General features: G+C 59.6%; 2 protein-coding genes across 2 annotated transcripts; one reads left to right on the forward strand and one right to left on the reverse strand.

Annotated features, from left to right (window-relative positions):
• The first annotated feature begins 11,187 nt into the window (after positions 1–11,187).
• XKR5 (XK related 5) lies at positions 11,188–18,841 on the forward strand. Its single transcript, XM_055143525.1, has 7 exons — positions 11,188–11,293; positions 12,090–12,279; positions 12,522–12,703; positions 13,319–13,528; positions 14,285–14,454; positions 15,094–15,205; positions 17,210–18,841. Exons 1-7 carry the CDS (start codon positions 11,236–11,238, stop codon positions 18,472–18,474), a joined length of 2,187 nt encoding a protein of 728 aa, XP_054999500.1. The 5' UTR covers positions 11,188–11,235; the 3' UTR covers positions 18,475–18,841.
• A 13,215-nt stretch (positions 18,842–32,056) lies between these two features.
• On the reverse strand, positions 32,057–59,406 carry AGPAT5 (1-acylglycerol-3-phosphate O-acyltransferase 5). Its single transcript, XM_004620501.2, has 8 exons — positions 59,097–59,406; positions 51,862–51,931; positions 48,479–48,594; positions 46,440–46,529; positions 43,526–43,616; positions 36,681–36,842; positions 35,098–35,221; positions 32,057–33,644 (listed from the first exon to the last, which is right to left on the reverse strand). The coding sequence occupies exons 1-8, from the start codon at positions 59,313–59,315 to the stop codon at positions 33,419–33,421; spliced, it is 1,098 nt and encodes a 365-aa protein (XP_004620558.1). The 5' UTR covers positions 59,316–59,406; the 3' UTR covers positions 32,057–33,418.
• Positions 59,407–60,948: the final 1,542 nt, after the last annotated feature.

A 60,948-nucleotide genomic window follows, 5' to 3' on the forward strand; every position in this document is an offset into this window, starting at 1 on the left:
GGCATCAGAACGGGGCGTGGCCAAGTGCAAAGCAGAGCTGCGGCCTCTCTCCCCAACCCCCTCGAGTATCTCAGGGAGGACACGCGGTACTCTCGGGCCAGCCTGGGCCCACAGTCCTGCCACATTATCCCTCCTTCATTGTTGGCGCAAGATCTGCTGGTATCAGCAGAGTCTTGGGCAGTCCTGAGCATCACACAGCCCTCGGCCCTGGGCCTTCAGAGGGACTTCGGGGAGGCTTGAGGCATTTGTTTTAATGTGGTGGAACGTCTCTCAGCTTCCCTTCATTAGTCCTTTTGTACTTTGCGAAATCTTTTTGTTTTACCCAGAGACACAAAGGAAAACTTTGACACTGACTTTCAGTAGTTTATTGGTTTTTTTTTTTTTTTTGCTTTTTGGGTCACACCCAGCGATGCTCAGGGGTTACTCCTGGCTTTGCACTCGGGAATTACTCCTGGCAGTGCTTGGGGGACCGTATGGGATGCCGGGGATTGAACCCGGGTCGGCCGCGTGCAAGGCAAACGCCCTACCCGCTATGCTATCTCTCCGGCCCCAGTAGTTTATTGTTTTTCCAGCGACATTGAGGTAGGCTTACGATGCACCTGAGCAAGTTTCTGCACGTGTGTGGAGTGAGCTGAGAGCATGGACGTGAGAATGTGGTGGTGTGTGTCGGGGGTGGGGGGTGCGTATCCTGGTATGAGCCGGGATATGTGTCTTTTATGTGTCTTTGAATATGGTCTGACCTGGGAGAAAGAGTGTGTGTGTGTGTGTGTGTGTGTGTGTGTGTGTGTGTGTGTGAGAGAGAGAGAGAGAGAGAGAGAGAGAGAGAGAGAGAGAGAGGGACAGAGAGTGACAGACACAGAGAGACAAAGAGAGAGAGAGAGAGAGGGTGAGAGAGAGGGCGAGAGAGAGTGAGAGAGTGAGAGAGAGAGGGAAGGAGAGAGGGAGAGAGAGGAAGAGAGAGATCTGAGGAGGTGCATCACTGACAAACAACACTGTCATTCTGTTGTTTGTCAATTTACTTGAGTGGGCACCAGTAATGTCTCTATTACTCCCAGCCCTGAGATTTTAGTGCCTCTCCTTACTCGTCTTTCCCAATGATTGGAGGCTCTTTAAGGGTCAGGGGAATGAGAACTATTATTACTGTTCTTGGCATATCAAATACACCACGGGTAGCTTGCCAAGCTCTGCCATGCGGGGGTGGGATACTCTCAGTAGCTTGCTGGACTCTCCAAGAGGGGCAGAGGAATCGAACCTGGGTCAGCTTTGTGCAAGGCAAATGCCCTACCCACTGTGCTCTCGATCCAGCCTATAAATATATATATATGTATGTATTACTCTCTCTGATTTGTTGCCTACTGTCTGAACTCCATCAAATACGGTGTGGTAATTATGGAAACTGGGTAGGAAGTGTCTTAGAATGTGTTGTGCGGTCCAGAAAGCAGCCTGGAGCGTGCTGGCGGTTGGGTAGTGGAGGTTCTCACCCGCCCCCTCTGGGTGAAACAGCCTGGCTCGGAGCCCCTTGGGACACTGAGGGGTGCATGTGAGTTCATCTTTCAGTCAGAATACCCATCTGTCACCCATCATGTCTTCTTCCGTGAGGGACTAAGCACGGCTCTAACCTGGGCGTCATTTCAGCCTGATCTCTGCCTGTGACTCTCTCCCTCTCTCTCCCTCCCTCCCTCCCTCCCTCGCTTCTCCCTTCCTCTCTGTCTGTCTCCCTCTCTCACTCGCCCTCCCTCTGTCTGTCTTCCCTCCACCGTTCTCTTCCTTTGCATATTCATCTGCCTTTCTCTGTACTCAAGCACTTTGTAGCTGTGACTCTCTAATGGGCTTGGAAATCCAGAAAACAGGTTCTCCAACTTCCCACCTGCACCTGCGGGTATCTCAGCTCTTCTTGGCCTTCAAGCGTCTGTGTGAGAGTGATAGTACAGCGGGAGACCTTCGCCTTGCTCTCGGCCGACCCGGGTTCAATCAGCCAACCTGGGTTTGGGAATATAATACGGAATGTAACTCTATTCTTTTTCCTCTCCATGCCAGAAGTCCCAGGTTGCTCGCGTGACCCAAGTCCCAAGTATGACTTCTGTGTTCAACGAGCCCGAGCCACCGGAAACTTCCACCCTTGCCTACACCCGACCCACCATAATATCGTTTCCGCAGTAGAGCCAAGTGCTGTGTGAGCTGAGCTCCAGAACGTGCCTGCCTGGGCCCCACAGCCTCAGCTGATCCTAATAAAAGACTTCCTGGCCTTCTGTCTCTCTGGAAGCTTCTTTCCACCAGCGTGGGTTTGTGCCCACTTTGGGGTGGGGTGAGCGGCACCGAGACAGGTCTGGATTGGGGGAGGGGGGACGCCGAGTCTGTGGGCTCTGCCCAGTCACGGGGACGCTGCTGAGCGCCCCTGCCGGCCCCCATCAACTCTCGAAATCTTTGATCACGGCTGCTCGGGAGGGCGGGGGCCAGGCCAGGGCTCACTCCGAGAGCAGGGGCCCTACCCTGACCCGTGCCCCGCAGACGGGGCCATGAGCCAGGCAGCCACCCCTCGAGGGGACCCCTGGAACACAAGTTCTACCCGGACCCCCGTGAGTACAGCACTGTGCCGGCTGCTACTCTGGGCTCGCCCCCACCCCACCCCACCCCCCAGGTCCTCTGGCCCCAGCGGCTCTCGGTGATGGCCGGGACCCTCCCCACTCTCCTCTGGGCCAGGAAGGCACCCTTGGGCCTGTTCTCAGTCTCCCATGACCACGCTCAGTCCTACCTGTGCTCGGCAGCCACGCCCTGCGTGGGAGCTGTACGTGCTGTGTGTCAGACGTGGGGTCTCTGCCTGCCCACCTGTGGTCAAGCCAGGGACGAAACCCAGGGCCTCCCCGGTGGGCTGCAAGCTCCCTCTCTGGGACACCTCCCTGGACCCTGCTCTGACGTCTTCAAAATGAAAAACTCTTTCCGACAAGGTGCCACAGACATCAGGCCCACAGGCCCCTGGCCACAGCCCACTGAGCTCCCAGCCCGGCTCTGCCCATTCTCCCCGAGGCCAGCGCAGGACAAGGCTGCGTGGCCTGCCCAGAGGGCCTGCAGGCTCTTCATCCTAATCGATTTCTTCCTTTCCTTCTGGCTGGTTCATGCCCTGTCTCTGACCCTGCCCCAGTGGGCCGCTGGCCTCGCTCTGTGCCAGCCCTCAGGCCACAGCCCACGCATGTCCACCAGCAGCTGCGGGGCTGGCCCTGCCCTGCCCAGACTCTCCAGGAAGTCAGCTCAAGCCTCCACCAGCCTTTGTTTTTGTTTGTTCTTTTTTTTTTTAATTTCAAATAAATGCAGCGCCAGGCTGTTTTCACTTGGGGGGCCCCAGAGGGGGGTGGGTGAGAACCCTCCCTGCCCCAAGGGACCCAGCCCCAGCAGCTGACCTCCACTACCCAACTGCCGCTGTGCCCCAGGCTGCTTTCCGGACCACATGGCACTTTATAAGACACGATAAGGGCTGGAGCAATAGCCCAGCGGGTAGGGCGTTTGCCTTGCATGCGGCCCACCCAGGTTCAATTCCCAGCATTCCATATGGTCCCCTGAGCACTGCCAGGAGTAACTCCTGAGTGCAAAGCCAGGAGGTAGGAGGTAACCCCTGTGCATTGCCGGGTGTGACCCAAAAAGCAAAAAAAAAAAAAGACATTATAAGACACTTCCTTTTCCATAATTACCACACTATATTTGATGGAGTTCAGACAGTAGGCAACGAATCAGAGAGAGTAATATATATATGTATGTATGTATGTATATGTGTGTGGAGATATATATATACATATATATGTGTATATATATATATATATATATATATATATACATGCCTTTCAGAGAGCCCGGCAAGCTACCAAGAGTATCCGGCCCACACAGGCAAAGCCTGGCAAGCTACCTGTGGCATATTTGATGTGCCAAAAACAGTAACGATAGGTCTCATTCCCCTGACCCTGAAAGAGCCTCCAATCGTTGGGAAAGACGAGTAAGGAGAAGCTGCTAAAATCTCAGGGCTGGAAGTAATAGAGACGTTACTGGTGCCCGCTCAAGTAAACCGACGAACAACGGAATGACAGTGATACAGTGATACATAAGGCAAATCCCTGCAGATGGATTTATAAAAGAGGAAGGGCAGTTAAGAACAGCGATGAGGCCAAAGAGCAGCACAGAGGGCATCTGACACGGGTGTGTCCTCAGCACCAGTCCATCCCCGAGCACAGAGTCAGGGATCTGACTACCCCCAAAACCCAAATAAGAACAAAGATGAGAGATGCTGGTGATATACTCAAGTTCTCTGATCACAGGGATTACAGAAGAAGAAGAAAGGGGAAAAAATAAAGAAAGCTCTATAAATAAATATTGAAGAAATAATGGAATAAATTGTCCCAGAAGGGGAAAATATTTGTATAAAAATATATATGGCTCCCATATATGCATAGACAATTTCTGTCTGAAAGAACCTAATAAATGTCAAGCAAGTGTTTCAGAAGCAAAACAAGCATCTAGACCAGTTATTCCCAAACTGTTTTGGTCTATGGTCTCTTTTTAGAAAGAAAAATTACTGAGCGTGGCCCGGTGCTAGAGGGAATCTCTAGAGACACTTGGGATTCCACTTCCTCTGGCCCTCCTGAACCATGGGTCCCGCTGGCTGAGAGTCACAGGTATGAGGGTCTGGGTCCTCTGAGCACTGTTTGGAGGAGTCCTGCACCCAAAGACAAAGGGAAGTGTTTGCTCCAACCTTTCCATCTCAGAGTCCGCAGTGCCACGGGCACTGTGTATTTGTGACCTCAGATTCGGGGCCAGTGGCTGCTGACCCATCTGTGGGAGACGTCTGCCCTGCCAGCAGAGGAAGGACGGTGCGGAGGGGGGACGTGGGCAGAGGCCGGAGCTGGAGGTGCAGCCCTGCCATCCTAAACAGTTGCATCAGGAACAGACGTGTAAGCCCAGGGGCGGGACATCTGCCTCTCCTAGGACGAAGGTTGCAAGGTGAGCCCAGTACCAAACTCAGGGTGGGGCAGGGAGGTGACAGGCTAGGGGCAGGCCCACAGAGAGCATTCGTGTCCTCCTAGATCCCGAGAAGGGCCACGGCAGAGACGTGTGAGGCGTGATGAGGCTCCAAGACCTACCGCCCCATCCCCTAACCCCAGCCTCCAGAGAGAAACAAACCGGTTGGACCCACCCAGCCTCGGTCACCTTGCTCCGGCCCGCTCAGACTGACCGGACAATGAGCGCGTTATACAAAGACACACCTGAGGCCATAAAGGACGGGGGCCGGGGGTCAGCGGGGTGGAGGGGCCATGAACCCAGCCGGTCCCCTGTATGGGCTGAGAGTTGTTCCAGGTTAGTGAGTGCCAATGGCAGGAACAAGCACAGCATTGAGAGGAAGAAAGCCAAAAGTGGGCAATGCCCAATGCCCAGTGCTTCTTGTTACAGGCAACTGTTGAAATCTCGATTTTCCTAGACCACGTGTCTAACTGGTGACTGGAGCCCTGCTGGCAGAGCTCCAAACTCAGCTGTATCCGCTGAACTTCGAGAACCTCCCAGAGCCCAGACAGGAGGTGATTGGGTAGAGCAGCGGGGGGGAGCGGGGGCGGGGTGAGGGATGTGGGGAGAAAGAGGGGGCAGGGACTGACATTTCCTGATAGGTTAATGATTGGAATCACCAGCGGCCAGGTTTGGAACTTGGGACGTTGACATCTATGGAATCGAGACAAATCACTGCATGGAATTGAGACAAATGATTGATTGGTACTAGTGGGATTTAGATAAATAACTTTGGTGGTAATAAATTTAGACAAATAACTGATTGGCAATTGTGATGGAATCGAGATAAATAATTTTGTTTCTGCTTCTACTTGTCTTCCCCAGGGAATCGCTGATCTGACCTCCCCTCTCCCCTTATCCCGCAGGGGCACTGCACGCCATTGGCCTCTCTGTAGTCACTGCTGCCCCTCAATGTCCATCCTGATGGCTCCCGTGCTGTGAGCCTGTGGTCTGCACCTCAGGACCGTCAGTCACTGCATTGGAATCGGCTCTGCGTGCCCGATGTTGCCGGGCTGGGTCAGTGCACAAAACCAGGCAGTGACTGGGGGCATCCTTGTTTGTTCGGGGGCCTCACCCATAGGGCCGAGTCCTGGCTCTGCAGTCAGGGATCTCTCCTGGTGGGCTCAGGGACCCATGGAGGCTGCCGGGGATTGACCCCCTAGTCAGCCACGTCCTAGCTTGGCCCACAGCTGTCTCTGGAAGCCGTCAGACCTCCCGGAGGCTGGGAAGTCTGTCCCTACCCTGCACGACCCTCCCCTCTCAGAGTCCTGTCTAAGAGCGTTGCATCACCCCTGGTTAGTAGCTCCGGGAGAGGGGCCTGCTCTACGGAGACGCACCAGTGCCCAGTGCCTGCGACTCCTCCCTAAGTGACTCAGTGCTGGGTGATGGGGCACACCGGGAGGACACGGAGACCGGGAGGACAGCAGCCAGCGGGAGCCTGCCATCTCCAGCACACACTCCAGGGCGGAACACGAGAAGCAGCAGATGACCCCATGCATTCTGCGCAGAAGCTTCCAGGAAAGCAAACACCTTACCTATGAGACTATCGTGACCCAATCGCGGCGTCTCTGCTCATAGCAGGCACGTCTCCCCGGAAGACGCAGGGGTGGCAGGAGTGACGAGCTCGCCTCGCCACAGGCCAGTCTTAACTCTTCACTCCAAACAGGAGACAGCAGAGCCAGAGGGGCTGGGCCAGAAGGAGGGAAACCCCGAGGCCGGGGAGAGGACAGAGGGTGGGCCGCGGGCCTGGCACAGGCTCGACCCGGGGTGATTTCCTGCCGCCCCAAGGTCTCTGAACCTTGGGTTGTGTTCTGGCCTGGGCCCCTGAGCACTGCAGGCCCGAGCAGCACCCCAGCCCCTGGCCTTTGGTCTGAGCTGCCCGCCCAGTAGGCCGAGAATCCAAGCGGGGCCCTGACGCTCCTCAGCACCACTTGGGAACCCCCCGAATAAACATAAACTACTAGGGGGTCTCCCAAAGCTGGTGGGTCACGCAGAGAAGAAGAACACGCTCACTGAAACGCATTCAACGTGGCCGGGTAAGGCATCTTCAGACACGCCGACACTCAAAACCCTCTGTGAAAAACTGTGGCCGGGAATCCAAGGCTGGGGGCCGGCAGCCTGAAGCTGAAGCCTCTGCTGGGAAGTGGCCCGCCGAGGAGGCCCCAGACAGCGAGACGACCTAGGAACGCTCTGGTCAAAGGTGGTTGCACAGGGCTGCAGTGGTAGCACAGTGGGGGGGGCACTTGCCTCACAAGTGGCAGACCCAGGTTCAATCCCCAGAGTCACATATGGTCCCTGAGCACCGCCAGGAGTGATTCCTGACTGCAGAGCCAGGAGTAACCCCTGTGCATCGCTGGGCGTAATCCAAAAAGTGAAAGAAAAAAAAAAAGGCGGGGCTGGAGCGATAGCACAGCGGGGAGGGCGTTTGCCTTGCACGCGGCCGACCCGGGTTCAAATCCCAGCACCCCATATGGTCCCCTGAGCACCACCAGGGGTAATTCCTGAGTGCAGAGCCAGGAGTAACCCCTGTGCATCACCGGGTGTGACCCAAAAACCAAAAAAAAAAAAAAAAAAAGCGGTTGGACCTGAAATGGATCGAGTCCCAGGCACCAAATAACAATCTCCAGGAAAAACAGATGTCAGAGAAACGAGTCGAACCACAGCAAAACAAACCACCACTGACACAGAGCATGAGAACAGTAGAACCACTGCCCCGTTTGCCCAAGCAAACAGACTGCCCTGGGGTGCGGGAGGCTGGTCTGAGCTGGGAAGCTGCAGGACCAGAGCTAGGGCCGCACGGGCAGGGCTGCTGTTCCCAGGACCCAGAAATGGGCCAGCCGCTCTGCGGAGAGGTCACTCGGTCCAGCGGGAGGCGGGTGTGCCTCTCCACGACTCCCCCGGGTGGGCCTCGGGAGGGGGAGGGCTCTGGTGCCTGTGGAAAGGGCAGAACAAACTCAGCCCAGGGCCCGGACATCAGCCCCTGAGTTCAGCGACACCGTACTCCGAGACAGACAGACAGACAGACAGACAGACAGACACACACACACACACACACACACACACACACACACACGCTCGCTCGCTCTTGTCCAGGTGGTCACAGCGCCGTCCCTCCCACGGCCAGGAGGCCGAGCGGCCTGTCCACACTGGGTGTCTCCTTGACCTCAGAGGCCCGTGCGAGTCATCAGCTGGTTTTTCTGCTTCTGGGGATTGAAGAGCCACATCTGTGAGCCCGAGACTGACTCAGGCTGAATCAGAGACCGGCTCAGAGAGACATGACGCACCCTCGGGGCTGGGGCACAAAGGGGGCAGGAGAGACCCCTCAGGGCTGAAACCAGCTAGGCCGGGAGACTGAGCCGGGGTTAGCTAAGGCGCTTGTCTCGCACGAGGCCAGCCCAGGTTCAATACCAGCTTCGTCTGGTCTCCCCAGGACTGCTGGGTGTGGCCCCCAGCCCAAACTATGAGTTCATTTCATTTTAGAAATAAAATTGATACTGCATCTTGTCATCCCACAGCCTCCGCCGTGGACGTGGCCCAGTTTCGTGGCCTCGCGAGCAGTCTCCGGGTAGAGGCAAGGCACCCACTGAGCTCCACGGGCATTCCGCTGAGAGGTCTGGGGCGCCCGGGGAGGGGGACTGAGGCCCAGCCCTGCCGAAGGCCCCACAGACACTGCCACACAGACGGCCACCTCCACCACCGCACGACTGACCCTGCGGGGATGCCACGCGGACGCCACCCCAGGCCCACAGACACCAAGGGGGGCGCCCACAGCCGCCTCCCAACTGACAGAAGCCCAGGAAGCTCGAAAGTGAAAACATAGCAGAGAACATTCCAGCAGCCGCCAACAGCTCAGCACACCTTTGGTTGTTGCATTGTCAGACTTTCTTTCTTCTGCTCGAGCAAATCGATGAGCAACAGGATGAGAGATACAGAGATACAGATTATTTTTGGGTAATTCCACTTACCATTTCATTGCTACAAGCAACATTAATGAATGATTTGGGGGGGGTGGGGAGCTGGGGACAGTGCTGGTGGGACCGAGTGCCCAGAACAGCTGCATTATGAACGACTTTGTAAACTTTGGTACTTAAATAGAGTTGGGGGCTCTTGGGGGAGAGCATGGACACAGTCCCCCACCACCACCGTTAATGGCACAGCCCAGTGTCCATTGGGCCAACCGCAGGGGTCAGCACATCCAGATGAGCCTCACCCTGGGAAAACCACCTTCGTGATCATGGTTGCTTCCCTGCTGAGTAAGAAGAATTTTTTTTTTTACGAAAATACACACATACACACACAAAATTCTCTCTTTTCAAAAACAATCATTAGGAGATCTTTTTTTAATAATGTACTCTTTTTTTCATATTCTTTTTCCCCCTTTAATTATTTTTACAGACTTATAAACTTTCGTGATTACATTTCAGTAATATAAAATTCAGTAAAATTTTACAGACTTATAAACTTTCATGATTATATTTCAGTAATGTAAAATTCAGTAAAAATTCAGTAAAATACAATGGCTGAGTACCCATCCCTCCACCAGTGCCCATCCTCCACCACTAATGTTTCCAGTATCCCTCCCGCCACCCCACCCTATCCCCCTACCTCTGTGGCAGGCACCTTCCCTCTTCCTCTTTCTCTCTCTTTTTGGGTGTTATGGCTTACAATAACAGGTTATTAGTTTGGGTGTTATGGTTTGCAATAACAGGCTGCTATATGTGGCAATAGCAGGCGACGGGTTCTAACTGGCCATATGTTCGGTCCACAGTCTACTTTCAGCACGCATCTCCTGCCCCAAGTGAGCCCTCCAACCGTCATTTACTTGGCGGTCCCTTCTCTATCCCAGCTGCCTTTTCCCCCAGCATGTGAGGCTGGCTTCCAAGCCATGTAGCAATCCTGGTCCTTATCTCTACTACCCTTGGGTGTTAGTCTCCCATTCCGTTACTTTATATTCTATAAATGAGTGCAGTCCTTCTATGTCTGTCCCTCTCTTTCTGACTCAAATAATGAACTCTTGCTGGTTTTGTTTTTTTTTTCTTTTTGGGTCTCACCCGGCGATGCACAGGGGTTACTCCTGGCTTTGCACTCAGGAGTTACTCCCGGCGGTGCTCAGGGGACCATATAGGATGCTGGGGATTGAACCCGGGTCGGCCGCGTGCAAGGCAAACACCCTACCCGCTGTGCTATCACTCTAGCCCCTCTTGCTGGTTTTAGTCAGCTTAATCAGTGGCTGAATAAACAGCAGTACTCCTACATTAAAAATTAAAATAAGAATGATGATGATGATGTACTCTTCGGGCTCTTGCTTTTCCTCCAAACTTTAAGGTGGTGGCTAGGTGCTGGTGAAGCTGTCATGGGCTGACTGCCCCCCTCTGGGTCCACAGAAGCACCCCAGACAGGCTCTATTTCCTGCTGCCAGCCCCATTCTGCTCACCCCCTCTCCTGCCCCAGAAAGGTCTGGTGGGGGAGCTAGGAGGGACCCCACTCCTCCCTCCCCCTCCTCCTCTTCCTCCTCTTCCTTCTCACCTCTTCCTTCTCCTCCTCTTCCTCCTCCCTCCTCACACCCGGGGCATCTCCCAGCTAGTGTTGCTCCTTCACCCTAGACCCAGAACTGGGGAAAGTGTCAGATGAGGGTCTCATTGCAGGGGCTCAAAGCCAAGCAATGCCAAGTGAGCCTGGGCTACTAGGGCCACTCCCCAGCCCTGCTCTCGGGTCCACCTGGCCAGCGTCTGCAGGGCCAGACCTTCTGCAGGGGCCCAGGCTGGACAGCGGGGAGCAGCACTCAGCCCCCAAGGGTGCTGTCAGGAAGCTGCCGAACTAAAAGGACGCGCGTGCACCTCCTGTCCCCCGTGGGCACAGACCCTGACTTCACCCCCGGGCCGGCACATGTGGCAGAGGTGGACCTGCTGGTCAGCAGCCCGGCCTGGGGAAAGGCCGGCCCAGGGGGCCCTGGCGGGTGTCAGGTGCTTTTCGGGGCTCCTGAACCGCGGCAGGAAAGCCGCCTCTGCCCAGTCCTGTCCAAGCCCACCTGGACACTCTGCGGCAGCTGAGCTGGGCGCTACTCAGACCGGCCAGAAGGGGGCGCCACCACAGGGCGGGATTCTCGGAGGTGGGTCACAGCCCGGAAACGCGGACCCGGGACCCGGGATCCCCGCGGGCGGGAAGGGGGCGGGCCGAGCCGGGCCGAGGCGGAGGATGCAGGCGGCGGTGCTGGGCGTCTGGGCCCTGCTGCTGGCGGCCGAGCAGAGCGCGCGTGAGTGGACAGCCCCTCCACACCACCGGCAGCCGTCCGAGTCCGGGACGCGAGCCCCCATGCACGGTCTCCCGGGCGCCCCCAGAATGCTCCGTCTCTCCCATTTCCCCCTGAATGCTCCGCCTCCCACGCCCCCCCCCCCCAGCCCGTGCAGATGCGCCCGGGTCTTGTGGCCCCCCACCTGCACTGACCTCCAGAGGCCGAACAGCCAGGCGCGGCGCTCCCCCACCTGCCCTGGCCTCCGTGCGGGTCCCCCGGGGGCAGGGTGGACCGCCCCGCCTGTGACTCCAGCCCTGGCTTTCCCGCCGGCAGGCGCAAGATGGCAACAGGGTTTAGCGCCTTTCGCGTTTGAATCTGTAACCCTTTCCACGCCGGCTGGATCTCAGGGATCTGATCCGGGCGGCGCCCTGTGCAGACGCGGCTCCCCACCCCCCACCCCTGGGCTTCCAGCAGGCACGGGGACCCAGACAGGCTCAGATCCAGACCCCCACACACACCTGCCGGGCCAGCCCTGGGCCACCCTGGGCCTTTGCAAGCACCCACCAGGCAAGTGTCCCGGCACCTTGGCCCTCAGGTGGCCGCAGAGGGGACAGTGGAGGGGGCACTCGCTTCAGCACTGTCCCCGGGCCCTAGGGGACAGGCCCCATCCCCACAGTGCTCCCAGGGCCAGGTGCCGTGGGGCCCTGGGCAGGACACGGTTGCCCCGTCCTGCCTCTCTAGCCCCTCTCTAGCCCTCTGTCAGCCCTAGGGGACCCTGGGCACGGCCCTGCAGTCAGCCCGCCCTCTGCTCCCCCAGGACTCTGCAGCCCCATCTACTACTTCGCCACAGGCCGCTGTCTGTGGGGGTGGCTGGGCCTGGGCCTGCAGCTGCCCGGCCTGCTGGTCCAGGGCCTGAGCTACCTGTGGTTCCGGGAGGACCGAGACGGCCGCGGAGGCTGCGGGCTGCTGCTGCTGCTGCATCTGCTTCAGCTGGGCGTGTGGAAGCGGTGAGGACGGGCCCAGCCCCACAGACCACACACACATACACACACACATACACACACACACACACACACACACACACACACACACACACACACACACACACACACCCGACACAGACTGCACACATGCCCTGACGTGGGGAGCATGGTTGCAGGCGCAGCTGGGACCCTGGGGCAGGCGCCTGCCACGCGGCCCCGCACTGGGCCCTGGAGCCCAGCCGGCCCCTGAACACGTCCCTTTCCAGGCACTGGGATGCGGCGTGGACGCTTCTGTGCGGGGGCTGCGGGGGCCCAAGCCAGCTGCCACCGCTCCAGGGTGCCGCCCTGGGGACCCTGCGCCTGCTCGAGGCCCTGCTGCAGGCCACGCCGCACCTGCTGCTGCAGACCTACATCCTCCTCAGCCCGGGCCCCGGGGCCGTCGTGCCAGGTGAGGGGGAGAACGGGCAGAAGCCGCACCAGCTTTCCCCAGGGGCAGCGGGCCCTTGCCCAAACCCCATGGGCTGCAAGCTGCTTTGTCCAGGCACTGGGAGAAAGGGCCCCCGCGGGCTGGGAAGCAGGGGGGAGCTGGTGTCACGGGACCCCAGCTGCCCGCTCTCCGCCTGTGCAGACACGTGTGTGTGCGCGTGTGTTTGCTGTAGTTCCCCAGTGCCCTCTCCGCCCCACACAGACGTGTGTGTGTGTGTGTGTGCATGTTTGCTGTGTTTCCCAGCTGCTCTCTCTACTCCGTGCACACAAGTGTGTGTGTGTGTGTGTGTGTGTGTTTGTTGTACTTCCCCAGCTACCCTCTCCTCCCCATATAGACGTGGGTGTGTATGTGTGTATGTGTGTGTGTGCATGTTTGCTGTGGTTCCCAGCTGCTCTCTCCACTCCATGCAGACCCATGTGTGTGTGCACACATGATTGCTGTGGTTCCCAGCTTCCCTCTCTCCGCCCCATGCAGGCACAAGCATGCGTGTTGTTGCATGTCACACATCGGGGTGCTTGCTCGGGGCACCCTGTGATCGCTCCCACAGGCCCGACTCTGCTGACCCCTTCCTTGCAGGGGTGAGTGCCCTGTGTGCCTGGCTGTCGCTGTCCTGGACGCTGGCCTGCTACACACAGTGCCTGGGTGCCATGAGGCGGGGCGGCCCCCCGGCGCCCTGGGCGGCCCTGCTGTGCCAGTTGCTCTGGAGGATGGGCATGCTGGCCGCCCGCACCCTCAGCCTGGTTCTCTTCTGCAGAACTTACCGCCTCTGGGTGTTGGTTATCACAGGTGAGCTCAGCCCGGCCCTCCCCTCCCCTGCATGACCAAAATGGGCAGGACCCCATGCCCTATAGCCGCTGCTTGCCGCAGGGGTTGGCTGGGGGGTGGACTCAGGGACTTAGCCCCTCTGGCTGAGCTTGGGGCAGCAGGGGCCCTAGCAGGAAGGACCAGGAGGTGCTGGGCCGGGAGAACTGGCCGCATATTGCTCAGGGCCCTTCGGGTCTGTGGTGCTGGCCGGGACACAGAGGGAGGGCCCGGCCCAAAGGAGGATAGGGCAGAAGGCGCTCTGCCTGGGCCAGCCGCTCCCCCGCAAGCCCCAGCTCCCGCCTGCACCCGAGAGGCTTCTAGAAGCCAGCCTGGGGGCAGAGACTGCTCGGAGGGGACTCCCCTGGCCCAAAGCCCCGCAGGTTGGCCTCATGGGCGTGGCCAGGGGAGGACACAGCTCTCCCCAGGGCGAGGGCTAAGGTCCAAGGGCCAGGGGAGCCAGGCCGGTCAGGTGGGCTGGTGACTTCAGGGCTCAAGTCGCTCCCCTGCACACAGCTGACCCAGCTCCATCCCTGCCACTGCAGGTTCCCCAGCCTGGGGGCAGCTCAGGTGGCAGGTGTGGCCCAGCCCCCTGCACCCCTGGGAAAGCTCCAGGGAGATGCCCAGCCTGTGGGGCCGAGCCCAGGGTGCAGAGCAGGGTGGGAGCCAGCCCGAGGAGCACACAGCGCTGTGCCCCTCCCACCCCCCACGGTGGGACCCTCACTGGCTGCCGCCTCCCAGGTGCCCACTGGCTGGGCGTGACCTTCTGGCTGGTGGCACAGCAGAGTGACGTGGTGCACAGCACCTGCCACTGGAGGCTCTTCAACCTGCTCGTGGGCGCCGTGGGCGTCTTCTGCTACCTGAACTTCTGGGGCGGCCCCTCCGGACGCCGCGTGGCTGCCTTCTACACGGCAAGTGCCGCGGCCGGGCCTGCGTGTGGGGGGGGTAGTGTGTGTGTAGGGGGGATGAGTGTGTGTGTAGGGGAGTGTGTATGTGTGAGGGGGTGAGTGTGTGTGTAGGGGGGATGAATGTGTGTGTGAGGGGCTGAGTGTGTGTGTAGGGGGTGAGCGTGTGTGTGAGGGGGTGAGTGTGTGTGAGGGGGTGTTGAGGGATGAGTGTGGGGAGGGTGTGTGTGTAAGGGGGTGAGTGTGTATGAGGGGGTGAGTGTGTGGGGGGTGAGTGTATGTATGAAGGGGTCAGTGAGTGTGTGTATGTGAGGGGGTGAATGTGTGTGTAAGGCAGATGAGTGTGTGTGTGTGTGAGGAGGTGAGTGTGTGTATGTGAGGGGGTAAGTGTGAGTGTGAGTGATGCCGTGTGTAAGAGGCTGGAATGTGTGTGTCAGTGAGTGTGTGCGGCCTGTGAGTGTGCGAGGATATGAGAGTGAGCACTCAGGGGTGAGGGGCGCCTGGCTTAGGTCCCAGGCACTGGGGTGTGGGGGACCGGGGTTCCCCGTGGACTGGTGGGATTTGGGTTCCTGGGCACTGACCGGGCCACAGTTGGGGCGCTGGAAGGGGTGAGGGGAGGGTGACCCTCCTGTCCCGTGCTTGCAGGTGATGTCACTGGAGAACGTGGCCCTGCTCCTGCTGGCCACCAACCTCCTGCAGTGGCCACCATCGGGCAGTTTGTGGCCGGCCGTCAGCGCCTTGCTGGGGACCCTCATTGGTAAGAGGCAGGTCCAAGCTCGAGTCCGGATGGGCAGCTGGGCCCGAAGCAGCCCGTGGACTGGGGCAGGGGGCTGCCCCCACCGGGGGTCAGGGGCATCCTGTCCAGACCCCAGCCAGCCCTTGGCGAACCCCCAGGGGACAGTACCCACCGCCACCAGCCCCCTGCCCCATCCAAGGGCAGGAGGAAGAGGGGGCACGGAGGGGGCTGCAGGGAGGACCCCTCCCCCAAACCTGTCCCCAAAGAGACAAGAGCAGGGGAACTCGGGTCCCAGTGCTCACAGCAGTGGGCGCAGGACTCTGCCAAGGCTATAAGACTCAGGGCCAGGCCTACACTGCAGGGTCTGTCCAGTGGAGACTCCCCTCCGCTCCCGCTGGCCACCCTGGACTCAGCTTCTCTTAATCCCTGGCCATGATCCAAGCCAGGCAGCCCGTGGGCCTGGGCCTGCCCCTTTTCTCCCAAGTCAAACGCTTTCCCTGAGGTCATGGACCATTCTCCACATTACAGAGAAATCTCTGTGTTGGTCACAGTGTTTGAAAAAGTACAAAGAGGGGGCCAGAGCGATAGGACAGTGGGCAGGGCGGTGCATCAGACCCAGTCTCCATCCCCAGCATCCCACAGGGTCCCCCCGAGCCCACCAGGAGTGGGGCCTGAGCACAGAGCCAGGAGTCAGCCCTGAGCACAGCCAGGAGTCAGCCCTGAGCACAGAGCCAGGAGTCAGCCTTGAGCACAGCCAGGAGTCAGCCCTGAGCACAGAGCCAGGAGTCAGCCCTGAGCACAGCCAGGAGTCAGCCCTGAGCACAGAGCCAGGGGTGAGCCCCAAGCACAGAGCCAGGAGTGAGCGCTGAGCACAGCGCCGGGACTCAGCCCTGAGCACAGAGCTGGGAATGAGCCCCGAGCACTGCTGGTGTGGCCCAGAAATCAAAATAAACCTAGAGAGAAAAGCATAAAGGGCAGAGTGACAGCAGGATACCCTGCCATAACAGGGTCCGGGGGGTCGGAGGCCCCTGTAGGGAGGCCTATGAGGGTGGGAAGGCCCGTGTGGTGGGTCCAGAGAGGATTCACAGAGACTCAGTAGGGCCTGGACATGGGCAGGAGCTGTAGCCGCCGCCCCCACCCCAAGCTCTCGGGGCAAGAGGGCGGGGCCGGCACCCAGGTACTGGGCTCTGGGTGGGCAGCCGGGGCGGGCTCTCTGGCAGCGCTGCGGGGCTGCCTTGTCCCAGGGCCTGTCTGAGCCCGTGTGACCGTGTCCCCACGGTGCGGCGTGAGGACTCGGGGTACAGCCACAGGCCCCTGGGACCAGCCCAGGCGCCACACCTGTGTGGCCCTGCTGTGCCCCCTACACCGTGGGCGAGGCCCGGGACCCTTGTGAGACGGCAACCAGGCCTGGCACTGTGACCCGGCTCCCTCCCGCCGGCACTTACCCCCCCCCCCCCCCCGCACCCCACGCGTGCCGCTTCTCATGAAGCCCAGCGCTTCCACAGGAAGCTGGAGCGGCCGGCAGAGGCCACGGGAGCAGCGCCGAGCGGAGTCCACACTGCTGCTTACACGCAGAGGAAATGTCACGCATGGAAGCTCTGGCGGCTTCCCAAGGGCCCGGTGACCCCACGTGGGCCTGTGGTGACACTGGGCGTGTGTCCCCCCCTTCCCCTGCTGGCTGGCCATGGGCTTGTGCCCAAGGGACACTGATCCAGTCATTCGAAAGCCAAGTTAACATGTGTACCAAACAGACACACACGCATGACACTGCGTGCATGCAGACATAGATGTGATCGAGCAGACACGTTTGCACACACACGCTTCAGAGCTCTGGAGCTGATGGGCTCAGCGTTGCTGTGGTGTCTGGGTAGGAGCTGCTGCAGCCTCGGGCTCTGCTGCCCCTCCCACAGCTCCCGGGGGAGCGGGCGGCTCAGGCAGCCCCCGGCACACACAGGCACGCGCTGTCCGCCGTGACTGTGCACTGCCCCGAGAGGGTGATGACCGTCTCTCGTTCTCTCCTTCCAGGCGGTGTGGCGCTGGGCCTATACTACAGCTGGCTGCACCCGGAGTCCACAGCCATCCGGTCACGCTTCCTCAGGTCCCTCTGTGGCCGGGCGGGGGGTGACAGTGCGGATGGGGGTCCTTCTCGGGGCGGCCTGGGCGCCAACGTCAAGGACAGCCATGAGCCAGCGAGTGTGCAGAAGCCGCTGCCGGCCTCAGGCTGCCCCCACGGCTGGGCTGGGAGCCAGGTTTCCGGGGTACCCTCTGCCCCCCAACACCACTGGTTGCTGGTGAAGCTGGCGCTGAAGACAGGAAACCCAGCCCGGCTTGGGGCGGTGCTCGGAGGCCATCCTGCTGGCGGCTGCTGTCCTGCCACATGGCACAAAAGCCACCTCTCCCCCACAAAGAGGATGCCCCTGTCTTCCCAGCGAGCACCCCCGTCCTCACCCCCTGAGGACCTGGTGGCAGAGAGAGCAGCGGGCAGCCCACCAGAAGCCTCGAGTTATATCTCCTTTGTCAGCAATGATCGGCACAAAGGATCCACCTCAAGTCTGGAAGACAGTCCCTGTGGGGGCAAGGGTGGGCCCACTCTTTACTTCAGTGCCACGGCTGGAGGGACCACGCCTGACGGAACCGTGGCTGGTGGAACCATGGCTGACGGGACCACAGCTAAGGAGACCACAGCTAGCGGGACCACGGCTGGCGGGATCACAACTGGCAGGACCACGGCTGATGGGACCACGGCTGGCAAGACCACGGCTGGCGGGACCACGGCTGATGGGACCATGGCTGATGGAACCACAACTAATGGGACCACGGCTGGCGGGACCACGGCTGATGGGACCATGGCTGATGGAACCACAACTAATGGGACCACGGCTGGCGGGACCATCACAGATGATGCCATGGCTAAGAGGACAAAAGCTCATGGGGCCACGCCCTCACCCCGAGATGGACAGCTCATGAAACAGACCCCCCCCTCCAGAAAGAGGCTGGGGGATGGTGGCCAGGCCCAGCCGGCCCCCCACTCCTTTCCCGTGGCCATGGCCAGCATCAGCCCCATCCGCTGCCCGGCGAGCAGCTTGTGCCACGGCAGCTGCAGGGCACACTCAGAGCAAGGGGCGCAGCCAGGGGAACCCGCGGGGCACCTGAGTCCCCCGAGGGCATGGCCCGGGGTGAGCCTGAGGCCAGCAGATCAGCCATGCCTCACGTCCACCCCCAAACCTGAGTGCCCGCCCAGGGTGCACAGCCAGACAGAGGGGCAGACGGCCCAGGCAGATGCTGTGTGACCCACCCAGGGGCACCGGACATTCTCTGCAGCCCCCAAGCCCATGTCCCACCACAGTGCAGAAAAGACCCGTCAGCAGGGCGCCGTGTCCTGCACCAGCTCAGGGTCGGGGCCAACCCTGTGTGCCCCTCACCACCGTGGTTCTGGCTCTTGCTCAGAGAAAGTCCTTGGGTCAGGCTGTGGCTCTTTGGGTGACACCCACAGATGGAGCCCACAAACAAAGTCAAGAGAACAACATAAGGCTCTTTTGTGGGGCAGGAGGGAGTCAGGCCACACCCAGCATGGCTGGGGTGAGGGAGGGAGTCAGGCCACACCCAACATGGCTGACAGGGTGGGTGGGAGTCTGGCCACACCCAACATGGCTGACAGGGGTGGGTGGGAGTCTGGCCACACCCAGCAAGGCTGGGGCTGGAGCTTGAGAGATGCCAAGGGTGGAACCAGGATCAGCAAGTGCAAGGCCAGTACCATCCCTGCATCCTGTCTCTCCAACCAGAGAGCACTATGTTTCTGAGTACCCCGAGCTATCCCTGTGTCGGATGTGGACATCTCCCTCCCTGTGCATCCACTGGGGCATTTCAGCAGCACCTCAACCATGTTCAATTCCCCACTCCCCACTGGGGGCAGTGCCTGCTTCCAGCCCCTGCCCATTGCCCCCTCCCCATGGACAGAGGGACTGTCTGGGACCAGGTTGCCAGCCAGGAGAGCACCTATTTCTCCCCTCAGCGTCCCCCTCTCCCTTCCCTTGGTGTCCCTCTGCCCTACTGCCCCGTCAGGAATCCCACAGGGGCCGAGAGTTAGGGACCCCTGGGAAGTTGGGTAGGGAGGGGTCGCCTTCCCTGATGTCTGAGGCTCGGGACCCTCCACGCTGACTCCTTGGAGTACTAGGAAAGGCCTCTGTCCACTTCCAGCTACTGCTTCCACTAAGGGCAGCACTGACCTTCGTCTCCAACTCAGTCTGGGAAGTAGCCACGACTCCCAGTTGCCCCAGATGGAGGATTTTCTGTGGTACAAGACTGGCCAGCCAAGACCCAGAGTCCCGGGCCCATGGGGACAGCTGGTCACCACTAGCCCCTCACCTTGTCTGCTGTATAGAGCCAGAGTCTGGGAGGACACTGCAAGAGGACAGGGGTCCCCGTCTAAAGTCCCGGAGTCCAGGTGTCTCCTAACGTGAGTCCCTACCCCAAACCCCATCCCTCTGGGGCCCTGACAACCCGCACGGCGGGAAACATTTGCCAGGCCACACCAGGACTGTCTTGGGGGCGGCCTCAGCCATGGAAAGGTATCCGGAAATCCCGGGCTGACCACAGGCTCAGTGTCTGGTTCCCAGGGAATGCCAGAACCATCTCCCCCCAATGAGCAAGTGGGCCAGGCTGGGCAGGCAGAGGCGACTGGGCCCCTTAGCTGTGTCCCCTTAGCTGTGTGCTGTAGACCCGCTCAGCCAGACCTGCACATGTAGATTTGAAGGCAGCACGCTGCCTGCCACCCCTTTTGGAGGACATGCATCTTTGGGGCTGGAGGGAGAGTACAGTGGGGAGGGCGTAGACCCTATAGACCCTGGCATCCCATGGGGTTCCCCAAGCACTGACAGGAGTGAGCCCTGAGCACCGCTGGGTGTGGCCTAAAAGCAAGCAGAGAAGATGCATCTGCTGAGAGAGAGAGAGAGAGAGACAAACCCGCCTTCCCCTTCACTCTGGGCCACACCAGGCCCAAGGCTCCAGGGTGGTCCCGGCAGTGTTGGGGCCAGGTGGGGCTGGGCTTGAACCCGGGGCTTCCTCATGCTGCACTTGGCTCAGGCCCTTGGAGCTGCCTCCTGGCCCTTTGCTCTTCCCGAGTTCCCCTGGAAGAAAGTCTGAGGGAGAATCCGGAACCCCCATCCTCAGTGCGTAGGGCAGCCCTGTCCACTGTTGTGCCCAAGTTTCGGATACCCAGTCTCGGAGAGACCAGGTCCACACACGAGAATGCAAAAGCAACAGAACTTTATTGCTAGCTCGAGCTAGGGTCCAAGTCTCATCCAACACAGTGGGGTCTTGACAAGGACCCTGACTCCAGACCGTAAGAGGCTTATATAGGTTTCAAAGTTTCAAAGTTAAGCAAGCTCTTTGGCAACAGCAGTCACCGGCAACAGTTAAACAATAGTTTCCAATAAAGGTTTCTGGTTACATTCTCTATGGTTTCTGACACATTGTGATTGATTGTGCCCACTTGCTGGCCCAGGAGCTTTCCGGGTAGGGTCAGGCTCGCTAGTTACGCATTGAATGATTTCTGGGAAACCAAACCTGAGTCCTACCTGATTTTATCTCATTTCTGCTGCCTGTCAATGGCCTCAGTTTTGCCCTTACAACACTTCTTGGGAGTCCCTGTGGGGGCTCTCGGGTGGGGGAAGTCTGCTGTCTGAGACTGGGGAACTGCGCCCCTGCCCCGCCACCCACCACCAAGGTGCTCCCCGATCCTCAAGGAGTTCAAGGTTATTCGTCCACAAGCATAAGATGGGAACCGCCCCTGGATTGTCCATTTATGTGAGTCCCTTTTGGGTGCTCAGTCGCAGCTCTGGGCCCGTGGGAAGGCAGCGGGCCAGGCCCTGCTTAGAGTCCTGGGACAGATCAGACAGACAGACTTAGGCGGTGTCTGTGAGGTCACCCGAGCTTCGGGGACTCAGCCTCACTCCATGCAACTGACCACTCCGAGCGCCGTCCCGCCGGGCCTGACTTGGGCTTGGATGAAGCGGCTGACCATGGTCTCCAGCTTGACTCGTGACTGCTCAGAGCCAGTTCCCCAGCCGGATAGGGCCGGCTCATTCTCTGCGGAGAGAGGCACCTCTCAGTGCATGGGGCTTGGATGACCTTTTGTTTGTGTTTGTTTTTGTCCTGGAATAAGTCAGATACACTGTGGCTGTGTGCAGGGCTTATTCCTGGCTCTCTCGCCCTGTTCTCTCTCTCTCTCTCTCTCTCTCTCTCTCTCTCTCTCTCTCTCTCTCTCTCTCTCTCTCTCTCTCTCTCTCTCTCTCTCTCTCTCTCTCTCTCTCTCTCTCTCTCTCTCTCTCTCTCTCTCTCTCTCTCTCTCTCTCTCTCTTTGGGGCCTGCGTTCTTAACAGATGAAGGGCGTAGGGTGGCTCTTTGGCTCCTGGAGGTGGCCTCCCTCCACGCCCTTCTCTTTTTTTCTTTTTTTTTTTTTTTTCTTTTTGGGTCACACCCAGCTATGCTCAGGGGTTACTCCTGGTTTTGCACTCAGGAATTACTCCTGGCGGTGCTTGGGGGACCATATGGGATGCCGGGGATCGAACCCAGGTCGGCCGCGTGCAAGGCAAACGCCCTACCCGCTGTGCTATCGCTCCGGCCCCGTCCACGCCCTTCTCAACAGGGGGCCCGGGGCCGTATCCATCACCCCCATCACTGACCAGCAGTGGCGCCATGCTCCAGCAGGTGGCGCTCCACCCCTCCTGCATGCAGGGCTGCAGGCTGCGGTCAGGCTTGCACACGGGCACCTAGAGGCCTCTGCAGACAGCCAGGCAGTGTGCTTCTGCGCATCCCAGCCCCTCACTCACGTGCTCACCAGTCAGCTGGGGCAAACCTCCCACAGAAGGAAGAGGAGGGACTTCTCATGCCTCAGTTTAAAGCCATTGAAGCCCAGAGAGGCAAGAAGGGAGTGGGGATGGGTGTTGGGACACTGACTGACACCCAACCATGAACAGCTTTTGAAGGGTTTATCTCACAGGGAATTCAATAAAAAGTTATTTTCTTTAAAAAAAAAAGAAAGAAAAGAAAAAGAAGGCTCAAATACAAGATATGTAATGCACTCACAAAGTTCAGAAACAAAAAATCCAATTAAAAATAAATAAATAAAGCACTGTAGCACTGTCCTCCTGTTGTTCATCGATTTGCTCGAGTAGGCAGCAATAACGTCTCCATTGTGAGACTTGTTACTGTTTTTGGCATATCGGATATGCCACGGGTAGCTTGCCAGGCTCTGCCATGCAGGCAGGATACTCTCGGTAGCTTGCCGGGCTCTTGGAGAGGAATGGAGGAATTGAACCCAGGTCAGTCACATGCAAGGCAAATGCCCTCCCCACTGTGCTATCTCCAGCACCAATAAATAAATAAATAAATAAAGCCATTAAAGCTTAGCTATAAAGCATAGCACAGCAGGGAGGGCACTTGCCTTGCATGCGGCCGACCCAGGTTCGATCCCCGGCACCCCAAAGGATCCCCCAAGCACCGCCAGGAGTGATTCCTGAGTGCAAAGCCAGGAGGAACCCCTGAGTATCGCAGGGGGTGACCCCCAAAAAGTCACTGACATCACCAGTAGACGGCCAGCGCCTCATCCACGGGCTGGACTTCACAGTCAGCGTCCTGCGACTCAGCCCACAGTGCAGATGGCTGGAAGCTCCGGTCTCCCTCCTTGGTCAGTGCTCCGGGCTGGGGTGGAGGGAGTGCCACCACGCACAGTTTCACGGCCCGTACCTCTCACTAGGGAGAGGCAGAACAGCAGGGAAGGCACCTGCCAGCCCCGGGCCAGGGGTGACATCCGAGCACAGAGACAGGAGTAGCTCCTGAACACCACCTGGTGTGGTGCCAGCACCCTCCAGGCCCCCAAAACAAGTAATAAAAAATCCTGGGGCTCCCAGAGGGCCCCCCCACCCCACCCCTAGGGTCATCTCCCCAGACCAGGCTGGCCGACTTGAGCCCTTGGGGTTGATCCCCAGAGCCTCCCTGCTGCCGATCCGTCTCCATAGAACGAGAGTGCATCTGGGTGTGGAGTCGTGTCTCAGAGCCACGTGGAAACAGCCAGCTCCCGGGCCCGTGGGTGGCTCAGATATTTCCCAGGTGGCGGCCCAAGCGGGACAGGGTGGGAGGCCTGGGAGGGAGCCGGTCGTGCCCAAAGTGAAAACACGTTGGCAGTTCCTCAGACCCAGCTCCCGTGGCCACAGCGCAGAGGCCACGCCCCCATGGCAGGGACTCATCTGCAAGCACAGTGGCCCCTCTGTGAGCGCCGAGCTCTGTGAAGTCAGCCTTTGCTCTGGAAAACGCAGCGCCACCACCAACCTCTCTGGGTCAGAGGGACAGGCAGGAACAGGCCAGCCAGCTGGGGAGTTCTTAGGAGCAAACACTTCTTAGCTTTCTTTTTTTTTTTTTTCCTTGGTTGGGTGCGTTCCCAACGTGCCTCTCCTTGTTTTCCTTCCGAGTTGGGGACACAGAAATGATCCTCAGCGTCCTCATCACTGTGGGCACTGTCCACCCGACCGTGATATATTTACTGAGAAATTTTTAATAAATAAACCACAGCCGTGAACCCAAGTGCCCCCTCTCCGGCGGCCGGTTCTCATGGGGAGACTCGCGGAGTTTTTATGGCGCAATCCTCTGTTCTCATGAGAATTTTATGAGGAATCAGGGGGTTGGGACGCAGCGTGCAGGAAACGCACGGGGTTCCCTGGGACGGCTCACGCTGTGGCATCTCGGCTAATCCGCTTCCCCGTCACTCTCGAGCCGTGCTCTGTGAATCTCGGCCCTGCGCGGGGTTCTCAGCCCAGCCCTGCCAGCCAACGCACAGCCTGAACTGTTCCCTCAAGACAATCCAGCTGCCCGGCCAGAGCACTGCCGAGTGTCCGCGGGGACGATGTCGAGTCCACGGGCCCCTGGAAGGCCAGAGAAACCGACACCTCCAGGCTGTGGCCACGTCGCCCACTTCCCACTGGGTGTTCCAAATGTTTGTCAGACTCCTGCTTCGTGACCTTCCCGGCTAGACTGACCCCGAAAACAAGTTGTTCTTTACCATCCCACCACCCAACTTGGAAAACGGCCCTGGCCCAGAATAGCTGTTTGTGCCGGCAGAAGTCTCCTCGGCAAGGCTCGTTAGCCGTCTGCAGCGTGCGGGGAGGGAGCCCGTGGTCTGAGCCGGCCCCCCTTCGCCCACGGGCCCCTTTGCCGGCGGCTCGGGCGAGTTCTGGAAACTGTCTCCGCAGGGCTCCCCGGCGCGGCCCCGCCACACTCCTGGGGCTCGGCTCGGAGCAACCCAGAGCGAAACAACGTTGCCTCCTTCGCACTTCCGGCCCCGTCCCAGTGGACCTCTGCACACACGCAATGTGGTCAAGCCTCCAAAATGCAAAACGACTCACCCCTCCCCGCGCCAGAATGGTCCCTGTGGCCTGTGCCGGCCGAGGCGGGTGGCCCAGGGGAGAGTGTGGGGGTCGCTGGCCCGCTGTGGGCCTGCCAGTTTCCTTCCTGCCTATCCCGCCAGCCCCAGGTGCCTCTCCGGGACTCCAGAACTCCTGGATGAGGTTCTGGGTCCCAGAGACTGAATCCGGGAGCCAGACTGAGCATCGTCCGTGCCAGGGCAGGAAGCTGTGTCCGGCTACTTCCTCCAGGTCATTCATGGTCCTGCCCCCTCGCCAGACACTACCTCTGGGTGGGCCGGGTGCTGCAGGCCTATGCGTGGGGACAAGCTGTGACAGGTCCCCCTCCTCCTTCTCCACTGGCCCACGGGAGGCCATGCCAGGCAGGAGCCAGGGCATCGCTGCCCCTCCCAGACGTGCCCACCTGCAGGGACAGCAGCTCGCCGGGGTGAGCCCAGAATGCAGTGCGGCCCCCATGCTGCTGGAGCTCATAAGTCGGACCCGGGCTGAAGCGGGGCAGCCCCGTGTCAGGCCTGGGGACAGGTGAGCTTAGGGGAGTATCCAGGAGACCGCGGGCCAAGAGATTGGTTTGGAGACCCGTGTGGGCTCACAGGAAAATCAAGGGGGTGCCCGATTGCCGCCTGTGCCCCCAGCTGCCCCCGGGGCCAAGCAGGGAGTCCCCACCCCCCCCGCCACGGCCTGCCCAGGCCGGCTCTAACAGGCCTCAGCAGGGGTACAGGGCTCCCCCCGCAGGGCCCCTTGCTGTCCTTGGCAGAACCACTGCCTGGACCCTCCCGGGAAGGGGCCGAGGCTGCGCCGTGGGCGCTGCGGCCCGGGCACTCTCCTGGGTGTTTCTGCGCCAGCTTGTGCTCACTGGGTATTGTCCTTGGCGCAGAACCAAATGCAGCTGGCCAGGAGGTGGAGGAGACTAATTTGTTAACATTTCTCAGAAGAAAAGAGGCCAGAGGGGGGTGGGAGGGAGTTTCTAGAGGCAAAGTCTCAGCCCAGTGAGAGGTCCCAGGCCCGCTTTTGCCACCCTGCCAACTCACCCTGTGGTTATTGAGGCCTTCTCCTGCAGGAAGCCCTCCTGACTTCACCCCCTAGCAGCACACTGCCCTGTCAGACAAGTCCTGCAAGGCACAGGTGGGGTCAGAGTGCCCCTAAATTGCTGGGCTGAAAGCTCTGGAAATCCAGGATATCTTGTGAGCACGTGCACATGTGTATATATGTGTGTGCATGCCTGGGCTGTGTGCATGTATGTGCATGTGCATGTTTGTATGTGTATATGTGTGTGTTCATGTGCATGCGTGCATGTATGTGCATGTGCTGTGTACGTGTGTATGTGCATGTGTGTGCAACATGCATGTGTACATGTGTGTGCATGTGTTCATGTGTATGTATGTGTGCATGTGTGCATGTGTGCACATGCTGTATCTACATGTCTGCATGTGTGGGTGCGCATGCGTGTGCATGTGCACATGCATGTGTTCATGTGTGCATGTATGTGTGTGTGTGCATGTGTATGTGTGTGTTCAGGGCAGTCTCAGGGTCACAAAGATTTCCCCTTTGCCACACCCCATCTGCACGGCCTCCCCGTGACTGCCTTATGCTGGCTGGACCTGACCTAGTCCCTGACGCCAGAGTCTGCTTTGGATGGAGGGTCACGGCACATGGGTCTGGCAGAATGGACTGGACAGGGTCACAGTCATACACTGTCACTGTCTGAAAACCCTCAGCCACACTGTGCACCCAGCACGCCCACTCTGAAGCCCCTCTGACGACTGTCCCCACAGCGGGGGCCTTATCTGAGCTGGACACACAGGGCAGCTACATCTCCTGTGTCTGCTGGCTGCAGCCTGGCCACTCAGCAGTCCACTCCCCGTGACCACCCTGCGCCTGCCCAGGGCCCGCTCGCTCCCTCCTTTGGCAGCTGAGGGCAAAGCTGTGAGCATGACCAGGCTGGCTTGGGAGAGAGGGGGGGCTGTTCTAGGGGAGAGGGGGGGGTGTGGACCATGGATACAAGAGCTCAGATCACCCCCAAGTCCTGCCCACACACACCTGCATGTGCACACACACAGGCTCCCACACCACACACACATGTGCAGACATGTGGGACCACAGATCTGGGCCTGGAAAGCAGAAGGGACCGGCGGCCCCCTAGGGCTGCAGGGTAGAGGAGCAGGGAAGGGCCAGGGTGCCTGAAGCGTGGGCATGGTCAGCAGGGCTGTGAGGACACCGGGGTCACAAGATGCAGGAATGTCTGTCTGGAAGAGACAGTCAGCGGGCTGTGGCCCATGAGGAGGGGCAAAGTGGCCCAGCCTTGCTCTGGGAGGACATGCACAGAGGGGACAGACATGGTGCATGGGCAGGGGGGAGTGTGGCTGAGTGAGAGCTCCTGGGAGGGCGGCTGGCCCGAGAAGTCCATCTCCCACCTGTCCCTCTCTGCCTGCCCCTCTCTCGTCCATCCATCTCCCATCTGTTCATCTCTCGTCCGTCCATTTCCCCATCCATCCCCTTCCGTGTCCTGCCCCCATCTGTCCCATTTCCCTGGCTGACCCTCTGCCTGCAGCCAGCACGGTGGCCCTTTGCCCACTGCGGGAAGCGGAAGCCAAGTGCGGGTCACTTCCCGAGAGAGAGCAGGGTCAGCTGAGCCCGACCGGCAGGAACCCCTGCCTCCTGCCGCCTGCAGCAGTGTGGAAAACTACTCACAGGGCCCGAGGCCCGGCCCGACTCCCTGTGGGCCCACATACATGGGAGCCCCACAAACGGACAGACGGACAGAGGGAGCTGGGCAGCCTGCCGTCTCTGGCCAAGACTGTCCCATACCCGTGTCCACGTGTCCACGTGTCCACACATCCACACTCCCATGTCCCACGGCCACGAGTCTGTGCCAATTCTGGTGCTCCCGATGCTGATGGACGGCAGCTCCCGGCTTGCCCGAGTGTCCTTGACTACGACGGTGACTAGCAGGGCACCGAGGCTCAGGGGCAGGGAACAGGTGGTGCTGCCTCTTGGGGCTCCCAGGAGGTGCCCTCGGTGACCTGCTGCAGCAAAGGGGTGGTCCCCTCGCACCGGGACTCAGGCAGTGGGCACCCCCCGCCAGCCCTGCCCGGAGTTGAGACTTTTCTGCCTTCCCGTGCTTGGGTACGGTTTGTGGGGTGTACCCGCTAACACCCATTCCCAGAGGGGCCATCTGAGGAATCACCCATCCCATGGGATGAAACTTCCCGGGTCTCCATAGGGAGCTGGAGGCTGCCCCGTCCCCGGGCTGGGCCACTGCTGAAAGGCTGGGGGTGCTGCACTCAGCCCGTACTTAGGAGGGGCCGCTGGTATCTCCCCCGTCCAGGCCTCCTGGGGGGAGGAAGCCCCACCCCGGCAGGCATCGGAGGGTCCACCGTTTCCGTGTGGAAAGCTGCCACCCTGTCACAGCCCCACGCTGGCCCACGGCCAGTGGCAGCCCTGCTCCCGCCCTGCGTCATAGATGGAAAATGGGCCCCATCTTTGGAGGGACCCGTGAGCCAAGGCCAGAGGCCATGGCGTCCACCCTGTCCCGGGGGCTGTCCTGAGCGACACCCCCCGAGCTGTAAATTTCCCTTCAGTCCCTGCTACTTACACGTGGAAAGAAATTTTCTTTTATTCATGAAAAACCGGGCTGGCGTGATAACACAGCGGTAGGGCATTCGCCTTGCACGCGGCCAACCCGTGTTTGATTCCTCCACCCCACTCAGAGAGCCCGGCAAGCTACCGAGAGCATCGCGCCCGCATGGCAGAGCCTGGCAAGCTACCCATGGTGTATTCGATATGCCAAAAACAGTAACAACAAGTCTCACAATGGAGACGTTACTGGTGCCCGCTCGAGCAAATCGATGAGCAACGGGATGACAGTGCTACAGTGACACGAAAAACCAAGCCAAAGGAAAATATAAAAAGAGTCTGTGACAGAAAAAGTTCCCGGCCAGGCTGTGGCCCGTGTCCCTCCTGGGGCTGTCACGGCGCTGGGCTGCCCACGCACACGCGTCGTGCATATGCGCGACCGTCCCTGCAGGTGCACCTTCCTCCCCACAGAGGGGGAGCTGGTTTGCTGCGTCTCTGCTGCGTCTCCACCAGCCCTGCTGCATCCACGGACTGGCCCCACGGCCTCCAGACCTGCCTGGCCTGGTGCTGGCCCACGGACTGGGGAGGCACAGTCGGGGGGAGGGGCGGGAAACCCCGAGTCCCGGCCAGTGACTCAATCAAAATTCCATTGTTCGATTTTGAGCTAAAAGATCATCTATCCAGCTCGTACCCAGAGGCCCGTTTCTGCCTGCAGCAGGGCTGGAACTGCTTTGGGGCAGGACAGGGCTCACTGTTCTTGGTGCAGTGCTCAGGGCTGACTCCGGGCTCTGTGCTCAGGGCTGACTCCGGGCTCTGTGCTCAGGGATCACTCTCGGTGGGCTCAGGGGATCGCCCGGGCTGCCGGGGATTGAACCCATGCTCGCGGCATGCGAGGCCAGTGCCCTCCCCGCTGTGCTGTTGTTCCCGCCCCCACGTGAGCTTGCGCAAAAGGCAGTTGGGGCCAGATTACAGAGATGGGCTGCTCTGGGGGAGCCCCGAGGCAAAACCCTAAGGGACCCCCAGACCCACATGTCTTCCGTGATGGCCTTGGAGTCCTGCAAACGTTCCCTTCTCCCCGCCCCGGTAGTTACCAGCGCAGGCTCCCCGGAGAGCCAGGCCGAGCCTGCCCAGACCGCAGAGTGCCAAGGAGACTTTCAGGCCGTGAGCTCTTTGCTCTAATGGCTGAAGGGTTGGGCCACACCCGTGGCTGCCGGCCCGTCTGTCTGGAGACACAGACCAGAGGACACAGCCCCACGCACCCCAGCTGCCTTGTTAACTGCTGTCCCGGACACACTGCGCCCTCAGCGTCCCCCACTTTTCTCTGACCTCTTAGGTACTTTGTCCCCCGGAAACTCCATCTCCTCTCAAACCCCCCTCGCAGGTGCACCCAGCTGAGCTGACTCACGCTGGCCCTCCAGGAGCCAGGAGGACAGGACAGCGGGCAGGGCGCTCGCCTCACACACGGCCATCTGGGTTCCATCCCAGGGCCCCAGAGGGTCCCCCGGCCCCTCCAGCCAGCTCTGAGCCCCCAAACCAAGTCAAACCCCAGAAGAACTTACTAAGCAGAGTGCGGGGCCCTGGCAGGTATCCCCGGCCCACCTCTGCCACCTTCTCCTGGCAGCCGCCGTCTCGGACCCTGGCGCAGGTGCAGGGAGACTGTCCTCTGCCCACCTTCACTAGATCCCGTGGGCTTACAAGGGGGTCGTTGGCTGCGCCTGAGCTTACTGGAATGACTCGCAGTTTTCAGAAAATAAAACAGTAACTCAGTGCCTCCCGGAATCGACTTTCTATCAAGGAACAGAGGCGGAGGCAAAGCAGACAGCAGGGTGCTGGCCTTGCCCCGTGCAGGCTGTGTCCACTCCAGGCCGCCAGGGGTCACCCTTGAGCCCAGCTGAGAATGCCGCCCCTCCCCAACCCCAGCTGGAAAACTGCCAAAACTGCCCATTGGTGCCCATGGGATGACAGGCTGACCCCTGCCCGCCCCCTGGGCGGTGTTTGGGAGCTGCAGGGTCAGAGGTGACCTGTCCTTCAGGCAGGAGGTGGGGAGAGGCCTGCCCAGGGCCAGCTGGGCAGTGGTGCTCCATGCAGACAGCCACTGGCCTCATGGCCTCCTACCACACGTGGCTGCAGCAGCTGGCCCAGGGTCCCCTGCTGCCCCCCACTGCAGAACCAGCAGGGCAGGACGGAGAACAGCAGGGGTCCCCAGAATGAGAAAACCCTCCCACAAGGGCCAGTGGCAGCCTGCTCTCTGGGCACTGTCGCCATGGAGACCATCTGACCCGCTGGCCAAGGCTGCCAGAGTCCCCCAGGGGACAGAGGACCATGTGGCAGCAGTGACATCCCCAGGCCTGGGGCTCCGGTCACCCTGTCGGCCCAGGTCTCAACAGTGAGCCAGGCTGGACTCTGCGGCCTGTCCCAGCCACTGCCCGACTTCCTTTGCTCATGAGCGTCGTGGCCAGGGTACAGGGACACGTAGGGTGGATGCTCCAGGACAGCGCCCAAGGGTGCAGACCACTGCAGGGGTGTCACTGCCCCCAAGGACGGCCAGTGGCCACACCTCTGCGCTCAGGAGGGCCCTCAATCAACTTCCTTCCATGCATGGGCAGAGACCAAGGGGCTGACCTCATGCACGGCCAGCCAGGAATGATGGCTCACTTTCACATCTACACGGACTCTGGGGTGGCGCTGAGGGACACCAAGGGACACGAAGGGACAGGTCTCCAAGCAGCCATCACTGCACGGTCCCGAGACCTGGGATGGCCAAGTGACGGCAGTGACACAAGCGTCTCCCCCAGAGCATCAAGCATCGGCTGTTCCCTGCCAGTCTGACAAGGGTCCCATGACAATTTTGTTGCTTGGGGGCCATAACTGGCAGTGCCCAAGCAGGCTTGGGGACCAAACCCAGGCAAGGCCAGTGCCCTCCCTGCTGTCCTACCACTCAGCCCTCTGCCGAGTATTCTCCAGTGCTTGGAGCTAGGTTACGTCTGTTTTTACCACCAGTTATGCTGAACCTCCATGCTGGGTCCGGTGACTTCCTCCCTGGAGTGCTGAGGGGCTTCCCGGGCTGCCCTGGCCATGCTGGGGGACCCACTGGGTGACCTTCAGCCTAAAAGCACGTGAGATAGCAGAAGCCATTGCACTGAAAGGTCACACAGCTTCCACACATACAAGCAACTCACACAGATGCCGTCGGAGCACTGCCGAGATAACCTCCTCAGCCGAATTTGTGAAAAATAAATAATATGAAGGTTAAAGCGTTTTCACCGTGTCAGCACGTATGGCACACAGCCTGGGCAGACGCGTTGGGACCGTGGCATTGATCTGGGTCATCCACCTGGAGCAGACGGCACTTGCTTTTAAAATGGGCAATCTCTGAGATTGATTTGTTGACAAGTATGCCCGATGACCGCAATCATCAAGCAAACAACATCTCAAAGGGAAAAGAAGCTTGTGCAATCGGAATACAAAGAGGATTGGTATCACAAAATCGGCTGGAAATGAGACATGACAGAATCATGTGTGTGTGTGAGAGAGAGAGAGAGAGATTGCGAGAGAGTGAGAGAGAGAGAGAGAGAGAGAGAGAGAGAGAGAGAGAGAGAGAGAGAGAGAGAGAGAGAGAGAGAGAGAGAGAGAGAGAGAGAGAGGCTGTGGGGGAGGAGAGGGGAGATCAGACTGGCACTCGGGCACAGACCTGGCTGAAGTCTGGTATTTGACACAACTTTCAAACAGTGGCTGCATGCAGCTTATGAAATCCTTGCATTTCTATAACCAAGCTGATGAGTTCCATGCATTTCTTTACAACTTTGCACAGTTCAAAGGCTGGGCAAGCCAAGCTGCCCGCTGCTCGGGAATGTTCAGACTGCAAATGTCAAGTATCACAGACTTTAGAGAGAGTGGAAGATTTTATTTTTTTCTTTTACTTTCATCCAAACAGACTCTTTCCTGAAGAACATCGAAGCATGCTGATCAACGGCCGTCGGGTAAAGAAAAACTACAGAAGCTGTAACTCAGTAATAAAGATGACGCAGCCGCTCACGCGAGAGCACGGGAGAAGGCTCACAGGGAGCACAGAAATGCGGATTTTAGAGAAATGATGATTCCCGTCGTAGCAGTACATGTTAAAACAAAGTGGCCAGTGTTCCAGAGATTTGTAATGAGTTTTAACTAACAAGTATGCGATAGACCTTTTGTGGGAACAGAGATCAGAACCTCCAGGGCGAGAGCCCGGCCCGCAGGGCCTCAGAACGTGCTCCTAGCTCATCTACACCAGCCAGATCGCATGACGCACATCGATTCTGATCAGATTAAGAAATAAAAACTGCAACTGCAGGATTGTTAAAGAAAAAAAAAAGTGTTTGATAAGAGACACGGATATACACTTCACAGGTAAGAAGAAAACGGCAATTTGGCATGAAATCACTTTCCCACTCGACCCCACGGGGCCCCTGCACCTGCTCTCGGCCCTACCCAGAGGAGTCGCCCTCAGAAAGGGGCGAGGAGAGCAGGAAGGCTGCACATGGCGGCATGTGGGGTCTGGGAGCTGGTGAGGGGGTGCCCCCTGGGCCTCGCTGAGGGGAGGGGAGAAAGCTGCGAGGGGCAGACGCGGGCCAGGCGGGCAGCACGCACCTCCTGGCCGAGGCCCGCCCGGGGGCGACACTGATGATCTGGTAGTTAAGCCATCCCTGGCACCCAGGCGTGGAAAGCGGGGTGACCGATGCTCCCGAGGCTGAACCAGGTCACAACGGTAACCCAAGCCTCATGTGTCACACGCCAGGCCTCAGGACAGAGACAGACGTGCAGATGGAGTCACTTCCGGGAGGGCCAGAAGGGCCGGTCACTGCGTCGACAGCCCGTGAGGCCGGCTCAGAGTGGGCTCCGGACACGGCACGAGGGAGCAGGCCGGGGGCCGGGACGGTCCCTCGCCCCTCCCCCCTCGGGACAGAAAGACAGACTCTTGGCTGACTCGGAGAGACTCGCCAGAGAAGTAACACCCCACGGCCACAGGACTCAAAAGCCGTGAGCGAGGAGAACTGGGGCGAGGAACGGAAACGGACATAGCGACGCAGACTGCAGACCGAGCAGGGCCTTCTGGGCCAGGACTGTGCAGGGGCACGCGGCCCGCGGGGCAGGAGGGGCCCTGGGCCGGGGGCACGGGTGTCTGCCTGCGGGGTCCCGTCAGACACTGCCTCCTGTGCAGAGTTCCGTCAACAAGGCTTTATTTACACTGACCAAGCCGAGGACACGCTCACGCCCGCACGCTGACCCACAGGAACCCGAGGACGGTCCCGAAGGCCCAGGTCTTCACATACAGTTTTCTCCCGGCCTCGGTCAGCAGCAGGCCGGCTGTCAGGCCGCTGAGGACGAGCAGGGAGGGCAGGGTCTTCTGGAGACTCAGCCGAGAATGCACGCTCTCCCCGGGGAACTTGTTCCTCCTGTCCGGGTCCGGCGAGTCGTAGAATTCTATCAGCAACCTACGGCCAGAACGGGGGAAAATCGAGTGTTAGTCCTTCCGATTCTTTCTCAGTCCGACAAGTAGCCACAGTGCCCGTGTGCTCGGGAAACAGGAAGTGGACACTTAAGAGACCAAGGTCAGGCAGGGTCCTGGACGCTGAAGCGCCCTCGGCCAGGTTCCAGTCCAGACTAGAAAGCGCATCAGGCTCAGCACTCGGAAGCAGGCCCCGCCACGGACACCTACCAGGGGGCTGGGCTGACGTGCAGGGGTGAGGGCCGGGAGCCAGCCAGCGAGTGCTGGGGACAGTGCAGACCCCGCGGGGCCGGAGCACTGAGACAGCAGAACCTGCTCCTGGCAGAAGCCCCCTGCATGGCAAGGCCCTCAGCGGCCGGAGCAAGACTCTGTCTAGAGGTCAGCCCTGGTGCAGGATGCGGACTCGTCCCGAGTCACAGAAGACTCCCAGAGATCCCCGTGACAAGATCGATTCTTACAGGTCCTTCCCAATCACCAGCGACTGACACGGATGGCTGGTCTTACAAATCACTCGGTACACAAATGAGAATGCAGACACATTCCACGACTTGTCCGCAGCGTGAACAACTTCACTCGCACCCGGGAAGGCGCAGAGGTGAAGCGCCCGCCTGGCACTTGTGACTGTGTGCACCATTAACGATTCTTACTGGCTAAAGTTAGTTCCGAAGAGTTAACTCGAAAATATTTCACTACAACACAACAACAAAAGGAAGAACAAAGGCTCTCCAGAGAAGGCAGACCACAAAAAGATGCTTACATGAAACTTGCAAATTTGTGTCATTTCAGAAGTGACTCAGATGTAGAACAGAGCTTTACATGCACACAGCCCTAGGCCAGCTGCCCAGGAGCGCATACATACACAATCTCTCTCTCTCTCACACACACACACACACACACACACACACTCTTATACATGTGCACACTCGTGTACACACGCACTCACATGCAAACATGCATGTATGCACTCTTGCATACACACATGCATGCACACTCACGTGCGTGCGCACACACATACATGTGCACAGTCACGCATACACACAAGCATGCACACACGTGTGCACACACATGCTCACACCCATCACACTTTTCAATGCATCTGTAAGGAGGATGTGGCTTTCCGGAAGCAGAGACACTGAGAGGTGCCAGGCGTGACCTCCGATCTCCAGTCCTGCTTGAGAAGTGCCCCACAAATAAAGAGAATCAAACGCCGGTCAGCGGAAGTCTCTGAGTGTTGAGGGCAAACTCAAAGCAGGGCCCACTGGCACGAGGCTCGCTGACCCTGGTCCCCAGCCCCCTGAGAGCACCAGGAGGACCCAGACAGAGCAGCGGTGGCGCAAACAGGCCTAACACCAAGCTGGACATCAGAAGAGCACAGATCCCGCTAGTGGCCGGAGTAGAGGCGGCGTGCCGGGCGTAAGGGGCGTGTCCCGGGCACTCACTTGTCCTTGATCTCAAAGCGCTCGTGGAGCCATCTCCTCATGCGCAGCTGCTCCTCCGGGACGTCCTTCTTGTCTATGCGAGCGATGTGTATGTGAATTTTTGGACATTCTTTACAGAGAAATTCTAACAAAACGGAAGAAAATAAAAATGCATCATGTCTCACCTCACGTCGCATCATCAGAAGAGCGGCCCGTGAACAAATGCAGATTGCCTAGCAAAGCCGCTTGGAGGCAGACCCCACCCCAGCAGCTCAGAACACACACCCGCCCGGCCTTCCGCCCTGCAGGGACTGGCCCCAGCATCAGGCAGGCAGGGCCTGGCACTCGGCTGGACACCGGCTCCCCCAGAGCCGCGGACTGTGGCATCCCTGAGTCTCAGCCCCGCGAGGGACATGGCCAGAAGGCTTCCAAGAGCAGCAGAACCTGGCGGAGCGCAGCCCCCTGGGGAGCGGGGGCAGGCGGAGGCGGTGGCTCAGCTGTCACCCGTGTCCCCAGCAGCAGAAGCCGCCCTCAGCGAGTGCTGCCCTGAGCTGGCCGCGTCTCCCTCTGGCCTGAGACACAGAAGAGGAGCACAGCAGCAGGAGGACTTGGCCTGCAGCCCGGCCGTCACGGGCCTTTCCCCAAGCAGGACCCAGGGGTGTCCCCACAGGAGTGCGTCAGGGGAGGGGGCAGCGCCCACTCCTCGTAGCTCCTCGTCACACCCACGGAGCCGTGGCAGCCACAGTGGGGGACACATGCGGCCATCGGGACACGTGGCCACAATCAGAAGACAGATGGTGTGAAGGGCCGCATGTTTAGGGCAGCTTGCTGGGTCACCTCCACATAGCCAGGTGTGTGCGACAGGGAACAGCCGGGGTTAAGGACAGACAAGAGCAGTGACTCCACAGCAAGGCCGGAGACACTGACATTTTGACAAGCATGTTACCTAAACTATAAGAAAAACCCAGCTAAGCTGTCATATTTGTTTTTTTTTTTTTTTTTTTTTTTTGCTTTTTGGGTCACACCTGGCGATGCACAGAGGTTACTCCTGGCTCTGCACTCAGGAATTACCCCTGGCAGTGCTCGGGGACCATATGGGATGCTGGGATTCGAACCTGGGTCGGCCGCGTGCAAGGCTAACGCCCTACCCGCTGTGCTATCGCTCCAGCCCCAGCTGTCATATTTGAATAGATATTAAGAATGGACAGAATTCTTATAAATCTTTTTGGGCCATACCCGGTGGTACTCAGGGCTTACTCCTGGTGCAGGGGGCCGGGATGCATGGGTGTGCACGGACACACATGCAGATGCAGAGACGCATCCAGCGGCAGGGCAGACCCACACACAGTGGCACCTCCCAGGAGTCTGAGCGCAGACAAGGTCTCACCGGAAGTCCCCATGCAGGAGGAACTGTTCTCTCTCGTTCTGTCTGTCTGTCTCTCTCTCTCCCCCCTCCCTTCCCACCCTCTCTCAGACCGCAGGGCAGCGACTCTCCTGGCCCCCACTGCCTTCTGACTGCGCTCCAGCACAGCCAGCCCCGGGAGCCCCTGACCCTCTGGGGGATGGAGCTGACCTCTGACGAGGCCCGAGACCAACCCACTCACCAGTCATGCTGGGCGCTTCCTTCCGCTGCCCCTTCTCGTCCACTGTCCCCTCAAAAGCCACAGTGACGTCATACACGGCATCTAAGTAGCTCTTCATGGAGTCGAAAGCCACGTGAGTGGCCTTGATGCGGGGGGTCAGCACATGCCTCAACACGGGAAGGCCTGCGGGAGGTGGCCGGGGGCTCAGTCAGCGGCGGTCACACAGGGACTCCCAGCCCACACAGGACCCAAACCCCACAGGGACCCACACCCCACACAGATACCCACACCCCCCCCACACACAGGCACCCATATCTTTTTCTTCGGGTCTTCCAAGTGGTGCTCCCCTGACCAACCCACCCACCCCGGGATTCAGGGCCACTGGGCCGGTAGTTGTGGCGAGGCCTGAGGACTCGGTGCTTCTGGGGTGTTCAGGAACAAAGTGGGCGAGCGAGGGAAGTGCCTCAGCCTCGACCCCAAACCTGTCCTGACTTTGCTGCAAAGCGGCAGCCGGCATCCCTCTGGACACCATCCCGGGCGGCGGGACAGGCCTGCAGGAAGCTGCTCCTCCCCACGGCAGGGCAGAGCAAAGACGGGGCACCGAGGGGTCCAGGGCACAGCCCCCCGCTTCCTGCGCCCCTCTCAGGTGGCCCCAGCTCTGAATGTGTCCCTGCGTAAGGGAAAGTGTGCCTGTGTGCATGACGCGCGCAGGCACGTGCACTTCCTCTGCCCTCACACCAGCAGTCACGGTCCCCGTGGCAGACCACACGTGCAGACCGAAGACGTTAGTTTCTTGGTGTGCGGTTTATTCTCAGGTGTGAAACCCACAATGTGGCCAGAGTGACAGTCGCGACCCCACGCTCATTGCCCACAGCGCCGGCTGGCAGTGTGTGAGTGTGTGTAAGTGTGAGTGTGAGCATGTGAACGTGTATACATGTGTTAAGAGTGTGTATGAGTATGTGCAACTGTCAGCGTATGGGAGTGTGTGTGTATGTGTGTTTGTATGTGTGTGTGTACTCCGTGTGTGCATGTGTTTGAGTGTGTGTATGTGAGTGTGTGTATGAGTGTGTGCTCCGTGCATGCGCACGTGCATGAGTATGTGCGTGTATGAGTATTTGTGTAAGTGTGATTGTGCTCCATGTGTGCATGTGTGTGAGATGCTGTACTTCGGAAGGGATGGGCCAGTCCAGGCTGCAGGTGGACTCTCAGTGGGTGAGGTCTGTCCACTGTCTCCCTGGACCCTCGGAGAGGAGGGTGCTATGGGATGCAGGCTGACTGTACCCGCTGGCCCCGGCGCGTGTCCGTTAGAGAGAAGAGCCCCTTGCTGTGCTCCTGTGGGAGGCAGAACCCGCCTCCCCTTGCCTACTGCCCCTTCACACTGCTTAGAAGATCCGCTGACCTGTCCACAGCCAAGAGCCACTCCGGGAAGAAGCACCAAGGAAACAGGCTAGAAAAACCTGGAACTGGATTTTCTGCCACCTCTCTCCAGGGAAAAGGGACTGCATGCTGAAGCAGAGGGCGAGCGAGAGGAATGTCTGAAATGCAGCCTGGGTGTGGGAAAGCGGGAGATTCCCACACCCACAGAGCGGATACATTCTGTTACAGTGTGTTACTGTTTGTTACAATGTATTACAGTTTGCTACAATGTATCCACAGGCTTCGGCCACAGATCTGCGGAACACTCAGTGCGGGGGCCCTAGGATTGGTCAGTGCTTCCTTCTCTGCGACCAAGGGTGAGTGGACTCGGGAAGGACCATCCCTCTCCATGGCCAGAGCAGCAGGTCGGGCAGCAGGCAGAGGAAAAGCTGCCCCACAGATGGGGGAAGGAGGGTGTCGGGGGACGAGGAGAGGCCCCCACCTGTTCTCCTAGACAGGCAGGCACAGCCAAGTGGCCCTCACAGGATCAGAGCTAAGAGAGCCCCTGTGAGGGGGAGAGAGGAGGGGAAGAAGGAGGAAAGGAGGCAAAGAGGTTAGGATGGGAGGAGACAGGGAGAAGGGGAGGGAGGGAGGGAGAAGGGGAAGGAGAGAGAGGAGGGAGGAGCTAGGCGGGGAGGGAAGGTGGGCTGAAGGGAAGAGGGAAGGCACTGTACAGAGCCTGGGACACCAGGCACTCAGTCCACCCTCCGTGGTGTCCGTCACATCTCCTCAGCACCTCCAAGGTGACTGGTCTTGCTTGGCCAGGCTGCCGTTGACGTTCAGGGAAGGACACTGGTCCATGCCCAAGTCCTTCTACTCCAATTCATGGCCTCTGCTTTTTTCCTGACTAACAGCCTCTGAGAGCTCTCTGGGTCATCAATAGCCAAATAAACATGCCATGTGCCACAAGTTTCAGATGACAGTTAATTTCTGTTCGTTTATGTGTTCGGTTTTGTTTTGGGTTCACACCTGGTGATGCACAGGAATCACTCCCGGTGGGCTCGGGGGACCTACAGGATACCAGGGATTGAACCCAGGTCGGCCACCTGCAAGGCCAACGCCCTCCCCACTGTACTAACTCTCCAACCTCACAGGTTGAGTTATTTTTACCGAGTCAAATTTACAAAGGAAGGCATTCCTTTGAAGCCTTTGAGGGCTCCTAACGTCTATAAAAAGTGATTGTTATTCATCAGATGAAAACTATGTGCCATATATCATAAAGAGTTTAAAAAATACAAAGATATTACTCGCTCGCTACCATGGAAGTCCCCCGTGGCTGGTGTGCCAGCAGACTACAGAGCAGTAAGAGAACAGGCATCCTGAGCTCCAGTCTGGGGGTTTTAAGTTAAGCTACTGTGCTTTAAAAAAAAAAAAAAGTGAAATGTAGTAACAAATCTTTAGAAAGATTTGATCTCGAGCTTTAGAAAGGCTCAGAGAAAGATGAAGGTAAAGATTTGGAGGGTAAAAGACTGGAGACACAGCGTAGGGTCAGCCACTTGCCGTCCATGTGGCTGACCTGGGTTTGATCCCCAGCACCACATACATTCCACAGAGCCTACCAGGAGTGACCTCGGGCACTGGTCAGGTGTGGCCCAATCAGAACATTAGCCCCAAATCCCTTAGCCACCACCAGGAAGCAAATGCCTCAGACAAAAGACTCCCGTAACAGAGGCATCGTCGGACTCGAAAGCTGCTCTCTAGAGTCCCAGCTGATCCTGTGGGCTCAGGCGCCACTTCTGGACCAGCTGCCTCAGATCCTGACAGGCCTCATGTAGAAAAAGGATTCACAAAAGGGCCAGGGGTGTGGCTCAGAGGCATGTGTGGAACCTCAGTTCAAATCCTGGAACCACACAAACCAGAAAGGAGGAGGAAGAGGAGGAGGAAGAAGAGGAGGAGGAGGAGGAGGAAGAAGAAGAGGAGGAGGAGGAGGAGAAGGAGAATTATTCACAAAGGGCAGCTAAGAGGAGCGAAATGGCAGGCAGGAGGGACAGTCACTTCTTTTCATACCAGCCTGCATGGAAACAGTGAGGAAATGGCCACAAAGAGCCCATAAAAGACCCCAAGATCACGGGCTGGGGGCTCAGGACAGTGAGAGCCCCTCGGACAGGGATGGAGGAGGGGGCTGCAGGGACCTGGCTTGCTGAACTGCCAGAGTCATGCCCTCCTTCAGGCCTCCCCTCTCCAAGCCAAGCCAGGGCGGGGGAAGGGCTCCCGGGCCCGAGGGAGGGAGAGGGTGTGTGTGTGTGTGTGTGTGTGTGTGTGTGTGTGTGTGTGTGTGTGTGTGTGTGTGTGTGTGTGTGTGTGTGTGTGTGTGTGTGTGTGTGTGGCTCTCCCCCACAGCAAAGGGTTGGATTCTTGGAGGAGCACAGTCTTCTAATTTTGGTTCTTTCCTGTTTTCACATCCTGAAACCCCCCTGACCTTTGACTCAGCAGATGCGGGCCATGCGGTGGCATGCTAGAATGTTCTGACTGCGACGGGACACGCCAAGGTCACCGTCACCACAGGGCCAAGGGCAGTGACACCCTCCTCGAAGGTGGCGAGGGGGAGGGGTCCAAGTTAGCTTCCTCGAACCAAACTTATGAACAATCAGGGACAGAGTCACACAGGCTCGCGGGGGGCCCTCGACATCCACGCGACGCGGCCACGCAGCCAGATCTACCAGATTAACAAGTGCTGAGTCTTGATATTTCTTGAGGAAAAATTAGCTAAACAGATGGAGAAACAAGTTGTTTTGCTTTTATTTTCAAATAATCTCGATTAGTAGTGACCTGGGAGGAAAGAAAACAGGAAATACTTCTTCTGGCTATACTGTTCAGAGACCGACTTCCTCTGTGCATGGTGGGAAACAATTATCTACGGCCTCGAGAAAACAGGGGGCGGCACATCAACAGCCTGCCCGGCCACAGCGCGCAGGGCAGCAGCCACGGGCAGCAGAGCCTCCGTACCCACATTCCTCCTTTGTCTGTCCGGCGACCGAGAGAGGGCCAGGCCCCAGGAAAGCGGCCAGACCATCCCTGTTCCCGTCTAGCTGTCTGGGGCCACCAGGTTGCAGGGCTCCTGCATTCCGGTACTGGGCTGCTCCAAGTGTCCCCTTGAAGGACATCTTAGCATTGCACACTTCCCCTGGGTTTTGAAAAGTCGCTTTTAGCGGCGATATGAGCTAGCCTTGTCCCCCAGAGCAGCTGCCCGGGCCGGAGTCTGGAGGCCGCGTGAGGACACGGCAGCACGTGGCCCTGTGCGAGCCAGGGGCGTCTGGCACCTGCATCTGGGGCGTCCGGCCGCCTCGGGGCCGGGAGGAAACAAGCCTCTGTTGTTGGAGCCTGTCAGCGTCCTGGGAGGGCGGCTGGGGGACACGCTCGGTTCTGAACAGGTGACACGGGGTGGGAACAGCACCCAGAAAAAGGACAACCACCCCAGAATGGTCTGGCTTCTGCTTGTGTTGACATGTTTCGTATGTTTTAGGGGTCAAATGTCACACATCAAACCCACAGTAAGTGCCAATAACCCTCTGTGCCACTGTCCACAGCACCCCCCAGCCCGTGTGTGTGTGTGTGTGTGTGTGTGTGTGTGTGTGACTGTATGTGAAACAGGAACACACACAACACGTGCACATAAAGGCAGACCCGACAGCAGAAACCACAAGTCCTGCATCAGGCTGTGGCGGGAGGGCCTCCCTCTGCCCCACACGCACAGCAGCTGCCATTACAACGGCCCCAGGCCACACACGGGCCAGGGATGACTGCCTGAGCCACCACACAGCACACACCTGCGGCCTCAGCAAGCCCCGAGCTGCCCCAGCCTCCTGCATCTCCCTCTCCTGCAGGGGCTTCCAGGAAGGGTGGGGCCACACCCTTCCTCCACCCCACCTGCCCACCAACACCTGTCTCCCCCCACTGCTCCCAGGGATGGTTGTGTGTGCACATGCATATGTGCATGTATGCATGTGTGTGTGCATGTGTGTATGTGTGTGCATGTGTGTGTACATGTGTGCATTCCATGCTGCACATGGCTCACCTGGATTTGGGCCCCAGCACCCCACAGAACCCCCTTAGGCCCCGCCAGGAGTAGATCCTGAGCACTGCCCAGTGTGGACCCCAAAACTAAAACAAGAAACAGACTGCCCCCTCTTCAGCCAGGCCAGGCAAGGTGCTGCGGTTTGTCCATGGCCTGTGGCCAGCCCTAAGGTAGCCCTGCAGTGACTGGAAGCAATAGGAGATGCTGAGTGACCGGGAGGCGGTTCCTGCCGGGGTCCCGGTTCCCACACCCCCGAAGACGACAGAGGTCCGGGCTCACCTCTCCTATGGGTCACAAAAGCCAGGCCATCGGCACTGGCTGCCCCGGCCTAGGAGAATGTTTTCACATCTGAAATCTCAGAATCCCGTACAGTCTTCAAAATAAAACCGGGAGAGACTATAAAAACCCTCCAGATAAACTTCTCAACTCATAAAACACGCGAGTGCCAGGAAATGTCCCTGACGAGAACAAAGTGCCTCAGACTGTGCACGGCCTGTGGGGGACGAGGGGCGGCGAGACCAGGCCGCGGGCGCCTGTCACCGCGGCTCCCCGGCACACACAAGCACGTGCAGGGACGGGAACGTGCAGCGCCGCGCCCGGCTGCTTGTTTACCCGGACTCTCAGGAACCGCCGAGCGCGGCGGGCGCCCACGCGCGTCCGACCGACCGAGCCAGCGCTCAGCCCCCGGCCCTCTTCACGGAAGGGACACTCTGCAAGCACCAGCTTTCTGGAACCGTGAAGCCTGACCTCATAGCCCCCCCTGCCCCCCCATTTTTTTCACTGTTTTCTTTCTAAAATCATCACATTAAGGAAGCAGCTCTTGAAACGGAGCTGGCGCCTATAACCCCCCTTCCTGAGACGAGGCATAAACATGCCCTTTACCCCAGGGAGGGTCGGGGATAACAGGAAAGACCCAACACCAACGCGCTCCCGAAGCCCCGTTTTCCAAAACAGCTGGCGACAGCAGCGTGGAGCAGGCCGAGGAGAGCCGGGCCCAGCTCCTGGCCCCAGAGCACGAGCTGCCGAGGGCCGCTCCTCAGGGCTCCTGACAACCCCCCCCCCCATTCCGCAGGCGCCTCCACCCCTGTCGGCACGCTGGCAAGGGGACGGACCGTGACCCAGTGGCACCAGGGGGACTCTTGCTTTGGTTGTTTTGTCTTGTTGGCAGGGGGGAAGGGTCACTCCTACGAGTGCTTGCAGTGACCATACGCGGTGCCCAGGACTGACAAGGGGCCGGCGCACCGAGGCGGGCATCTCGGCCCTGAGAGCAAACTCAAGGTCCACACAGTGGGCCGCACGCTGCAGGGAAAGGACGGCCCAGAGCCAGGGACCCAATCTGACGCCCCCTCCCCTCTCAGGACAGCCACTCGCGCACGGAGCTCTGACACCAGGACCCAAACAGACACTGATTTTCCCAAACACAGAAGTTTCTTACCTTCTTGAGCAGCAAAGGCCTGACTTGCTGCTAAGACCTTTGTTAGTTCCGGATTATACCTTGTCCCCTCTGGAAAAATCACAAGATACATCTGTGAAGCATAAAGAAAATCTCCAGTGACCTTTCTGCTGTCCTCATGGACTTCCCAGGCCGCGCCCAGACCGCGGGCCTGCGACTGTGGGACTACGTCGGCAACAGGCAACCCCGGCTTCAGAGCCATTACTGGCGGTTTTGAGCTTTAGTTTGATCGCTTGTGAAGGGGACAATTCGTGATCTGAGTGGCTAATATGCTCCGTCTCTTACACATTTAATTGGAAAGAACACGATTTCGGCAAGAACACAAGATTTCTTTCTCAAACCCTCATCACTGGAAAAAGATGAGGAAGGAAGCGGGGGGTGGGGGGGTGGGAGGGGGGGATCGGGGCCTCTCGGCAGGACCCTGGGGATGGGACGGAGGCCCGCACAGAGAAGGGACAGAACACTCTTCCTGGAGAGACGAGGTGCAGGCAGGCTCTGTTCAAGGCCAGACTGGAGCCCCAGCCAGGGAAACTGGGCAAGAGAAATAAAAGGAAGAAGTAAGGTGAGGTGAGAACAGGCGGCCCAGCGCCCCCCAGACAGAGGGGCCAGTGAGAACAGGCGGCCCAGCGCTGGGCCTGGTGCTGCTATGGACAGGGAGGGCAGGAGGGCCCTGCTGGACAGACCCCACCCTCTCGCACACACCCCCTCTCACAGCCACTCAGTCTCTCTCCTGACACCAGCCGTCACTGTCTCTGGCTATGGACAGTGTCCTGCCAGCGGCGGCCCCCACACGGGCACTGGGGCAAGGGAGCACGGACCACTTCATAAAGACAGACAGACAGACAGAATCACTAGTGCCCAGCAGCCTCCCCGGGCAGTCGTTAGGTGAGCTCACCTGGAACGGGCCGTCTCCCCCCAGCTGCGGTCTGGGCGGCAGGGCTGGCTGTGCGCGGCCCAGTCTGCCGTGGGATTTCGTCTCGCCCACCCCCACTGCTCTGTGGAGATTCTATTACGTTCACGACAGCACTTCCAAGTGGGCACACTGACACAGAAACAGCACACGACTTAACAAACTTTGGTCAGCTACACGTATCTTCTAAGCAGTGATTCCTCTTTAAATGAAACGCAATTTCCTATGAGATGCACAGAACATACATAAGACAGGTCCTCTCTGCCGTGGGGGCCCACAACTGTGCCAGCCTGGGAAGCCTCGAAAGCTTCCGGTGACTAGAATTACGAACAGCCAATGCATTAAAAAGCCCGTTACACAACGGGCAGAGGAAAGAACACAAAAATGTGTGGGGTCCAAGGAGACCGTCGCGAATGTGACTGGCAACGCTCCGCCCCTGAGCGCCCGGAGCCCGTGACCCTCCGGGAGGAGACGGGAGACTGAACAGCTCAGGCGCTGGGCCCCAAGAGAGCTCGCTCCTGACTACGCCCCCGGGGGCCTGTGGGGGCGGCATGGGGGGCACTGCGTCTGCCGAGGTTCTTTCTGACTCTTGAGGGAGGACGAGCAAATAGACTCACAAGGGCCTGGAGCGATGGGACAGTGGGGAGGGCGCTTGCCATGCAAATGCCCGGCCCAGGGTGGACCCTGAGCACCGCCAGGAAAGACTCCTGAGCAGAGTCAGGAATAAGCCCTGAGCATTGCCAGGTGCCGTGCAAAAACCAAAAAAAAAAAAACCAAAACAAAAACAAAAAAAACAACCAACCAACCAAACAAACAAAAAAACCCAAAAAACCAGTGGCATGCTTCTACGGTACAAACTGTACAGTGTCTACTCCATGGGCATGTATGCCGCGTGATGATGCCGAAGCAAGAACACGATGCCCCAGCAAAGGGCTCTGGGCCGTGAAACTGCTCTCCACACTGGGATGCCCGGGGCCAAGCACTGCCGTCCTCACGGTGTCGCCAGCCCCGGGAGAGGCCGTCCTGCTCACCGGGAGTCTTTCCCGCTGGCCGCCGCATGTCCAGGCATTAGCTCTGAAGCAGGGCAAGGGGACCTGGCCCATCAGCAGTGCGGCCACGCAAAGAAAACCATGGAATCAAACTGGAGGCTTGAGCTCAGGCTGTGAGAGTGAAGGTCACTGCTTCTGACCCAGGGCCCAGCTCAGTTCATCCCCAGCGAGGCTGCACCCCACTACTCCCCGCAACACACACACACACACACACACACACACACACACACACGTCAGAAAACACAGGGACACAGCCTAGAGGAGGGGACATGAGCTGGCTGACATGGGGTAGAGGTAGAGCCAGAGAAGGCGGCAGAGCCAGTGGCCACTGAGAGGAGCAGGCAGGGACATGGGCAATGGGGACACTGGGCAGTGGGGAGGGTGAGCAGGGGGACAGGAACCCCCCTGCCGAGGGCTTCCGACCCACACGTACAACCAACCTAGGAAACACGGGGGCGGGGGGCGGGGGGGGCGGGGAGGACAGAGACCCTGGAGCCCAGCGCAGGAAGGGCAGCTGGCCTGTCCCCGGTGGCCTGCTAAGGGCACCCACAGGCCCCAGCTCTGCAGACCTGCAGAGGTGAGGAGACCACAGGGAGAGATGAGGACCGGCAGAGACAGACGCAGCCTCGAGGGCACGAGCACGCGTGGGTCTCCGGCACGGGTGGAAACATGGAGGCCAGCAGGAGAGAACAGGGGGAGGGCCGGGGAAGAGGCGGGGCTCGCCGGCACGGGTGAGGGGGCATGGGGGCACCCGGGGGACAGAGCACAGCCTTCGAAGGGCCTGGCGGGGTGGTGGGGGTCCAGAGAGCAGCCTGCCGGGCCGGTGTGCAGCAGGAGCAGGGCAGGAGCTCAGGCAGGGAAGGGCCAACAGCCTCCAAAACAAGAAGCACAAAGGGGGGCGTAGAGACCAGGGGACACGGGCGGCGGGGTCACTCACCGGGGTGCCCGCACGCACGTAGCTCAGCAGCTTCCCTCTCATCTCCTTCTCGTTGAACTTGGCACTTCGCTTCACGTAGATTCCCCCGTGCTGCCACACAGAAACAGGCACCGTTGGCTGGGACACAGGGCGGGGCCGTGGACAGGCTGAAGCCCCCGCCCGCCAAAGGGGCGAGGGCAAGGGCAACGCAGGGCAGACACGAGGCTCTGCCCGGGTCTGACCCCTGGCTCCGCCAAACAAAAGTCTGGACACTTTAGAACCTAAACAAACCCTACAATCAAACTAGAGCGCCTGACGGCTGTGAACCCAGGGTGTCGCCCACCCCTCTCCCCGTCAGGCCGCACAGCCCTGTAGACAGATGGGCGGACAGTGCTGGCCGGAACTGTCTTTTCTCTGGCCACCATTTCCGGAGAAGCAGCTGAGGCAATTCAGATGCTTCCTAGCTCCATCCTTCCCCCCGGGAGTGTCCTGCAAGGTCAGATTTTCACAAGACGACTCAGCCACACGAGCCACACAGCTGTGGACAGTGATGTCCAGGGTGACAGGTGCTGCCTGGAGAAGCCTTGGGACTGGCGGCCAGGCCAGCATCCACACCCAGCACGTCCTCCCTCCACGGCCAGCGGGCACTTCAAAGCCCGGCCTGAGGGGTGATGGACAGTGGCGGGCTGGCCTCACTGTTCCAAGTGGCAGCTCTCCCCCAGCCCACCCGTCCCTCAGCTCCCGTGGCCCAGCTGTCTTGGACTCGGCCCCTGAAGCCTGCACAGGGACTGTGCCCTGCAGCCCTTCCTGGGAGAGCAGGCGCCGAGCTAGAGAGACAACGTATGCCAGAGACCCTGACAGGCACCATGGGCAGGTCACAACACCAGACAGACCTGCAAGAGCAGCTCAGGGGAGCTCCCGGGGCACCTGATTGGGCCTGGGCAGGGGCGGGGGAGGGGGGGCAGCAGTTAGGAGCAGGAGGGGTGCAGCTGCCCACCCACGTCTTTGTGAGCCCTTCCTTCACTGCTCAGACACCACAATCACCAAGAGTCGGTGGGCACGTCCGAGCCTCCACAGGACAGACCCGGAAGCTGAAATACTCTAGAAAGCATGAGCACAAGAGCGGCTTCGGCACTGAGAACAAGGCGGGAAAAGGCAGCCTCTGGAGGGACGCCTCTCTTGGGAAGGACCAGGGCACCTTCACTTGGGGTCCCGGCCCCGGATGCCGCCAGAGGGTCCCAGCAGAGCAGAGGCAGCGGGCGCTGGCAGGGCGCAGGCGGCCTCCCCACGCACGACACTCACACACTGCACGCACAGCCACAGTCCTGCGGATGCTTAAGAAAAGCAAGCCTTGGTGTCTTGCCCGGCAGTACCTGAGACAGGCTTATCTCTGTGCTTCAGACGAACTGAGGATTAAGGCAGCTTCCCTTGTCATGGAGACCTCACTTCTCCATCCACAATTCCGTGACATTCTCACGGCAGCCAGATTCAGAGCCGGGGTGCCCATGAGATGGAGCTCGGGTGACGCCCAGGGGTGCCCATACATGCGATGGAGCTCGGGCTGACGTCCCGGCCCATCCTCCCTCTCTGACCAGCGGCCAAGATCATCACCCGCAGACATCTCACACTCTCAAGATCACACACACATCATTTACGTGCCAGCAAAGGCCGGGGCAAGCTTGGAATGCCCTCAGTATGGAAGAGGACGCTGCACACAAAGCTCGTGACAGGGCGCTGGCACGTGGCCTCACGGGGCGTTTTGTAAAATAACACCTGCATTAAACGGTCTAAAGTGCAGCTCGCAGCCGCCCAGGCTATTGACTTCTGGAGGAAATCGCCTATCAAATTCTTTTCTTTGAGACTATCTCCTTCGATTTTTGCACATTTGCATCTTCTATTTGTTTGGGTAAACAGACGCATATAACATACACCGCTGAAAGCGCCAAATAAAATTCCATCAATGTAGAGGAAGCTACTCAATTCATAAAAATAAGCCGAGCCCCATGCAGTAGGCTACACTCTGCTACACTAAGCTTAAACCCTCTGGCCTCACAGCTCACCTGAGAGAAATAGCACCCGTACAAGGGAAGCCACTTGAGTCCGTCCTTCAGCACATAGCGCACGTGTCCAAGCGCATTCTGCCGGACGGCCAGGATGTCGGCCACGATCCAGTCCACTGCAAAGACAGGGCAGTCCACGGGGCAGGGGTCAGTGAAGGCCAGATGCGACCACAGCCACAGGCTGCAGTGTCCCCCCACCACCTCCGACTCGTGCAGCCAGTTTCTGAAACCCGAGTTTGACTGCCGTGACTCGGGGTGGGGGGAGGCCCACGTCGCTCAGAGGCTGCCAAAGCCTCGGAGAGCAGTGGGACACAGCGTAGGTAAGCGTCCCTGCCCAGTCAGTCTGAGATACAGGATCCAAGGGTGACCAAAGCCTGGCAAATGAGACCCACACGCGGTATTCTGGGTCTGCGACAGCACTCCACGCCATGTGTGGGGGCACACACACTCCCCTGGGATCTGCCACGGGCCCATGCTATCAGCCGCGCCACCACAGGTGACAGGAACACAAAGGAGGCGGTGAGCAGGGGGCCTCAGCAGAGACGTGAGGAGGGGCAGGGGACGGAAGGCGCAGAGCCGGGGAGGCCGATGAGGGCCTTGAGGAGCAGGGGCTTGTCTGGGAAAGTCGGGGGCTACGAACCACCCCCCAGGGCCGAAACAGCAACCCCAGAGGGAGCCCTCCCCTAGCGCCGACGACAGAATCTGAGGCTTTCTCGGGGCCTTGGACTGAGAACAAAGGCATGAACTAGAGAGTGGAAGTGTTGTTCAGAAAGGCCTGGAGAGGGAACGGAGACAGCACAGCAGGGGTTGGGGCACTGGCCTTGCAGGTGGCCAACTCGGGTTTGATTCCCAAAACCCCAGATGGTCCCCCGAGCACCGCCAGGAGTGATCCCTGAGTGCAGAGCCAGGAGGAACCCCAAAGCCCTGAACGTCACCAGGTGTGACCCCCAAAACAAAGACAAAACCAAAAAGAAGAAAGGCCTGTAGAGGAGAGAGGCGCGGCCGCCCGCCTACGGCAGATCCGCCCTCAGCACGGAACCTTCAGAGCTCCTCACAGAAACCACAGCCGCCCTTCTGGACAGTGTCATCATTCGTTAGCAGCATTCATTCATCTTACCACTCAGTCACTCATTATTCTTTTACCATTCATTAAAACTCTCTTAAATCTTTTTTTTTTTTTTTTGGTGGGGAGATATCATTCCCAGGTGTTTTGATACTCTAGGGATGCATAACCACCCCCGCCTGCGTGCACTCGGGCACCCTCTGGGATTCCCTTTGGAGGGGCGGAGCGGTGCAGAGGTGAATGAGGCCCAGAAGCTGTGTCTGTGACACGGAACAGTCGTGCTCCCGGGCTACCAGCAGCCAGGACGCCTCCCGCTCCTGCACGGCTGCACGCAGCCCCACAGCTGAGCCCCAGCCCGTCAGGTGGGCAAGGCACGGCGAAAGTCACCACATGCCATACGCCACACACGCCCACAGCCAAGTGCAGCCATGTGGGCGCCCGACACATCACAGGCACCACAGCCAAGTGTGGGCAGCCCCCATCCACCACAGCAACAAGAGGAAGAGGAACGACTGACACTAGCCCCACACCCGGGCTTCCCCACGCAACAGCCCAGGCCTGCCCCGCCCCCCAAAGACAAACCACAAGGGACATCGTGGGCTGGCAAGACTGGTCTGAGGGGATAATCGCCCTGGATGAGATCCCAAGCACCGCACGGAGTGACCTAGAACCGGAACCAGCACCTCCTAACCTCGCCAGAAGTGGCCCGAAGCGGTGGCAAAGCGGCATGAAGTGTGCAGCCATCCAGCACACCCTCTGCGGCGTGTGGGCCCCGGAACCTGACAGGCGCGGCCGGAGACAAGAGATCATGGGCCTGGAGGAATTTTTTAAGATGCGTTTTTACACTAAAGCCGGTGCAACCGTATTGTGGTCTAAGATGCATTCCCAAGAACGACCGAGAGAAACGTGTCAAACGTCCAGGAAAGCCGTGAGCGAGACTGACCACCCCACCATTCAGAGTCCTGCCCTGAACTTTCGGAACCGGTGGGTGGGAAGCTTGGAAACGAACCCCAGCGGCTCTGCATAGCGCAGGCTCGCTCTGTCCCCCATGGGCAGACGAGCAGCCCGGTGCAATGACCACCTGCGTCCCGGCAGGGCCACCCACACCTGCACACGGGGACTGCCCGGCAGGGCACAGGCTCAGCTGAGGGACCCTCCACTGCCACAGCCCCTCTGTGGCCGGCACAGGAAAAGGGTGCAGTGCTGAGGGTCAGAGAAAAGGGCATCCAGAGCAGAGGACCACGGTCAAGGGGCAGATTCCAGCCACAGCAGCAAGTGGGAACAAGAGCAGGGGGTCAGACGCCTGCCCTGGGAGCCCCAGGCCCAGGAGAGACTCGTGCTGGCCGGGTGGAGGCCGGGACGCAGTCTGGCCAGTCGGGAAAAGCCCTCGCTGCCCCCGCCACCCCGCGGTCACTCGGCCAGACGGGGGTAGTGCCAGCTGAGCCAGAGACAGAAGCAGACACACAGGGCTCTGCCATCCCTGCAGCCTCCCTCCACCCCGTTGGCCAAAGCCAAAGGAGGGAGTGGGAAGAAGGCGAGCCCTCCCCTCGCACACACCGTCACATCACAGCCAGCGCAGACGCGGTGAGACCCACGGCCAGAAGGAAGGAGCAGAAGGCTCCCGGGGCCGGGGAGAAACCCCTCAGTCCCCTGTCATTGGGCCGCTTTCCACAGGAAAGTGTTCGGAGTAATGAGAACGGCGCTCAGCAAACGTGTGTCAAAAGCAAAGTCAGATATTTTTGTTGTTGTTGCTTTTTGGGTCACACCGGCAATGCACAGGGGTTACTCCTGGCTCTTCACTCAGGAATTACCCCTGGCAGTGCTCAGGGGACCATATGGGATGCTGGGATTAGAACCCGGGCTGGCCGTGTGCAAGGCAAATGCCCTCCCCGCTGTGCTATCGCTCCAGCCCCGCAAAGTCAGATCTTACTGACGGCACCGACGGCAAGGCCAGGGCCGCCTGAGGCCTCGTGGCCAGCAAGGTCCTGAGCAGACAGAGAGGCAGCGGCAGGGCTGGCCCAGAGCCCGATGCACGCTTACTGTGAACTCCTTTAAATCTAAAGGTCATTTCATAACTCAGGGCTTTTCCAAAAGCACTTTCAAGAAAGAAAATCGTTTATTTGCCCCACGCCCTCCAACAGATGTAGAGGCTTAAGTTAGAGAAATTTATAGATCTTAAGGGGCAATCAAGAAGCTGTGGGTGAGGATGTGTCTGAGTCACAAGGTCATGCCCCCCATCAAGGTCTCACGTGGACACAGGAGCGTCACACGCCACATACCCAAGGGGCAAGCCCAAGCCTCGCACCCGCGAAATACAAACCTGTGCTCTGATGATTTGCTAAATATATGACATTTTCTTTATTTTTTGGCATATCTCCATATAGCAGTATCTAGAAGATAAAACAAACAACAAAAAAGAAGCATTACTTTCGTTTGTAATAAAAGACACAGAACGGGCTGATGTCCAAATGCGGTGTCGCGTGGCCACCCCCAGGGTCTCAGAGTTGGAGGGCCTGTGTTGGGCAGGACACAGAACAATGGCACTCACCAGGGCCGGGCCGGGCATTTCCCGACTGCCGGGCCGGGGCACAGAGCCAAGGTGCAGGGGACCCTGGGCAGGTGGACCTCAGCAGACAAGGTGGAGGGAAGCGGGAAGGGGAGAGAGAACAGACCCCACAGCAGGAGGCCTGCAGCCGAAGCCCCAGGCCTGGCCCCTGAGGTTCCCAGAGGTGGCAAAGGGGCCAGCGGCTTCGCTTCTCCGAGGGGAGTGGGACTCCCGAGAAAGCCCGATGGCATCTCTCTGAGCCGTAGGAAACAGTTCCTAGTAAGTACTCTCCACCCGAGGGGCCTTCTGAAAGGCCGCACAGGGAATGACTCTCACTGATGCCTCTCATTCTGGCCCCTTCTGGACCCTGCACGGTTGGGAATGAGCCAGAGCTGGTCTGTGCATGCCCCCCGGTTCCCTCTGTTGAGATATCACGGGCTCAGAAAGAGGAAGAGCAGAGGCCTGCCGCTGGCCCTCTCCTGGAGCCTGGGCAAGCCTGGGGGTGCTCTGTCTGGAGCTGCAAGTCTCTCCCTGGGTGAACTGCAGGCGCTGCTGCAATCTCAGACACGGCCCGAGCCCCGGGGCCACAGACGGCTCCTGCCCCACGCAGCGGGGAGAGGGGGAGCGCACTTCCGGCCCCCCGCTGGGCTGAGGCACTGGGGCTGCCCTGGAGCAGATATATAGGGAAAGGTCAGGGCTTCACTGACCCGACCCGTGCCCCCTCCCCCCCACTCGGGGCAGAGTGGCCGGTCAAAGGCAGTTTCCAGCTGGAGCCCGGAAACCAACTCACGGCCAGCACAAAGGCCACAGAGCCTTTAGTTCCCCAAACATGGTGAAGACTTAAATGTTCAAACCTGAGCACTTCCCACGGGTGATGGAGTCACGGGAGGGCCTGGGCGGCGGGCAGCAAGGATTGCCAGGGGGGGTAGGGGGGATGGGGACCCTCTTGACCAGGAGGAGCAGGAGCCAGGCGCCACCTCTGCTGGGTCTGGGGGTGGGCAGGAGGACCAGCTTCCCAGAGAGAAGCATCCCAAACAAGGGCCACTTTCAGTGGCTCTTTGCTGGCCTGAAACAAAGGGCGCTTGGTCCCCACTCCCAGGGTCCCTGGCCCGCAGGGAGATAGGGCAGGAATCCAGCTGGGCAGAAAGGGCTGTGCGAGATAAGGAGAGGAAACAATTGCCCAATTCATAGCCTGGGGCCAAGAATCCAGCGCTTCCAGACTGTTCTGGGGAGAGTCGGTCTGTGCCCACAGTCCCACACGCCCCTCGGCCACTCTAGGGGGGCTGACACACCCCCTCACCACAGTGGTCCATTGTGGGGCTTTTACTTTTGGTTGGGAGAAGGAGATGGGCTCCCCTAGTGGTGCTCAGGGATCACTCCTGGTGGGGTACAGGGGCCACACGTGGTGCCAGGATTAAACCTGACCGCGGTACGCAAGGCGAGTCCTCTGGACCCCAGCCCTGCACGGGACAGCGGGTGTAGAGATGTGGGGGCCCGGGCGAGGCCCCACAGCGCACCCCTACACCCCCACAAGCAGGTATGCCACGGTGGCTGATACCTGGAGCCAGGCACACACCCCCGGGCAGAGGTGTGGCACCTCTAAAAGCAAGCCCGCGTCCCCTTGCCAGCATGCCCTTGCCAGCTGCCCGCTCCAGAGGCACCAGGAGGAGCCAAGTCTTCCAACCTGCCAGCTCGCTCCTGAGGCAGGCGGGGGAGGGCCTCTCCAGAGCCCTCCCTTCCCTGAGCCCCTGGGCTTCCACCCAGAGCCAGAGGAAGCACTGCAAGCCCCAGCACGCCCTCCTGGAGAATCTGCCTTCCTCCTCCCCGCTAACCCCCACCAGCCTCCTCTCCCTCAGGGGCCCAGTCCAGCCCGGAAGCAGAGGGGCTGCCAGAACCTTCCAGGCCAGTCTTCTGTGCGGCTCTCTAGAAGGAAGACCTGCACACTGCCCCTGGCCCAGCAGCCTGGAGCCGGCACGCAAGGGGCTCTCGTGGGGCTCACGGAGACAGAGGGGGACCAGGCCCGCTGCCTCCTCCCTGGGGTCTGACACAGCACAGCAGCCACAACTACGCCGGGCCCAGGCCCCAGGCCCACTCACCCAGGACGCCCCTTCTCCGCGTGGCTGCCCCCAGCGCAAGCCCCACGCCCACATGGAACCTGCCTCCAGCAACATCTTCGCAGCTGGCGGGGCATGAACTGATCAAAGGGTCTGGGCCAGCCTGAGGCCTGCTCCGGGCAGGCACTCCCAGCACCTGCACGCTGACCAGTGCTCCCGGGCCCCCCAACCCCACCCTGCCTGCTGACCACCGCCCTGCTGGGCTCTGACTCTGAGACCCTCCTCTGGCTGTGAACCCGGAAGCAGGCACCCTGCTGGATGCGCCGGCCCGAGACCATCCATGGAGGATGGAGCACCAGGAGGACTGGCCCACGGGGGAAACTGCCAGGGGGGGCGGGGAGGGAGTCAGGATAGAGAAGGGACCACCGTGGCAATGAGAGTTGGAAACAGTCACTCCGGACAAGAATGTCGTGCTGAAAGGAAGTAAAGGGATATGCACAATAACCGCTCAGTATCTGTACTGCAACCATAACACCCAAGGGAGAGGGGGAGACAGACTGGGGGAGGGGGAGGGAGGGAGGAAGGGAGAGAGGAAGGGAGGGGTAGAGAGAGGGAGAGACGAGAAGTGCCTGCCATAGAGGTGGGGGGATGGCGGGAGGGAAACTGGAGACATTTGGTGTTGAGAAATGGACACTTGCGAAGTGCTGGAACATGCCACGACTTATCATGAGCAACTTTGTAACTGTGTATCTCAATTTAAAAAAATGGCTTTGTTTTTAATTTAAAAAAGAGAGAGAGAGGGAGTCCCTTCTGCCCTGGGAGCCTGGCGCTCGCTGAAAGAGGGAAGTGAGCGTGCGCGGCGCCTCTAGGCAGGCGCGGGGCAGTGCGGGAGGCCCCAGAGGAAAGCCAGGAGGGCACGAAGCTGCTGGGAATGGCCGGGCTGAGGACACCAACTTCTCAAACACTCTGGCTACGCTGTTACGCTTTGCAGCGTTTGTCGTGTGAATTTAAAAGAAAGACATTTGAGGCCCAGAGCTAGTACAGCGGGTGGGGCATTTGCCGAGCACGAAGCCCACTGGGATGTGGTCCCTGGTGTCCAGTAGGTCCCTGGAGCCCTCCAGGGGTGATCCCTGAGTGCAAAGCGAAGGGTCAGCCCTGAACATCACTGGGTTTGACCCCATCCCCCAGAAAAAAAGATTTTTTGTTTTTGTTTTTGTTTTTTTTAAATATAAAATTTCACACAGGTCAGCCTCAGATAACTGGTTTACTCAGAGTTGAGGGTTTATACTTATTAGAAAGCACACAAACACAGGTCCCTAAGATTTCCTTAAAAGCCTGTTCCCTGGGCAGAGAGGAGTGTAAGGCTGGGATTAGTGCAGAGAAAAGTGTAACACCGAGGGGCTGACACAGAGATGCGTCCCAGGCGGGTGGCCCTGGTCACCACCAGCCATGCCAAGGGATGCTCCTGGGGGGCCCCCCATGGTCCTGGCCTGGGTGACACGGGGGAACGGGACCGCATTCCTCTTGATACTCCCTGTGGGATAAGCATTGGGGACCTGAGAAGCAGAACTACTCACAAGGGGCGCTGAACTGGCACACAGTACGGCCCAAACCCCAAACCAATAAGGTACCAAGAAGGGGCTGGCAGGTACCTCTCCGTTTAGATCCCGCCTTCTGGGGAGTCAGAGCACAGGGTTGGAGCTTGGCTAAAAGTATCTGAAAGTAAAGGGGAAAAGGACACAGTCTCTGCTCTGGAAATTGGTCAAGATCTGGCAACAATGTTTCCCCCAGAAACATTAGAGATGCTCCACTTCCGCCAGGTTCCAGGAGACCTGAATTCCCCATGGGCTCCTGGTGTTTCTGATGTTTTTTACAGGAGAGGCAGGTGAGTGGAAAGCTCGGTTCATCTGGGGCTGGGAGGCTGGGTCAGAGGGTGGCGGGCTGGTGGCACCAGCACAGCGCCCCACCCTCCCAGGACTGCCAGCTCAGGCCGGGTGACCTCTAAGTACCTCAGCACCTGGCCCCAGCACAGCACTGCTCCAGAGCACAGAGCAAGCCAAGTGTCCTGGCTTGGTCCCCAGGCCCTCAGAGCACTGTTCGGGCGCATCCCTCAAAAATCCCTCAATCTATTTTACAAAGAACTTCCTGTTTTACCATTGTAATTGATGGAGTTAGTACTTGGAAACAAGGTTTTGGCAAACAGAGCCATCAGTATAGACAAACTGGGGGAAGGGCCCCCTGGAGGAGCTCAGGGGGGCTGGGGCCACACCTGGGGGTTCTTGGCCAACAGGCAGGGCTAGTGGCTGGATGCGGGGACTCCGGGTGCTGCATGTGACCTGGGACACTCTGGGGAGGCCTGGAAGATGCTGGGGGCAAATCGGGCATGTGCTGTAACTCTTGTGCTCTCTCTCCCTGGCCCCCAATCACTGGTGACAGGATGCCCTGAAGATCCCCTTCTTCCTCTGCATTTTATATTAAACACAGCTGTATATTACTCTGCTCACTTATTCTTTTTTTTTTCTTTCTTTCTTTTTTTTTTTTTGCTTTTTGGGTCACACCCGGCGATGCACAGGGGTTGCTCCTGGCTCTGCACTCAGGAATTACCTCTGGCGGTGCTCAGGAGACCATGTGGGATGCTGGGAATCGAACCCGGGTCGGCCTCGTGCAAGGCAAACGCCCTACCTGCTGTGCTATTGCTCCAGCCCCATGCTCACTTATTTTTGATGGAAAAAAAGAAGCAAAAACTTGAGGGTGGCCTGTCTGCCTGGGCAGCTGGGAAGACCCTGAGAACTGTCCCATTTTATGACTAAACAGAGTAACTCCTCCTCCAAGTCCACAGGAAAAGGCCCCTGGGTCTGCATCTTTCTGGGCACCTCGAAGCTACCCCCGACAGCCAGTGGCAAGGAGCTGTAGGGTCTGGCACAATCTAAAAGACACAGACACCCCTACAACACGGGAGCACTGCCTCCGGACACCGGCCCTCACACATGGCTTCGGGTATAATCCAACCTCTTACCTCTCGGGGTTCCAAAGACAGTGAGAGACACACCAACAATGGGCAACGGAGCAATTTTTTTTTCCTTTTTGGGTCACACCCAGCAATGCACAGGGCTTACTCCTGGCTCATGCACTCAGGAATTACTCCTGGCGGTGCTCGGGGGACCATATAGGATGCTGGGAATCGAACCCGGGTCAGCTGCGTGCAAGGCAAATGAGCGATACCTGCTGTGCTATCGTTCCAGCCCCAACAGAGGAATTTTTAAAAAGCCACTTGCAAAGAAACAAATTTTAAATAATTTTAGAAACACAAAATTTTCATAATCACTTTTGTTTGAGGGAAGGCCACTTGAGTGCCCAGGGATCACTCCTGGCGGTGCACAGGGACCACATGGGACACCAAGAGTTGAATCCGGGTTGACCACATGCAAGGCAATCCCCCTACCCACGGTGCTATGGCTCCAGCCCCCTCACAACCACTTTTTGAAAGAAAAAAACTCATCTGCACCACGTACTCCCACAGCACATCATACAGGTTACCGGGACAGGACACTGCATGGAATACAGACGCCCCCCACCACAGCCTTCCTCAAGCTGGACCCACTGTCCTGTGTTCCCAATCTGCACCCTCGCCTGCACCAGCTGTCTGCAACATGTACTCAAATCCTCGGTTGGACACATGCAGTGAAAGAAGAGCTCTCGGGTGGAGTAAGACACTCGGGGACGAGCGAAAAGGAGTTGCATGTAGAAAGTTCCCCATCAGGAACTTGTTTCCCCGGCTGGTGGGGAAGCAGGCCTGCTCTCTCCTTCCCAGAAACCAGCAGGTTACCGGGGCGGCGCCTGGCTCCCTCCCCAGACACATTCAGAGCCTCCTGATCAACCACAAAAGGAGCAGCAAAGCCCGGCAGTGTGGAAGGGGGGCAGGGAGGCAGAACCCAACACAAGGCCTCCCTACTCCCCCCCCCCAGCTGGAAAGGGGGACACTAATTAGATTACTGGGAGCAACACCCCCCACTTGAAAACCCTGTTGTTTTGGGTGTCAGCGATGCCACTGATCTGCATTCAAGGGCGCCTCTGGCTTTTGCTCGAGTTTCACTAATCGGGAGCTCTCATCTCTGGACGGGTAACCGGAGCAGAAGGGCCCCTAGACAGCGACTGTATCCAGCGCCCCAGGGGCCCACAGCAGACACCACCACTCCCCGCCAAGCCTGGGACAGCCTAAAAGCGCCCTCAGTCCCCACCATGGCCCGCGGGTTCCCAAAGCACACTTCTCCTTATTAAAAAAACTCAAGCCCGGAGTGGGGCGGGGAGGGAGGCCTGGTGGGGGGTCCCACACTTACAGGGTTGGGTGTGACCTTGCACCAGAGCGGGCAGCTGGGCCCGGAACCCGGGATGCGGGACCCAGGGGCGCTCGGCTCACCTGCAGGGGGGGTGGTGGGGGGGTGGTGAGAAGGTCCGGACGTGGAGCACGTGCTCCAGGCCGGCAAGGTCGGTGGCGGGACGCGGGGGCAGAGCACGCTAACCAGCATGCGGGGGGATTGCGCAGGGGGGGATTGCGCAGGGGACGGAGTCGGGGCGCTCCCCTGCACCCCGGACGTGGAGCACGTGCTCCGGGACGGGCCTGGTTGGCGGGCACTGGACGCAGGCACTTGCCTGCATCCTGGAGTTGGGCATGGGGCCCTGGTAGGGGGTACCCAAGGATTGGGTGAGGGACCGAGGTGCGGGGGGGGGGGGGCGCGGAGGGGGCGCTGACCTGCGCCCGAATAGTGCGGGGGAGGGGGGGACGGGGAGGACTCCTCCGCACCCGGACAGTGCGGAGGGCGCTCCCCTGCGCCCAGACAGTGTGGGGGACGCTGGCCCGCACCCGGACAGTGTGGGGGACGCTGGCCCGCACCCGGACAGTGGTGTGGGGGGACGCTGGCCCGCACCCGGACAGTGTGGGGCCGGCGGGGCTCTCACCTGCACCCCGGTGTAGTGCTCGAAGAAGAAGAGCACCATGCTCTGATAGACGCAGTAGAGCCGGTCGTCCACCGCCTGGTAGAAGCGCGCGGGCAGCAGCGCCGACAGCAGCCGCCAGGCGCCCCAGGCCAGCACGTAGGTGGGCGCCGAGCCCAGCAGCACGGCGGCGGGCAGCACGCAGCGCATGGAGTACATGTGCAGCACGAGCGACAGCAGCATGTCGCCGGCGCCCGCGCCGCCCCGCGCCGCCCTGCCCTGCCCGGCCCTCGCCCCGCGCCGCCCGCCGCCTCCGACCCCGCCGCACGGGCCGCGCCGGGCAGCGCGGGCACAGGACGCGGCGGCCCTCCGGGCTGTGGCTCAGGAGCGCGTCCACCCCATGACCCGCTCCCGTCACCGGGCCCTGTCGGGGGCGGGGCTCCGCGCCAACAACGCACCCGCCCATTGGCCGCCCGTCTCCAGGCTCCCGGCGGGGGCGGGGCTCCGCGCCTGAAACGCGCCTCCCGATTGGCCGAGGAGGGGACGGTTGGGCGCTACAGCCGCCCGCGCCGCCGCACTGCGCAGGCGCCCCGCCAGGACCGGAAGTGGGGGGCGGGACCCGCAGATGGGGGCGGGAGGGACCAGGCAGGTGGGGGCGGGGCCCGACAGGTGGGGGCGGGGCCCGGCAGGTGGGGGCGGGACCCTAAAGCAGGTGGGGCTCAGGGACCTGGGGGACAGGTGGGGGTGGGGCCCTGCAGGTGGGGGCGGGACCCGTGGGAACAGGTTGGGGCGGGATCTAGGGGGATAGTGGGGACGGGACCCTGGGATGCGGACAGTGGGGGCGGGACCCCGGGGTCAGGTGGAGCTGGAGGGACCCGGGCAGGTGGGCGGGCGCCCGGGGTCGGTGGGGGCGGGGCTCGGGGTCAGGTGGGCCGGGGCCCGGGGGGCAGGTAGGGGCGGGAGGGACCCGGGGACAGGTGGGGCGGGGCCAGGGGACACGTGGGGACGGGCCCGGGCGGCCCTCTGAGCTACCCGGATGCAGGCAGGGAGGCCAGTAGGGAGGGGTCTTTCCAGCGGAGGTCCCGGACTGCAGACCGGACACAGCCCCCGCGGGAAGACACTGCCTCCCGCCTCCCGGGAGCTGTGCGGGCACTGTGAACTCTGTTTCTCTGCAGCCCAGGTGTTGTCTTGGGGCGCGCCTGCTGGGGGTCACGCGGTGTCCAGCGCGCAGAGCCTAATCTCCATCCTGCTGAGCCGCCTAGGCCGCCGGGGGCCACAGGTCTTGTGCGTGGTCACTGCTGCTCGGCCGCCTTGAACGGAGGCTGGACAGACTATGTGTGCAGAGCTACGTTCCCCTGACGGTCGGGCCGAGAACGCCGTGGGCGGTCTGCGAACGTCCTGCGGCCTTAGCAAGTCCCCCACACCACGCCACTGATCACCTGGTCGCTGGGCTTTGCAGTGGGAGACACTGAACACTGGAGCCTTGCCTGGCCCCTACCCAGCGCCAGCAACCCGCAGACCTTAGTGGAACGGGACACTTAAAACTCGGTCACTGACTTTAGCCCTAGATCCTCTGCGTCCACCGTGGGTGGGAGCCGCCTGGGGTTCACCTCTGTGGAAAACAGCGCGGAGGGTTCCTTGCAAAGGTAAAACAGTTTCCACTGACCCAGCGAGCCTGTTTCTTGGACATCTGCCTGCTAGAACACAGCACTCATCCAAACAGATACATGCACATCCATGTTCACTGCGGTGCTAGACCCCCAGCCAGGGTGTGAGATAACTAAAATGAAAGAGGACAGGCGCGTAGGTTGTGGGGTGGGGGCCAGACTCCACGTTCACAAGACGGAGCCGCGATTGGCTGTAGCTTGGAGCTGGA

This window comes from Sorex araneus, chromosome 1, assembly GCF_027595985.1.
Source record: "Sorex araneus isolate mSorAra2 chromosome 1, mSorAra2.pri, whole genome shotgun sequence".
Taxonomy (NCBI): Eukaryota; Metazoa; Chordata; class Mammalia; order Eulipotyphla; family Soricidae; genus Sorex; species Sorex araneus.

What these genes read in the sequence shown, in the direction of transcription:
- XKR5 (XM_055143525.1), top strand. Translation starts at nt 11,236, where the DNA reads ATGCAGGCGGCGGTGCTGGGCGTCTGGGCCCTGCTGCTGGCGGCCGAG. An exon ending in GGCGGCCGAGCAGAGCGCGC is followed by an intron (nt 11,294 to 12,089) that starts GTGAGTGGACAG and finishes CTGCTCCCCCAG; the next exon opens with GACTCTGCAGCCCCATCTAC. An exon ending in CTTGCTGGGGACCCTCATTG is followed by an intron (nt 15,206 to 17,209) that starts GTAAGAGGCAGG and finishes CTCTCCTTCCAG; the next exon opens with GCGGTGTGGCGCTGGGCCTA.
- AGPAT5 (XM_004620501.2), bottom strand. Translation starts at nt 59,315, where the DNA reads ATGCTGCTGTCGCTCGTGCTGCACATGTACTCCATGCGCTGCGTGCTG. An exon ending in AGCACTACACCGGGGTGCAG is followed by an intron (nt 51,932 to 59,096) that starts GTGAGAGCCCCG and finishes TTTATCTTCTAG; the next exon opens with ATACTGCTATATGGAGATAT. An exon ending in GGCCTTTGCTGCTCAAGAAG is followed by an intron (nt 36,843 to 43,525) that starts GTAAGAAACTTC and finishes CACCTCCCGCAG; the next exon opens with GCCTTCCCGTGTTGAGGCAT.